We start from the raw sequence: 72,089 nt of genomic DNA, 5'->3' as shown, positions 1-72,089 counted from the left end.
CATGTGACTTCTGAGCCCTCTCAGCATTTCTCACATGCAAATAGTTGGTGTTAAAATCAAGCATCAATAGTTTGGCGCTAGAAGGAAGGCCTGATTTAGTATATGTTCTTCATCAGGATAATCTCTGACTAATCGGTCCCACTACAGCAAATGGCTCACAGTTTCGAATCTGGGTGAACCAATTATGGCAATGAAGAGATCCCCCAAGTACAAGAGGACACTTCTCCTGAAGTGCCCCCAGCCTAGCAAAATATCATGGGGGATATCCCTTCAAGCTCACGGCTCGATCCAGTCGTCATGAGCTACTTGGAGAGGTTCAACAATAGTCTCCAAACAGTCAGCCAAAGCTAGACCGATTGGATCGGGTCATACCACCCTAATCAAATGGAGCGGTGCCATCATCGAAAACGCCTGCAGGTCACACGAAAGCACGGAAAAGGGTAAAAGCCCATACCGCGTGTACTGCAGCGCATCAAAGAAGGGGAAAGCAAGTGGTGCACAACAAACCCAAAGGCTCCGAGGGACCAACGAACACCGATCGTGCCCCTGGTAGAATACCTGTGGCATTGAGACTTGGTGACATGTCGCGGCCCGAGCCATCCCGTGCCACATCGCACGAGCACTCCCACAAAAGTACAAGGCGGGGAGATTCTCATTATCGCCAAAATGATGACATTGATCATCATCGTGCGAGGGATTCCTACCGTCCGCGTGTCGGTTCATACCACTGCGGAGGTCGAGAAGGCTCCCCAAGCCATTCAACGCCATCACATGGCTCTGACCAGCGTGTCTTGAGATTGGCCAGAACTGCCAGTTGAGGGGAGGAAGAATTCGATCTACGGTCTTTTCTTAATCGCAACAGTGAGAGTCGAACCCGTGTTGGAGAAAGTGATCCTCGGATAGCTCCGTTGCCTCAGATTAAGGAACTATAGCGAGCTCTGGATCAGTTAAAGGCTCAACGAAATAAGCAAGGGCAGGTTGTAGAGGCGTCTCCCTTTTCTCTGGCAGTATTTGCCGCTCTCCTCCCATCAAGATTCAAGATGCCTGACATGCGAGTATTCGATGGGAATTTTGATCTGCAGGATCATCTGTACGAGTTCAACAACCTCATGGAACTCCACCAAGTCTCTGGCTTGGCAAAATGTCGTTGCTTGGCTATAACTTTTACCTCTCATGCCAACCAATGGTTCAGGTGGCTCCCAGCAAGATCAGTCAGCTCGTGGCCTCAAATGAGCTCCACATTTCTGAGGCACTTCTAGGCGAACAGGAAGTTCTCGATGCCCTTAAGCTACCTAAGTAACATAAGGCAAGAGAGGGATGAGCCCCTCCAATCTTATATTGACGAGTTCCACTAGGAGCTTCACAAAGTAGCTCACACCCCCAAAGAGTCCGTTCGGACTCTTATTATTGCGGGAATTCGCCCACAGACAAATTTGTGGAAGGAGCTACAATCTGAGGACAATGTTTCCCTCACCCTCTTCTATAGCCTTATAGAAAAGTACCTCTGCATTGAAAACTCCGTGGCAGCGCTCAACCGCCATGACCCCAGTCCTTCGGGCAGTGCTCCCGATCAAGGGGGGGGGGGGGGGGCTGATTGGGGGGGGGGGGGGGGGGGGGGGGGAACAGGAGAGTTGATTGTAGATGGGCTAATGACGATATGCGAAAATGAAAGAAGTAGCGATATAAGCCCGAGAAATCTTATACCCTGGTTCCTCATCGCGATCATGACAAGCGTCAGTACACCCCTCTAAATGCCTCAGTCTCAACTATTCTTGATAAGTCGGAGAAGGCCGGTCTGCTTGAAGAGCCCGAGCCCATGAAAAATCCCTCTTCAGCCAGAAGCAGTAAAAAATACTACCACTATCATCGGGATAATGGGCACCACACCAATGAGTGTCGAGCCCTCAAGCAAGCAATTGAAGACCTCATTAAGTAGGGATACTTCAAAGAGTATGTCGATGACTTTGCTCCCGTTCGAGAGAAAAATCAAGAGGAATCAGGCAAGAAGCATCGTGGTCGCAAAGGTCTCTATAGTGTGGGGATCATTTTAGAGGGACCACATCTCGCGGGAAATTCGTGAGGTGCTCATGAAAGGTATGCTCGCGTAACCCGTCATGACCCAATAAGCATGATGAGTACGACGCTGCGACCAACAAAAGTCCGTAAAGAGGAGGAAATCACTTTCTCTAAGAAAGACACAATACGAGTGCATCATCCCCACGATGATGCTCTCATCATCACGCCTGAGATGGGGCGATGTGAGGTTCATAAAATGCTGGTGAACAATGGAAGCGCTGTGAACATCTTGTTCCAGCGAGCTTTCGAAAGGATGAAACTGGACGAAGTCGATCTGAAGCCTGCCTCCATCCCTCTATATGGTTTCGCCGGGGATCACCTGATCCCCAAGGGGACGATCTCGCTCCCGATCACATTGGGTGACACCAACGAGGTAACCAAAATTACTGAGTTCCTAGTAGTGGACTACCCGTCCGCTTTCAATGGCATCCTAGGATAACCTCTACTAAGAAGCTTCAAAGCAGTCACCTTGATCTACCATCTCAAGATGAAGTTCTCCACCCCGATGGGGATAGGGGAAGTAAGCGGATCTCAACATACATCTCGCGACTGTTATGTAAGGGCAGTATAGATGGCGTACAAGGGAAAAGGCACTCCCCTTGGCATCCCTGAACAGGCAATGGCGATCAGTGGGATCGAACCACACCTAGCCTAGTCGAGGATAACATAGATCCTCGTATCCAGGAATGCCCTTACAGTGGGCTGATTGAGGACCTTTCTGAAGTATCGGTCGATCAAAACGAGCCAAGCCGAGCCGGGTGTTGAGAATTGGGAGTAATCTCAACCCCTAGCTCACCAGCGACCTGACCAGTTTCCTTAAGGAAAATATCGACGTGTTCGCATGGACTTATGCCAACATAGTCGGGATCAGCCCGAATATCATATGTATGCCTTGAATATCGATAATGAGGTCAGGCCGGTCCGCCAGAAGTGAAGAGCAATGGATCCAGAGCAATAGGCTACCTTGAAAGTTGAAGTAGATAATCTCCTCGTAAACAGATCCATCTGAGAGGCACTCTACCCGAGCTGGGTTGCCAACCCGTTTTTGGTAAAGAAGTCTAATGGCAAATGGTAGACCTGCATTGACTTCACCGACCTCAACAAAGCTTGTCCAAAAGATAGCTTTCCCTTGCCGAGAATCGACCAGCTCGTTGATACCACCTCCGGACACAAGCTGTTGAGTTTTATGGATGCTTACTCGGGATACAATCAGATTCTAATATACGTGCCGGATGAAAAGCGTACCTCATTTGTTGCAGATCGGGGGTTGTATTACTATAAGGTTATGCCCTTCGGCCTAAAGAACGTTGGGGCGACTTACCAGTGACTGGTTAACCAGATGTTTTTCGAGCAGATCGAAAAATCAGTGGAAGTCTATGTTGATAACAGGCTGGTCAAATCACATGTCGCCTCATATCACATAACGCATCTCGCTGAGATGTTCGGTATACTTCGGACATACAAAATGAAGCTCAATCCTCTCAAGTGTTTGTTCGGAGTATCCTCGAGAAAATTCCTGCGGTACATGGTTAACCAGAGGGGAATAGAGATCAACCCCGAAAAGATCCAAGCTCTCCTCGATATGAAAAGCCCGACCAACTGAAAACGGGTTCAGAGTCTCAATGGGCGAATAGCGGTGCTCATTCGCTTCATATCAAAGGCAACAGATCGCTGCTTGCCATTCTTTAATATACTCAGGGCCAACAAGAAATTTGAATGGACTCACAAGTGCGAACAGACATTCCAGAGCATTAAAGAGCACCTCGAAAAGCTGCCTCTTCTGTCCAAAGCTCTCCCTCAAGAAATCCTTCTCTTATATATGTCTGTTTCTCAATATGCGGTCAGTGCAGCTCTAATCCAAAAGGAAGACAGGGTCTAATGGCTAGTATATTATGCGAGCAAGCGTTTGCTGGACGGCAAAATACGTTATCCAGAAACGGAGCGATTAGCTTATGCCCTGCTGATCGCCTCCAGGAAATTGTGACCTTACTTCCACGCCAACACAATCTATGTATTGATAAACTATCTGCTCAAGCAAGTCCTCTAGAGGCAAGAGGCTTTGGGTAAGTTGCTTAAGTGGACTATGGAACTAAGTTAGTTAGATCTGCAGTACAGGCCGAAAGCAACCATCAAAGGGCAAGTCGTTGCCGATTTCATCTCGAAATTCTCATATCAACAGGTTAAGGAATCTGAGCAACAGGCCAACGAAGTCATCCAGGAAACCTTTCAGAATCTGTCAACCTGGAGCCTTTATGTCAACAGATCCTCAAACAGGAAAAGGGCTGGGGCAGGCCTTCTCCTCCTTAGTCCCGAAGGGACTCACATTCATGGCATTCTTCGGTTTGGGTTTAAAGCGGCCAACAATGAGACTGAGTATGGAGCTCTGCTCGCTGGTCTGCGGTTGGTAAGAGAAATGGGACCAACCGCGATCAGCATCCACAACGACTCCATGCTGGTTGTTAACCAGATCCTAGGGGAATATTAGGCCAAGGAAGAAAACATGATCAGTTATCTGAAGAAAGCTAAGGTCGCACTCCAGCCATTCAAGCACTTCACGATCACGCAGATCCCCAGAGACAGTAATTCTATCATGGATGCCTTGGCAAAGATAGCCTCGTCACTGGACTCAGACGTGCCAAGAAGTATTCTTGTTTGGTTCATAGAGATCCCTAATATCAGTTCGCCTGAGCAGGCCATGAATGTGACCGAGTCGATTTCCTAGATGACCTCGATCATTCAGTATCTCCGAGATGGGACCTTGCCCAATGACAACGTAGAGGCAAGAACCATGTGAACTAGAGCTGCTCGTTACACGCTTATAGGAGATCAATTATACAAGTGAGGGTTTAGCGCCCCTCTCTTCCGATGTGTAACCGATGAGGAAGCAGATTATATCATGAGGGAGATACATGAAGGGATCTATGGTAATCACACGACCGCACAATCTCTCGCCAACAAAGTTGTTCGTCAAGGGTATTATTGGCCCCTTCTCTAAGAGGATACCTTCAACCTTGTGAAAAAGTGTTACAAGTGCCAGTGGTTCGCGAGCATACAGCGAGCTCCTTCCCACCAGCTGATAACCATGACTAGCCCTTGGCCATTCTCCATATGGGGAATCAATCTTATTGGACCCACGCCAGTTGGTAGGGGTGGGGTCAAGTATGCGGTAGTCGCGGTGGATTACTTCACCAAATGGGCCGAAGTCGAACCTTTGGCCGCAATCACCACCAAGAAACTCAAGGACTTTGTCTTCAAAAACATAATATGCCTCTATGGAATTCCTTATACCCTCATCTCTGATAATGGGAAACAGTTCGATAATGAGGAATTCAAGAAGTTTTGCGACGAGCTGGGGATTTACAAAAAGTTTGCCCCAATCGCAAGACCGCAAGCAAATGGCCAGGTTGAAGCTGTCAACAAGACCACCAAGCATACTCTGAAAGCCAAACTTGGCACTGCCAAGGGTAATTGAGCCGACGACCTCCCTGAAGTCCTATGGGCATACAAGACAACTTCGAGAACCTCTACTTCAGAAACACCCTTCTCGCTAGCATATGGCTGCGAGGCGATGATCCCTGTGGAGGTAGGAACTAGTTCACTTCGGAGAGACCTGTTCAATGAAACAGACAATGAAGCGCTTATGCACGTAAGTCTGGATTTAGTTGAAAAACATCGTAGCAAGGCTCAGCTAAGGATAACAGCCTACCAGCAGTACGCGAAAAGGTTCTTTGACTCTAAGGTTAGAAGAAGAGACTTTTAGTTGGCGACCTTGTTCTCAAATAAGTCTTTCTCGGTATAAGAGAACCTAGTGTGGGAGTATTGGGGCCGAATTGGGAAGGCCCTTACTGCGTTGCTAAAGTGATAAGACCGAGGACTTATCACCTTAAAAGGCTGAACGGTTCCAAAAGTACCTTGAGCTTGAAACGCTGAACATCTTCGCCCATATTATCAGTAATCCCAAGCTCAATTTTTCCAATTTTCTTGTAAAGACTTACTTTTTCAAGCCCTGTAAATAAGATAAGCTCTTTTGTAATATTGTTTCCCGCATATGTACCCTTCTATTCGCATAAATATCATTTGTACAAGTACCACTGTAAATAGTTAGAAAGCGACCTTGTGTCCACAATGTGTAACGTTTGTGAGGTACAAGAAATTATAAGTATTCACGAATGGTTAAGGGAACGATCTCTTTATTTATTGTAAAATAAAATAAGTACATATTTACGAGCATAAAAACAGTAGTAAAAAGCAGAAGTCATCACTAGCTTTCGTCCCTAGGCCCCGGAGGTGCGACCTCGATATCCCCAGGTTGGCTGTCAATCACCTAGTCGGCCATTGGTTCCTCTGGGACGTACTCCTCCGGATCAGCCCCTAACCTTCCTCCTCTTCCTCAGCCTGCGCCATGGAAGTAAGGATCCTCTAGTAGTCGTCCGGGAGGTAAGTGAGGTCTATCTTGGGATTCTTTGGCCGAAGGGTATAGACGGACTGGATCGACCAGTCGGTAGCTCTTCTCTCAATCTCCAACTCTTATCGCTTCATCTCTTCGGTTAGCGAAGCAACACAACCCTGGGAGAATTGGAGTTCAGCCTCCAATGCCCACCTCTGCTTTTCGGTGGCTTCCCATAGTTGCGCTCTGTCCTGCTCTACTCGCAAGGCCCGCTTGGAGTTTGCTTGTAGCTCCAGCTCTTTCTCGCCAGCCTCTTTGGTGAGTCTGGCCACTGTCCTTTGGAGCTCTTTAACCTCTTCTCCTCTCTTGTCCAGTTCGGCCTTCTGGAAATCCACCGTGCGAAGCACATCATTCCTCTTAGACAAAAAATGGTTCTCCTGAACGATGGATAGGTTTTTCTCTGACTGTGTGGCTTCTAAGTCGAGTTTCAACCATATGTTCTCTTCTCTCAGCTCGACAAGCCCCTTAGTGGCCCCCAACTAAGTCTTCTGTTGGGCCAGGTGCATGGCGAGTAGGGACTGCATATCGAAGAGAACAAGGGGTTAAATTCCTTTTCATTAAAAAAGTAAGGAAATGTAAGAAAGTCCTCGATGAGGACAAAACCCTTTTACCCAGCCTTGATGCTGAAACGCCATGTTCATCAGGCTACAGGGTTAGAGGCCACGAACTGCTAAAATGCCTCTATGAGTTGGCACTCTAGCAGCGAAAACATCACTGGCTGCAAATGTTTCAGGAGTTGCCCCATAGATTCTAGCACGGGTGTGCCGGTGCCCATAACAGGCAGCGTCTCGCCTGCTGGCTCCTTACCCGCTCTCCTCCCAGGATCTGCGATCTCCCCTGGCTCCCTCTGCAGACCCCCAGGGGCAATGGTAATGCCGGTCGCGCCCCCCGAAGGCCTTTCAGAGCAGAAGGCCTGGTAAGGTTGCGACCTCCTAGGCTGAATGCCCAAACCTTCCGGCTTGGATTTTGACTCTTCAGCCCGAAGTTGCTTCCTCTTCTTAAATTTTTGGGCCATCGTCTTCTGCTTGGGATAGGCAGTTGTAGGTTGGGGAGCAGCCACTGGTCGAACCAGTGCCCCCATCGGTGCCTCTCCGACAGAGGGACCGTTGGGGGCCGCCCTGGCTGGTCCTGTGACATCAACCCGAGGAAAGGTGAACTGCCTAGCTCTCAGCAACCTGGGCACCTTCAGTGGCATGGTCGCTCTATGCAAACATCATTAGTAAAACAATTTGCTACGTAAAAATAACAAAATTGGCTAAGGTTACGGATACTTACTCGGAGAGGGTTCCAAGGTCGCTTCAGGGCCGACAAAGTAGTATTTCTACAGGTTAGCAGTTGTCATGAGCAGCCTTGCATCGTGACTCTGTTCGGGCAGAAGACCGAAGTTTGTTATTCTGTTGAAGTCAACGAGAGCTGACAACCTGGTCGTCTTGTTTACTGCAAAGAAGAGAAAAGTTAATTAGCAAAGATTAAAGGAAGGAAAATTCGCCAAGTAAAGAAAGAAAGACCTACTCAACTCCTTAAATTGGCAAATGCCATCGTTCATGCATGAAGAGTAGCGGAAATGAAGATTGAAAGCATGAAAGTTTGGATGCATAGGATACATAAATTTCAAACGAAGTGTAAGAAACTTATACCTTCTCCTTTGCTTAAGGTTGATGAAGCCAAGACTCAAAGAAATTTGGCCTCTACACTTTAACACCACCTTGAGAGAGTTAGAGAGTGGTTGTGCCTTAGAGAGAGAGATTTTAGTTTGCTTTTGAGTGAACAAAATGAATAATGAGCTAAAATGCAATCATTTGCATTTATATATACTTGGGCAATTTTTGCAATTAGTTGTTTTTTATTTCTATGCCCCAATAAAATCTTATTTCAAAAGAAGCCCACGAATTTATTATTTTACCCTTTGAATAATCAATATTATTCAAGGGCCCATGTAAACTAAACTAGTTTACATTAACAACCCATAAATTTACCCTTTTACCCTTTAACTATTAAAAGGTTATTTTTGTTCATCTCATTAATCTTAACGCTTTAAGATTTAATAATTAAATATAATTAATTATTGCTTGACCATTTTAACCCTTAAAATCTCACAAACAATTTTCTATGTAACTATTACCATAGAAATCTCGTCATTACCCTCGGAAGGTGCTAGCCCTCTTTGGATAATCAGTTCTCTCTCTTGTCCTTCTACAACTTCTCAAGGCTATTGGTGTGACCATGTAGGTCCACTATGGATAGCCGCGAGCCAGTTCTGAATGAATTCGGAAACCTGTCCTGAGGCCCAACGACTATGGTAAACATCTAGCAATGTGTCATAGTCCCTAAACCACGATGAAGAAATACTTCATCGAACCCATTTCAGATCATATGTACCATGCAGGTAAAGTCCCTCCATTGATATATCTTGATCGAGCACGGATTCATGGAACGTCAAAATCCTAAACTCGATCTTCTACCGAATCGTCAATCAATATGTTCAGAACTCATCATCACAAACTTGCTTTTGTATGACTAATAATAGACTCTAGCCAAAGATTTTGATTTCTGATATTTATTGATGTTCGACCAGGAACTCGAATCCAAATGGAGTCAGCGGTACTCCTAATCCTATATTTTCGAGTCAATGGATCCCTTCTTGACCATCGTTCGTTTCTGTATATAAACAACGCATGACCAAATAGGTTTTATCATACGAAACATGACTAGTCTCGTGCTTATACACCGTATAAACCATACGCATCCGTATCGGATCCGACCATAATGTCTCAGGTCAAAGAACTACATTGTGCACTGATATAACCAAACGATAAATCATTGACTACATGCTTTTCCAAGTGATTTGTCATTATTCGGGTCACGTTCGAAAAACAGTTCACCAACTGCTAATCCATACCAATGCCCAGTGACATGACTATCAACGTCATTCGTATTTATATCAACTCATGATATCTTTTGGAAGCATCCAATATGCCTAGTATGCAATATAGTTACCCAAATTATATTGCTTCACACTTCTGATAATTCATTTATCGATTAAATGAACCATCTGGACAATTCATATACGTACTTTATTTTAAATGCATGACTAAATAAAGGAAGCAGTTTATATATATGAATTGAAGAACTTTTTCTTGTATTATTTATGATATATAGATACAAGACAAAATGCTCTGAAACCGACAACACGAATGGTTTCTAGGGCATACACTAATGTACACTAACAATCGTAACGAAAAAAGAAAAATTTCGTCTCGTACGCCCCGACGTTGCTGGGGTAACTGTGTATTCCTCCCTCGATCGTAGATCGCTTCGAGAGGTAAAAAGAGTCTTTGTCTTTCTCTTCTTCAAATAGTACGAGCAGCCGAGCTCTAGCGCAGTCAGCTCACCTAGACTGTTCTTGCTGCATGCGATATACATAGCCACTACTATCATATACGCATTTGGCATCAGCTGTAACAGTACGACCCCGAAGTGATCGAGGACCGACCTTATGAACGGGTGGAAGGGAATCAGCGCTCCACATTAAAAAATATTTTTGCAGATCGCAGCCATTCCTTATGGCGGATTCCAAGCTGTATACGTCCTATGTTGATGGACATCTATGCTAATCGCGTATTGGTCTACCGCTTTTTGGATTTCTTCTCCCGTCACTATCGACAGGATTTCCTGCGAGGGGCCTGTTGGGGGGTCTTGCACTAGCGAGCTCGTTCCTTCATTTGTTCAGGTCGCTGAAGGATACATTTCTTCTGCGATCTGAAAAAGAGCGACACATAGGAATCACTCAGTCATCGTACAAAGTTTTGTACGATGACATGGAAGAACAGACAAACAATATCTTCCTTAAACCCTAAGAGTCCTTGGGGACCACTCCCAAAGACTCAAACCCTAAAGAAAAGCTTATTCTCCGATCAACCACCAGCAAACACCCACCGTTACCACATGATTATCGTCAAAACAGAAAAAACAAAGTAATGAAAGAATCATCATTACCTCTTGAGTATGAAGATGGAATTTCCTGCTATGAACGTCAAGTGTGCACTAATATGGGAAGTGGAAAATTTGGTCTCACGAAAGCCTCTTGCTCTTTCTGAAAAGGGGAGTATTATGGCATTGCTTGAGGAGAGCCTGGGATTTTATAGTGAAGGAAGTGGCAGTTGATTTTCCCAAAGTCAAGCGACGTTTGAGCAAAAATCATCTCCAACAGTTGATCATGACCATGTCGTCGATCAATGAGAATGAGTAACTGCTACGCTTCGAGAAACCAAATCGTCGCTTCCCTCCATTGAAATTATTGAGTGACGGCTCGTTTCCCTCCTCCACATTAAATACGCCCTCATCCACATTTAATGTTCTGATAAGGAATATCGTTTCAGCATGACTTACATTTAATGCGCATGGCTGACACTTATTGCGCATAGGACACGCCTATCAAAGCAAAAGGTATTTCATTAATGTATTAGCTGCCAAATTGCAACGGTAACATCTGAAGAGGTCGTTAGATAAAACACTCTTCATCGCATATCAATTGTGAAGCAATGTGACTCCTTGGCTTCAGCAAAAAATACGCTAATTATAATCAGGTCGCAGACCTCGGTCAAGATAAGAGGCTCATCCATACGGCACTGAATAAGGTCTGGCCTAGGTCTTAAACCTTGCAGAAGGTGGCCATTTTAGGTCGCCTATATGGAAGTATCTTGCAACCTCCTCGCTGTTAGGTCGAGTCAATCAGGCGTCATTTGGAACTTATCGAATCAAGGCATACTTGCTTAGTTCTCAAGGTTCGATTCTCAAACCTTAAAAACTAAGGGACTTCTATTATGCTTGGAAAAGTAAGGCTGACATGGAGTCTTGTCAGCATGGGTGATCAGGACCTAAGAAAGTTCTACAACCGCTCAGATGCAGCCACGTCGCGTGATGACGTGAGTGGCATGCTCCTACCAGTGTAGTAGGTGTGCGCCAGGTTGGCGAATGGTTGGAAATAATCCACGTGTCCAATCCCTGCACAAGTTAAGCAAATCACTCGGGCAGGTGAGCAATGGGACACAAAGAAGGATTTGCATGGCATCTACCCCACTCGCAGATTTAGTAATCATTACCTTAATCCATCCCACTATAAATAGGAGACTTCTCTCCTATTTGTGGGATTGGCTAATTTCACTCTGGAATAGCATACTCTCTCTCTCTCTCTCTCTCTCTCTCTCTCTCTCTCTCTCTTGTAATCTCTAAGCTGTAATTCAGCTCGCTGAACGCGACCTGACTCTACTCATTAATACAATATCAGTAGACGTATGATTCACCTTATGGGCATCCGAACTACTTTAAACATTGTTCTTCTCCCTTCATTCAACGAAATATTCCCAAAATCACGTGTGATTTCTAAGCCCTCTTAGCATTTCTTATGTGTGAATAGTTGGTGTCAAAATCAAGCATCAACAAAACCCATGTACTATTTTCAAGCATTACATTATCTAGAATAACTTGTCTTGATGTTAATTATATATTTACTGTAATTGTAATTAGTCTTAACGTCCATTCAAAAATCAAAATGCATGTTTCACTAAATCACCTACTCCCCACGTTGTTGAACAACCAATAATTGTTGATCTCCCTGATCCTTCTCTTGAGTCAACAAAAGATTGAGGGCAAGTCAACGTGAGACATTACTGATATACTGTATTTGAAAATAAATTGAAAACTATGGTAGAGCCATCGCCATCATAATATTGTCATCAATGACAATCATGATGGCGAAATATCATTATGGGTTATTATTATTGATTTTTTTCTATTGATCTAGAGTGTTTGGATCAGTTTTTGCATACTTTAACTAATATCTTAAAACCCTAAAATTATCGACTAAATAAATGCTCTAATAATTATTCTTATTAACACCCAAAAAGTGACTCAAACTCAAGACCTCTTGAGTAATACACCATAGAATCTCTATTAAATCACTTGATCACCTAAAAGTAATTCCATAATCTTTGTACATCTATGCCGTTAATTAAAAAAAAAAAAAATGAAGTTATATCTTCAACACCATTACACTCATTAACAACAAATAAATCAAATATAACAGATTTTACGATCTATCAACATTCTTATCGTTTTCATCAACTTTGATCATCATTTGTTGGATTCTTCAATCATCCTTTCTTTAAGGTAAAAATATTAAAAACACCTTAATATCGTTCATTTGAAGGGTTATTACAAAAAATTTGAAATACGGTTTTCCGTTACTTAAGGATCACGGGGAGGAGGTATCCAAGTCTTTTTTGAATTCTGAGGGAAGTTTATTATTTTCTAAATCTAGAGGTTTAATCTAAGTTGGTGTTTGCTGTTTGCTTATCTTATCATATGCAACTAAATTGGAATATATAATCTATCATGAATTTTTTTTTCCTCTTCATAAAAAAATTAGGGAAATGAAGATTTTCAAAGGAAATAAGTTAGTTGTAGAACTTTAAATTGATTGTTTTAACATTTACGATTAAAGCTAATTATGTGAGTTAAATTATATATGACTAAACTCGATTGTATAAGCTTAAAGATATTGAAAGCATATATTAATATTCACAGGAGATAACAAGAATAGGGCAAAATAGGCGGAATCGATGAAATATTTCAAAGTTTTAATACAATACAAGTGTGCAAGACAGCAATGCTTTAAGACCCAACCCAGGCCTTGACTTGGTCAAAGGCTCAAGTCCCGGGTAGATCAATCTAACAGGTCTAACTGGTAGGTTGGACCGGTGATATCATTATGCTGGCATCAGCATGATGACATCAACAAGCCTTAAAAATTAATAAACCCAAATTTTTTATTATCAATTTAACCCCACTCTCTTTCCGTCTTCATCTTTTATACTTTTACGGTTTTACCACTCTCTGTCTCTCGCTTCGTTTGATTGGTGATAACTCATTACAAACCCTAGGGTTTTCGTTAAGGATTACTCGCTATGACGGCGATGATGATGAGCTCGGTCAAGGGCTTACTCGCCATGTTGAACGAGAGTCGCCCCTCCTTGAAAGGACTCAATCGAGCTATTTTACTTGTTATAGTTGTTCGATGGTTCTTTTGAGAAGTAATTGTGTTTTGGGTGGTTAAAGTTTGTGTTTGTTGGGTTTTGGAATTGTGTTTATTTTAATTTAAAATTATATTGTTCTTCCAACTTTGACCCCCGTACATTTCATTTCTGGTTATGTCCCTGTTTATACTAACAGTGGCAATGGGTAGAATCAATGTTAAATTCATCAACAAATAAATTAATCGAAACACTATATCCTTCTTAGTTTCAACCATCATTTTTGCAAGATCTTCAATCTTTTTCAATCCCATAAATTTGATATTAGTGCATATCCAAAATGTAAACATCAAGTTGAGAATCAAGTGTCATGAGTTCTAAGTCAAATCTTCTGGATAAAGTTTGACAATGTGCATCAATTTTTGTTTATCAAAAGCAACAAATGATTCATTTGGACATAAACATGCCAAACAAAACAAATAAGCAATTAAGTGTTTACCTCATTGAAACGATTATTCAAATCTTGAAGCTGCATATTTAGAACGTATAAAAAGATGGGTATAATTTGTGGTCCCAATGGCAGTTTCATCTTCCTAAATCTTAATCTATAATTTAATCTTAAACTTTCAAAATAAAAGAATACAAATATAAAATGTATTAGTATTACCTGACAAACTGAAGAAAAAAATGGGCTTGTTGGCTTGATAGGTAGGAGTTAATTGCATTTGTGTGGATAAAAAAATTAGAAATTTAGGAAAAATTTTGAAACCTAAGTTGTTGAATCAGTTATGGGCAATATAGAAGACCAGTCTGGGAAGTATAGGAAGAGGGGTTTAGTTTTGATATCCCAAAAAGAAAAATGAGAGTTTAACTTATTTGATGGATTACATTTTTTTTGTAATTTATTTTTCATTTAGAGGCAAATTGTAAAACTAGTAAAAAAAAAATTCAAAAGTTAAGAGGGTCAGATGACCCTCCTTGACCCCCTCTCTCTTCGTCCCTGCCCGGTTGGTGTCCGGTAGTTTCAGGGCCCCAAATGATTAATTAAGGTATGCGTAAGCTGGTTCAGACAGCTCCAGTCATTAAAAATGCAATTTATTTTCAGAAAACTTATAATTCAACCACTACATAATAAAATTATATTTGTGTTGGGTTGTTGAAACAAAGACATGGACAAAGGAAAACCAAATGTTAGTTGAGAAAGATGGACCTATACAATACTGGCAACTTCCATTTCCCAACACTTACCCAAACACCGAATTCAGTGTATGGGTATGGGTTCTTTCTTTTCTTTTGCTTTCATAATTAATTTCTACATTACATCACATGACTCTCTTTATGTACATCAAGTTTGAAATTTGGAAACTTCCTTGTATGTTATGATAATCAGCAACAAAATCTTATGATAGTTAGACACAAATTGAAATTGGAAGATTGTTCGATGATTTTCTTAGCATATTTCTTTGGAGATTGTCCCTGTTTGAGTTGAGTTTTCTCTCATTTTGTCGATCTAAAATCAAAACTTATGAAATTATTTTAATATATAGTTTGGATTAAAAAAAAAAAAAAATTAAAGGACAAGCTTCTAACTACTAAAGTGTTGATAGCCCTAATATAATATAAAAATGAATGCACATGGATCTCACCATTAATAATTTAAATAAAACAAGACAAGCTAAAATATGGACTTTTTATCTGCAAGTCACCTCTTCTCACCAGCTAGTCCTTCCATTTCTCTATAAAATCCCATCTACTAAACAAGTCATGCTTAATTTTAACTGATTCAGAAATATTTTAGTTTAGTTTTTTTCTATTTTGTTTATATATATGTTTTAAAATTGATTAAAAGAAAAAAAAAAGCATACACTACTTAGATTTACTTTCATCTATACAAGTGACTTTATTTCTTTATTATTTTATTTTTTTACTAAATTTCAAGTAATTCATAAAGAAATGTTAGTAAATAGTTTTAAATAATATTGCTTCTGAAATGAGTATTTTTTTTTCTAAATAACTTGTTAGGTCTACCGTCTACATGAACCCAAATCAGACAAAATCTTATATATATAAGAATTTTTAAGTATAAATTATCTCTTTAGAGTATTCATAATATATTTTATTTGTTTATGCCATTTGAAGTGGTCCAAGTTTAATTTACACACTTCATCATCACATCATTACTTCAATTATGGGTTAATGTCTTTCACTTTCTTAATTTTTAGGCTGAAAAAACAAGTAAATTTCACCGATTTCGAATATTTTTTTTGTCAAATTAAAAAAGCGGGGGTTTATTTCATTTATCCCGTAAGATTACTTAACATAAAACACATCTATTGTCATTGATATTATATACTCTTAGAGGTATTAAAAAAATAAAAAATTAAAAATACCAAAAACTTCTCTATATAGTATCAAAAACCCATAATAGGGTTATTTATAATTTTCAATAATAGCGGATATGTTTTATATTAAAAATAATAACATGAACGTATATAAAAAAAAAAGTTAGAATTTATCTTTTATCTATTTTTTATATGAAACATGTTCTATAACTCATCGGTATTTTGAAAGGGAAAGACTTTATCACTTTGTCTATCTCATGTGTTGAGTGACATTTGTGTTTATGGACCCAAGTTGCTTCTAAATACACTTAACAAATCCTTTGGTAACTACTTTTCTCCAGTTCAAAAGAAACTTTGGACACATATATAGTAAGTATAGCCTGGTTACTTGATAAATAAAATCACATCATTTTCAGAATCCAATTTAATAAATTCCTCTAAAATGATGCCATTTCAACAAGTTTCTTCTTCTCTACAATCGCCAAAATCTGTGGACCTTCTATACACAAAATTACAACCACTCATCTTCCTAGACCACCAATCATGCTTCTTCAATTGTCTCTTTTATTACAAATTGGTATTTCTCTTCTAATTGGGTCTTGCATGTTTCAATTTATTTTACAGTTTTTTCTCACTTTACATAATAAAATTTTACTTGATCCTTTAGAAATAATATAAATCTTTATGTTTTTAGTATACAGTTAAAATATATAATAGAATGGGTTATGATATTTACCTATTGGCTTTCTGTTATTTATTTTAACATTAAAAAAAAATGGGGTTTCTATAATTACTATCACTATAGGAGATTTTTGTAATCTAATTATACTAAGGAGATTATTGTCATTTAACCATTTGTTATGTTGTATTGTATTTTCCCATATATGAAGTAGAGTGAGATAATAAGATAAGACTGTTGCAATAGATAATTGTAAAAAGTTTGTGATTGCTACCCCATAATAGAGATTACATCCAATCAAAATTAAAGTTTTGAAGAATTTTAAAAGATATACTGTTGTCCACCAAAAAAATAAAATTCATTTATTTTAAATAAAACATGACTTCAAATTCTTGGTTGTTGAGTTGGTTATAAAATAATCTTAACAATCCCATTTGTATTGTATGGGCCTCGAGCTGCAGGGGCAAAAGCCCAGGTCTCCAGGAAAACGTATTGGAGGGGAATTTGAGATTGGTGTAGGTTTATCCTAATTAATCAATTTGATAAATCATATTTATTATAATTATTATTAATAATTAATTATATAAGAATTAAAAATCAACTTTAATTAGGGCGTAGGTGCGAAGAGGTATTGAGTCAGCTCCTTCAGTAAAATGTCACTTCAGAATTTTGATTCCACTAGATCTAAGAAGATAAGCCCATGTTTGTTAGCCACCACCACCATTGATTGTTAAAAGAAATTATTTATTTAGACTTAAGGTGGTGAATGGAGATTGGTGCTTCCTTTATCAAGTCCAAGAAAGCCCAAATGTCACCAGTCCAAGAAGATTGGTGTTATTTCCGTTACGTCTATTAATACAAATACTTTGATATTTATTCCTACATTGCCCATTTCTTGAAGCTCCTTATTGCATTTCGTCTTCTCAAAGAAGACAAGTTCATTGCTTTATTTTGTTTTCTGAATATATGATATGCTTTTTTAAGAAAGAATTATTGTTACAAAGAAAGCTTTGTATTAGTCCCGGATTTGCAAATTTGATTTCGTTGCTGATTTGGTAAGAAAGTTCGATTATCCATTTACAGTAAACGCAATACTTATTCAGCCGTAGGACTTTCTGATTGTAATTCTTCCATTTTTGTATTGGATCGGTAGGGCAAGAGCCATGGTTCACTCTAATTCATAAGATGAATTGGCTAGTTACTGAAAATAATTTCTGGGCAAATTTCCAGAGATTGATGACGAAAAACAGTTTCTAACATTATCAAATGGAAAGCTCCCTAGAAACTCAAAACATAAATGGATGAAACACTTTGGAATGGGTATTTAGGAATAATATAACGTATGATTTTGAATTCATTTTTTTAATAAATTAAATTAATTATAGCGTTTACAAAGAATTTTGTGGGGCTTATAACACCTGCTCATATAAGAATTAGCTTAGCAAAGCTTCGAAGTTAGAACCATTCAACATGTCCTCGAGGCCTATTTTTTCAACGAAATGATCATTCGTCCCCATCATTTCTTCCTTAGCCTTCACTTCTACTTTAGATGGAATGCAATTGTAGTAAAAAAAAAAAAAAATTTAAACAATTCTTCTTCCTCCATGCTTTAATTCCAAAGCTTTATATTTGCAGTCATTGAAAAATTAAATGAAATTATCGCCCTAATCTAGACATGATTGAAGGTTATCAGTCAACATACCACCTCCTAGCCTGCTTAGCTCATCACCAACTCACCATGCCCACCACTCGTAGAAGTGACTCCCACTCTGGTGCTCACAGGTTCACTATCAGCTTTAGACTCATCACTTGAGTCTTCACTACTCGAGTCTATTGGAAGTTAAATATTGTTAGTTTGTTAAGTAGTCAGTTAAATATTGTTAGTTTGTTAATAATCAGTTATTAGTGTTAACTGTAGTTAGTAGATTAGTTAGTTAACTCAAGATAGTTAACTTTATTGTATTTGTATATAAGAAAGTACAGTACAATCAATAAACATTGATTTAGTTTCTCCCAAATATCACTCTCTGTTTCATACAAAAGTTAACATGGTATCAGAGCATCAAGAATCTGGTTTTTTATCAAAGAATCAGATCAATCAAGTTCTTTTCTTCTTCCGATCAAACTCAAAAGAGTCAAGAACCTTCAATTAGAGCTAACCTTCAATTAGAGCTTTTTTGCCCCAAATTTTCCTGTTTTCAATCGAAGCTTGATTTTGCTTAGAGATCTTCAATTAGTCTTCATTTTTCGTTCTAAATCAGTTCGAATAACTCTCATTCATCTTCGTTTTTCAGCTCATTTTAGTTCCAATCTTGTTATCTTAAGCTCAATACAATGGCGAGTTCAATTGAAGATTTAATAGCACCTTCAATTGACGGTAATTCACCTCTCTATGTTCATCCATCTGACACTCCGGGCTCTGTTTTGGTATCTGAACAACTTATAGGAACTGAAAACTACAAGATTTGGAATCGTGCCATGGCAGTTTCTCTTTGTGCAAAAAAAAAAAAAAAAAAAAAAGTTAGGGTTTGTGGATGGAACGTGCACCAAATTAACAGTTCATTCGCACCTTGTTCCACAATGGGAGAGGTGCAACTCATTGGTTCTTGCCTGGATTTTCAACTCTGTATCAAAAGAGATTTTTAATGGCATAGTTTACTCTACAAGTGCGGCACAGGTTTGGCAAGATTTAAAGGAGAAATACAACAAAGTAAATGGAACCAGAGTGTTCGCTCTTCATCGAGAAATCATTAATCTAACACAAGGTACAAGCTCAGTAGACATTTATTACAATAAGCTTAAATCGCTTTGGGATGAACTTGATTCCTTGGTTAGTCTTTCTGCCCCTGATAGTACTTCATCAAAAGCCTATTTGGAACACTTGAATCAACAGAAACTATTACAACTTTTAATTGGGTTGAATGATTCTTATTCTATGGTCCGTAATCAAATTCTCCTTATGAATCCCTTGCCAAATGTTAAGCAAGCTTACTCTGTGGTTCACCAAGATGAAAGTCAAAAAGTCTTAACTGGAATGAATCATAATTTTGATGTAACTACTGCTCTATATGCTCACAATAATGGAAAAGTTCATAATCAAGGCCAAAAGTATAAAGGGAAGAAACCATATATTGAGTGTGATTTTTGCCATATACCTGGACACAAGAAGGAATCTTGTTATAAACTCATTGGCTACCGAGCAGATTATCAGTTCACAAAGAACAAATCCTCCTTCAAAACAAAAGCTTCTACCAATCAAGTCCACGCTCAAAACTCAACTCCTGATTCTGTTGAAGCTGGAAATTCTACTGCTATGGTAGGTACAGTCTTGACAAGCGAGCAGTATAATCAACTTCTTCAATTGTTGGGAAAGGAAAATGTCTCTCCACCAGCTGCTAATCTTGCAGGTATACCTGTTGCCTTATTTTCTTGTTTTGATAATAGCAAGTGGATAATAGATACTGGAGCAACTGATCACATGACCTTTAACTATTCCCTTTTAAAATCACCTGTTACTGTAGAACAATCCTCTAGATTTCTTGTAGGTTTACCAAATAGAGCCAAAACTTATGTGAAACATATTGGAACTGTTGATCTAGACAGTAATCTTTGTTTATCTAATGTCCTACACATTCCTAAATTTCATCACAATTTACTTTCTGTTTCAAAACTTACCAAATCTAACAACTGTTTCATTACCTTCTATCCTGATTTTTGCTTAATTCAGGATCTTTGCAATGGCAAATTGAAAGGGATTGGTAAGCATAGTCAAGGACTCTATTACTTTGATCCAAATTTGCATATTTCTCCTTTTGTATCAGTTTTTGAAAAGTCTAATAAAACTGAATGTAAGCCTTTACTTTCTTCACAAGCTGTACATTGCAATTTACAATTCAATAAAATGCCAGTTTTTTTCTAATTCGTGTGTGTCATCTTCTATGTCCAAAACTATCACATTATGGCACCAAAGATTAGGCCATGTTTCCTATTCTACTTTATCTACTATGGATTTCAATTTGCCCAAAATAAACACATCACATCTTCCTCCTACACATTGTTCTGTGTGTCCCTTAGCCAAACAAACCAGGCTTCCTTTTCCCAATAGTGCATCACAATCACAACATAATTTTGATCTTTTACACCTAGATGTTTGGGGACCATATAGAATTCCTACCAATGGTTATGCTAGATATTTTTTTACCATAGTAGATGATCATTCTAGGGTGACTTGGTTGTTTCTTATGCAATTCAAGTCAGACAACTTTTCTACACTCAAACAATTCCTCCAAATGGTTCACACACAATATCATATGCATCCTAAATGTATTCGCACTGATAATGGATCAGAGTTTTTTAATACTTCTTGCCATGATTTGTTAAGTAGTAAAGGCATAATTCATCAAAGTTCCTGTGCCTATACTCCTCAACAAAATGGCATAGTTGAAAGGAAGCATAGGCACATTTTAGAAGTAGCTAGAGCCTTACATATTCAGTCTCATGTTCCTACTAAATTTTGGGGATATTGTGTCCAAGCAGCAGTTTATATAATCAATAGGCTGCCTACTTTGGTTCTTAAAGGATTATCACCTTTTGAATTTTTTTTTACTAAACCTCTTGCATTGGATCATTTAAGGGTTTTTGGGTCTTTGGCATATGCTACAATTTTACCTTCTAAAGACAAACTGTCTGTCTCCTAGAGCCATACCATCAGTATTCTTGGGTTATTCCTTAACTCAAAAAGGGTATATCCTTTATAATTTGTCTACTCATTCCATAACAGTTACTAGATATGCTGTGTTCTATGAACACATTTTCCCTTTTGTTTTTTCTCACCCCTCACAGGTTACCTTTCCACTTAATTTTGCTTTTACTGAAACAGAACCAGATCAGTCTCATTCTCCTCCTAATCATGATTCTCCTTCTGTCCAGATCACAGAACCGATTGTTTCCCCTACCAACACATTATCAAATGACTTTTCTTCCCTAAATACACCAAGTCCTACTGACAATCTCATTCCTTCTCCTGCCCTTCGGAGATCCAGTAGGAGTGTCCATCCTCCTATCTGGACTCAAGACTTTGTTTGTCATATTATCCCTCATTCTTCCTTAGCCAATCACATACACTAGATCAGTCTCATTCTCCTCCTAATCATGATTCTCCTTCTGTCTAGATCACAGAACCGATTGTTTCCCCTGCCAACACATTATCAAATGACTTTTCTTCCCTAAATACACCAAGTCCTGCTGACAATCTCATTCCTTCTCCTGCCCTCCGGAGATCCAGTAGGAGTGTCAATCCTCCTATCTGGACTCAAGACTTTGTTTGTCCTATTATCCCTCATTCTTCCTCAGCCAATCACATACACTATCCTATCTTTAATTTTGTTTCTTATAACACTATTTCACCCACATATAAAGCTTTTTTATCCAATTTGTCCTTGGTTGAACCCTTTAGTTTTCATCAAGCATCAAAAGACCATAATTGGGTAGATGCTATGAATAAAGAAATCCATGCCTTAGAACTAAACCATACTTGGTCTTTAGTACCCTTACCTCTTGGAAAAGTTTCCATTGGATGTAAATGGGTTTACAAGCTCAAGAACAAAGCTGATGGAACCTTGGACAGATATAAAGTCATTTGGTTGCTAAGGGGTACACACAACAAGCTGGTATTGACTATTCTAAAACTTTTTCCCCTGTTGTCAAAATGGTTACTGTTCTGACTGTTTTAGCCTTGGCTTCTATGCTTCATTGGCCTTTATTCCAACTTGATGTTGATAATGCCTTCTTGCAAGGGGATTTGCAAGAAGAAATATACATGACACTTCCTCAGGGTTTTCCACAGAAAAAGGGGCAAAATAATCTTGTTTACAAGCTACATAAATCTTTATATGGTTTGAAACAGGCCTCCAGGGCCTGGAATTATAAACTGACTTCAACTTTGTTGCATGGTGGTTTTCGGTAGTCCAAGTCAGACTATTCTTTGTTCATTAAAACACTGAATTCTCAAATTTTCATTATTTTGGTTTATGTGGATGACATTGTGATAACTGGGAATGATCAGAATTTGATTCATCAAACTAAGGAGCTATTGCATTCCAATTTTAAGTTGAAAGATTTGGGCATGTTGAGGTATTTTTTGGGGTTTGAGGTAGCTAGATCAAGTAAGGGCATTAGCTTATGTCAGAGAAAGTATGCCTTAGAGCTTATTTATGAGTCTAGATTATCAGCTTCTAAGCCATCTAGTGTTCCTATGGAATCCCATTTGAAACTTACATCAACAGCCTGTGATGATCAGTTTCCAAATGATAGTGATTTTTTACTTCTTGATCCATCAGTCTATCAGAGATTGATTGGCAAGCTCCTATATTTGTGTATGACCAAACCTGATTTGAGTTACTCTGTGAATTTATTAAGTCAGTTCATGCATCAGGCTAAACACTCACACATGGCAGCAACCCTTAAAGTTGTCAAATATGTGAAATCTGCTCCAGGTTTGGGTCTCTTCTTTCCTGCAGCAAATTCTTTGAGTTTATCTGCATATAGTGACTCTGATTGGGCCTCCTGTTTGATGACTAGAAAACCAGTTACCGGATATTGTATTTTTCTTGGTTCCTCACTTATTTCCTGGAAATCTAAGAGGCAGGCTACTATCTCAAAATCTTCTTCAGAAGTTGAGTACAGGGCCATGGCCTCAACTGTTTGTGAAGTAATGTGGATAGTCCAGCTTTTTCAAGAACTTTGTTTCTCCAATTTGTCTCCTGTTCCTCTGCATTGTGATAATCAGGCTCACTATATTGCTTCGAATCCCATGTTTCATGAGCGGGCCAAACATATAGATATAGACTGTCATATTTTACGGGAACAGCTTCAAAAGGGTCTTATTAGCACTGCCTACATCTCTTCCTCTGAGCAACCAGCTGACATTTTGACTAAGGCTCTTGGGAACCAACTTCATCATCATCTTTTAAACAAGTTGGGTGTGCTTGATCTCTACCACCCTCCAACTTAAGGGGGGGTATTGGAAGTTAAATATTGTTAGTTTGTTAAGTAGTCAGTTAAATATTGTTAGTTTGTTAATAATCAGTTATTAGTATTAACTGTAGTTAGTAGATTAGTTAGTTAACTCAAGATAGTTAACTTTATTGTATTTGTATATAAGAAAGTACAATACAATCAATAAACATTGATTCAGTTTCTCCCAAATATCACTCTCTGTTTCATATGAAAGTTAACAGAGTCCCCATCGCTCGGCTCATCACTTGGCTCCCTAACCACTTGGCCTACGTGGAATGCCACATTCACTCCCCTAGTTGGAGCCGTGGTTTCACCCTCAAGTAATTTCACAGAAGTTGCGGATTCCTTATATTTGTTGCCCCCAAACATGCTCACTCAGCTCAGACAAACCTATTATCAATGAATCCACTTGGCTCTACCCGAGCCAAGTAGCTCAACAAGGTGTTCGACTAACTACAAAGTATCAGGGTACAACTAGTACTCACTCAGCTTGGCAAGTGCTTTAATTCGCTAAAACCAACAAGATACAAAGAGTCACGGCTCTACCCACTCACTGCGGTTGTGACCAAGCTTTCACTTGACTCTGCACACTATAATTTGAGGATCCAGATACTTGGACATCCACTCGGCTTAGACAAGAAACACTAGGCCAAGATTCTGGAAACGCGATTCATGGCTCAATAGGCATGGCGATGTTCCCCGGAATACCGGGGACCCATCCCACCCCGTATATAATATATAAAATTAAAAATAATATATATATATATATATATGTACACTTTTCACTAATACCCCTATATTTCATCTAATTAAACAATTATCCTACCTATATAAACCCATATTTTCCCAATTTCCCTTATCCTAAACAATTGAACCAGAATAAACCCTAACCCATATTTATGTAAAATTAACTATGTTTAAACGATTAATTTAAGTGTTTGTCATGTGGATGAGAATTAACTATTGTGTTTGGTAATGCTCAAATTAATTTATGTTTGTGTAAAATTAACAGGGCGAGGACGAGCCTCCTACATTCCCCTATGGGGCGGGGAAGGGGAATTCCCGTCATCCCCATAATGGGGATGGGGTAAGGGTGGGGAGTTATTTTGAGGGATGGGTATGGTGAATGAGATTCCCACCTTGGCCCATTGCCATGCCTAATGGCTCGACATGGCCTACCCTACCCAAGTAAGCATAAGTGTAATTCCTACTTTGCTCGACCAAAAGGATATCAGTGAACACCCCGCAACAAGACTTTCCACTTGGCTCGACCAGTTGGCAGTCAACCAGGTTCCAACTTAGTTCTCCACTTGGCTTGACTAGTAGAACAATCCAAGAAAAAAACCTTTAGAATTTTATATACCTCCTTCCCCAAAAAACCACTCTCCTTTCCAAAACCACTCTTTTCCAAAAGCCACTTTTCTCCAGAAAACCACCCCAAACAAAACCTTTCCAAAATTTGATTTTTACCATCCATAACAGCTCCATATCTCACGAGACGTCACCCAAAACACTGATAATCCCACGGAATACACAAAAGAAACAAAACACGGGCAAAAATTTGAAAGAAAAAAGATTATCTTTACCGAAATCCTCAAATTGTTGTAAGTAGGCTTTTCCCATTCTCAAGCTTCTCTCTCTCAAATGAAAACACCAAAATGAAAAATGAAGTTGCAAAAAGGCAACTTCCCTCTTAAATACGAGTCTTGCCATGGTGGACACATGGCATTCGTTCAGAGGTTCTCGAAAAACGTGACTTTTCATTTTCTCGCTGATTGAAAAAATTGAAAGTAATGATACACATGTCGCGCGTTCATGCCGCCTTGGGAAAATGAAACTTCTCATTTTTCCTGCCCATGGCATATTTGATCTTCACCCTACATGTGTCACACTCGTGGTGCCTTCAGTGAATGCAATTCAAGCTCGATTCAGCATCCATACAAAGAGATGAGCCAACCAGATCATATCATGGCTAACTTATAAGGTTTATAGTCACAGACGACATGTGCTTCACTCGGCTTGTCTAGCTGAGTGGTAATGCGATTATCCCACAATGCGACGCCTATCACTCGTTTGAGTCAAGGCCACATGGCCATCCATTCGGCATGGCTCATATTTATTTGGCCTAGACACGTATTGGGTCATCCACCATGTGGTATCGCTCAGTCACATTTGACCTGCTGCTTTGCTTTGGGAAACCAATTAATGCATTTCCTCATTCGGCTAACACTTTTCTCCAAAAAATAAAGCCGAACCAAGGGGGCCCATAGTAGTTCTACCTTGCATAAGGTGTTTGAAGCAATTTCATTCCGCTCAGCCCTTCCTTTCCACTCGGCCACATGAACCGAGCCGAACAGCCTATGGCCCTATGGCAATAACAAGTGTTTCAAGTCAACCCTCTCTGAGAGGACATTGACTCGTTTGTATTACACCTACGATTAATTGAATCTACTCTCTGAGCTAAATATTCTTTAACTTAAAGAGTGGGGGACAAACTGTATGGGTCAAAAATCGTATTGGGCCTGACGTGGTCCAACAATGAAATAAATATATTATGTCCCAGTGCCTTAACCCAATTCTGGTTGAGCCTACGCTTAAATTAACCTTGTTGATTGGCCACTCCATGATTTGGGTCTTCCTACAAGTTAAGCTAAATCGGACTCCAACCCATTAGCCCACATGCATCGCAAAATAGGAATTAGAATTCTATTTACTTTCTACTTCAGTCAAGATCCAAGATCTTATTTGAATTGGTAATGCTAATCCGATAAAGGCAAGCAATATGACTTCCTTTTTAATTTGAACTCCTCTACCAAGTAGAACTCAGAGTTCTACTGGGGCACCAACCTCCTGGGTTTACTATATAAACAGAGGCCAACCCTCTCATAATGAATTGAATCTCAATACCACCTACTTGCTCCTAAAAGTTCTTGCTTTCAAGAACCACCATCACATTTGTCGTAGTTCTAGTCTCCAATGAGATTCCGGTAAACTTTCCTCCCTTAGCCCTTACTAAATAGCCTCTCAAGCCCCATTGACTTGAGCGTCGGAGTACCTACAGCAGACACCACACCGGTGTCTCCCGTGAACTTCACGTTTGCTTCTACAGATCGTTAGTGGCCTTAACCTCACATAATCTATCTGTTCCGTAATCGTAGATTTTTCCTGTCTACAACACTAAATAGTAATAGATGCCTTTTAGGAGCAACACAATCCAAATCTTGTATAATTTCCCTTCAATACATTTTTTTTTTTTTTTTTTCATTTCAATATGATTACAACAAACAATATTAAGACTATAATGAGCATTTTCTAGATTGCATTGCATCTTCCACTCTTTCAAGTCTGATTTGCATTTGATTAGTAATTTCTTGTATTTGAACTTCTATTGCTGGCAACTTTCAGTATCACTATAGTAGCATGCTGTCAAGTTTCCAATAATTTTGAACTCCTCTCTAATGGGTGACTAGAACCCATAATACCCATATACCTTTTCTCCTAAAAAAAATACTTCTTTGGGAACACGTGTCAACCATTTATTAATCTTCTTTTAAAGCTATTTTACTTACAATTATTTATTTTTCCATTATTGAAATATCCTTGTATAGTAAAATATAACAACCTAACACAATTAAATGTTCATTCAATGACGGGTTTGTAACCGTAGGCGGAACTATGTAGACAAATGGGGCTGACGACCCCACTAAAAAATTTCTTTTATTAATTTTTTTTTCTATTTTGATATAATTTAATTTGCAATTTCACCACAACTATATAAAATGAAACCAATTTTTTTTTTCTATTATTAAATAATAGATTTTTATTTGTTTAAGAAGATCATGTTTATTAATCGAATACTTTTTAAATATTCTTTTTCAATTAGAAGTTAATTAAAGAGTAAAATCTAGAAAAGATAAATAGAGTATTCTTTCCACCTGATGTCCTTTTTATCATGACTTATTGACTTTTAGAGGGCATTTAGATTATATAATATTTTATTATAAGAGTATATTATATTAATGAAAAAAATAATTTTGAAGATTATTGAGAATGTTTAAAAAATGTATTTAGTTGGTTCGAATAAATTGGTGAATAATATGTTTGATTGGGAGGATAAATGAGTAGGTATATTATATAGATTACTAAATTGCTTTCCTTTTTAAATATTAATATAATAGTATTTATTATTATTATTTTTTGAATTATTTCTTTTAACTCCCTATATTTGAAATTTTGCTAAAATACCCTAGCCACATAAAACCTTAAATTATAGCAAAATCACCCCCACCCACCTTAAGCCACTGTCAGCAGCCAGCCACCACCTCTGGCCACCGTTGGCAGTCGACGGACACGCATGGTCGTCTATGGCCGACCATGCACCGGCAAAGTCGAAAATGGCCATGGATCACAAATCCATGGCCGGAAAACGACTAGATCTATGGCCATTTCACGGCATGTCATTCACAGCCAGATCTTTGGCCGTGCCATTTCACGGCCATAGAAACGCTAGATCTGGCCGATCCATGGCCGAAAAAGGCCTTACCGACGCACGACCAGCCAAATCCTGCTGGTCATGCACCACTATGACGATTGACGCTAACGGTGGTCTTAGGTGGTTGGAAGTATTTTTTTAACTTTTAAACTTTTTTGTAGCTGGGGTATTCTAGCTAATTTCTCAAATATAGGGGGGCTGAAAAACTGTTATTTAGTAGACATTTGAGGGCATTTATATCCGAAAAGGTTTTTAATTAAGGGCAAAATGGGTAAAAAAATCATATTACCCGGATAATGTTTTAATAATACCCCCTAACAAGGTAATAAGATTACCCCCCCACATTACCAACAGTAAACACTAATTGCAATAAAAGATTACCGTAATATTTTATTACTTGCAAACCAAACACAAGAATCTTGCAAAATAAACGAAGATTATCCCCGTTATCTTATATAGCCCCGATCCAAACGGCCTCTTATAGGTTTTAAAACATAAATACCCATTAGGTTTAGTTTAAGTAACATTAGACTCAAAGGTTAAACAAGGGATATGACAAGCCCAAATGTTATAATATTGTGATATTTTCATCCAAAAGGAAATTGTTGTTACTCAAATCGAATATCAAACATACAAAATCATGCAAAAATATACAAAAACCCTTTTGTCCATCTGATTATAAATAAAATAAGCAAAACAATAATTAGATATAATAAATACAAAAAACTCTAAAAACGTTTTTTTATGAAAACATAGGGCTTGTTTGGTACATTATTTGGAATATGATATTTTGAATAACTATTCTGAATAGGATATGATCTTGAGAATTTGTTTGGTACATTTTTTTATAACATTTTCTGAAAATATTTAACCCCTACATTAATACATTTGTTAATTTACACACACACCCAACCAATAAAAATTTATAAATCAACAAAAACACACCCACTCACCCAATTGACTGTCGGCCAGCAGTTACTGGAATGGTGTACAATCGACTAGATTTGGCCAGTCATGCACCGATTCGATATTTTATAGCCAAATCCACCGTAGCTCTGGTCGGAAACGGCCAAATCTACCATGGATCTAGTCGGAAATGGCCAGATTTACGGAACAATCAAATTTTGGTCGTTGTCAACGACCAGACCTCTAGTCATAGATTTGGCCATTTTTTGCCAGAGCCATAGTGGATTTGGCCAGAAACGGCCAAATAGGCGTACGATTGGCCGATCGTGCATTGTTTGTGTCGGCAGTCAGCGATGGCAACGATGGCGGCCAATAGTGGCTTGGGTGGGTGGGGGTGTTTTTGTTAATTTATAAAATTTTCTTGTAAAAGATAATTGTTAAATGTTTTGAGTTGAATAGAATATGATTGAATTTTTAATTGAATAGTCAATATTAAAACAAACATGTTTTTTACTGTTTAGGATATGATAGGTTAATAGAAAAATGTTTCCAAAAATTAAACAAACAGGGGGATATATTTTTGTCCAACAAAACTAAAATAATAAGTGTTCAAATAAGAGAAAAATAATTCTAAAAAAATAATAATGTAAAAGATGCAAATTATAAAATCATATTTTGATTAATTTTCAACATATTCCCAACTTTGGCTCTCCATCTAACTGATTAAACTAACGATGGTTACCCTTTAGATAAAAATGTCACTATATTTTAACGTATGAGCTTATAATGTTACTTGTTTAAATCTTTGGGTCTAAATGTACTTACATTAAACTTGAAAGGTATTTACGTTTTAAAGCCAAATTTTATATTATTTATTTTAAACTTGCTCCTCTCATATTAAATATTGGGTTCGTCCTTATTTATAAATCTTGTCAAGTAATAATACCCCTTTTTAACCAATGTTTCAAAACGTAGCCTAGCCCGATCGGTTTGACTGATGGGACTGGGAACCGAGGTCTTCTCTAGGTCGGGAATCCCTCAAACTCGGTTTTGGCATCAACTCGATTTGACCTACGATCAGACCGGTGGAACAGTAGCGAACCAAACCAGCCAAATGCCAAAACTAGGTCACAAAATTAAAATCCCTAAAACTTTCCAAATCTTCATTCTTCATCTTTAATCTTCAATTCTTCATTTCTTCTTTGAGTTGAAGCAACTGATCATCTCTCTTTTAAGCTCTTTTGGAACCACCATCTTCGTTTGTTCCAGCTCCAAAGTCGTGCACAACTTTGCTTTTTCTTTCACCCGCGACAACTACTCAACTCTGGACAGCTAGTCTAGGCAATGTGAGGCTGAAGCCTTTGATGAAAACCCAAAATGAAATACCTAAAAGTGAATGCCTTAGATCTTCCGTACTTTATATTCTACAACACCAAAACAACAAAGTTAGAACCAAAATTGGAAATTTCTCATAACTAATTAAGCAGAAAAGAAAAGAAAGAACAATGTGAAGTTAGTTACTAACCTTTCCTTGGTAGTAGTAAGCAAAAGTAAGAAGAGGATTGCATTGATTGTCCATGGTAGTGAAGAAAGAGAAGTGTTGAGAGAGAGAGAGAGAGAGAGAGAGAGAGAGAGAGAGAGAGAGAGAGAGAGTTGTGGTGAACGGGGAGGTTTACGAGTGGTTCATGTTTAGGTCTTATTATAAGTAGAATTGAAATATGGACGGTGGAAATTTGTGGATCAAAGGTAAAAAAATCCATATGATTTGCATTTGGCCAGATTGTAGGGCTATGTTTGCTGGATTTCAAACTTGAAGTGACTAATAATAATTTCTCAGTGATGCGTTTGTTGGATTTCAAATCTGTTGGATATGTTGACATCACCAATCCGACCCGTTAGTCTGATTGGTTGGACTAGTCAAACTAGAACCTGAGCCCTGGACGGGGTCAATGCCCGAATTGGGTTTAAAAACATTGTTTTTAACACAAGTAACTCACTCATCTTATTTTCTTATAATCAACATGGTGTTGCCACATAAACAATAATATTATTTTATAATACAAAGATGGGGTCTCAACTTTGTATATGTATCATTTATTGTTTTCAGAATTATCAAATAAAATCAAGAGACAATTGACTAAACATATGGATCCAAAATAATTCTCCATAGATTAAAGGACTTATTAATAAAAATTGTATTAAAGGTTTGTGTTAATTTTATTCACCACTGAGAAATATCTAAGTCTGCATCAGCCCACTGATTTTCGTAAAGTCTTAAATAAGCCCCTACCATTAAGACGAAGTTAAAAGAAGTCAACTGAAGAAAGGTAAATGCGTTATTAAACTTAAAAAAAAAAAGTTATCTTCACTTTTCTTCGCTTTCTCCACGCCCTTTGCCCCATTCACTCTGATGGGCGACGGCAACACAAAAGTGGAGAGATTTTTTTTTTTTTTTTTTAAATTTTATGCATTTGCCCTTCTTCGATTTGACTTTTTTTTTTTAATTTCAACTTAATAGGAGGGGCATACTTAAGACTTTTAGACTTAGGGATCCCACTAGGGCAAATAAATCAACCCTAAATCTTTTAAGAATTTTCATAAGAAAAAACCCATTTCTAATATAAATAATTACGATTAAAAAAAAAGAAATAACTTAAAACAATACCAAATTTATAATAAATTAAACAAAGCAAATGACTTTACAATCAATTAAATCCATGCCAAACCATAAAGGAGTGATCCCAATACCATGACTTTTCCACTTGAAGTCTTTTTTCATTAATAAGAAAAGACAATAATAAGAGTTTTCAAGAATCGGATAAAAGCGTTGTTGACTCATAAAATTTGATAAAAGAGTTGGCCTCATGTCGACAACCCTTTTTAGATTTTTTTTTTTTTTTTTTTTTTTAAATGAGCATAATCATGAATCACTAACATTTTGATGAAGATGAGTTGGCATGAATCTCCATTCCATCCAAAAGAGTCGGCCTCATGTCGATAACCCTTTTTCCCTTCCCATTTTCGCCTTATGAATAGCTATACCAACTCAGTTTGTCTCCTTTTGTCCGTCTCTTTAATTGTAACGATTCAACTCTTCCCTTACATTGGAAAAGTAAAACCAATCTCACTGTGCTATCTTTTCCTTTACATTTAACCATCTCTCAAATGGGCTTCGTTTTCGGCATACTGATCGGGTTCGTGGTCGGTTTGGCAATCATTGTTGGGTTTGTTCGCTCGGAGAATGCTCGATCCAAGCTTCGTAATGAACTCGTCAGTAGTGGTCATTTGGTTTATGTAAATTTGTTTGAAGTTTAATTGTTTTGGTGGTTTTTGATGTTTTGGGTTTTTGGTGTTTTGACTTTCAGGCAACAACTATTGCTGCGTTTGCTCGGATGACAGTGGCAGATTCTAGAAAGATCTTGCCGCCGGATGTTTACCCTTCTTGGGTCGTCTTCTCAAATCGTCAGAAGTTGAGTTCTCTTTGTCTCTCATTACTCGCGCACACAGTACACTCTCAGTATAATGGATACTGATTTTTTTTTTTTTGGTTTTTAATTTCTTGCAGTTAACATGGCTTAATCAGCATCTAAACAAGATCTGGCCCTATGTTAACGAGGTATCATGTTGTTTATTTAGTTAAGTAAGAATAATTGAATCTCCTTTTTAAATAAATTTTATATGATTATGGTGTTGCAGGCAGCTTCTGAGCTTATAAAGACTTCCGTTGAGCCACTACTTGAACAATATAGGCCGTTTGTGTTATCATCTCTCAAGTTTTCTAAGTTTACTCTTGGTACTGTTGCACCGCAATTCACAGGTTGGTTAAATGTTGTGTAGTTGCTCTTTTGTTATTATCTACTTTCTATTATGTTTTGCAACTGGGAATGACTAAATTGATGAGTTTGGAATGTCTATTGTAGTTGTTGGCTGAAAAATTCATTTTGTTTAATGGGATAGTGTTACTGTTCTATTCTAATGAGGTAGTAAGACGTTCATGTTAAAGTTTGTGGAAAGCTATTTCTGTAGGATTTTGTTTATTTGTACTCATTTAGAAATTGTTGCGGTGAATGGTCATAAATTTTTCATTTTGGGAGGACTCTTGGGTGGAGTAAACTCAGCTTTGCACTTTATTATTTCCTTGTCTTTATAGGTTACCATGCTCACAATATGTTTCTTTTGAAAGTAAAGTGTTTTAATTCTCTATCTGCTTCACCAGCTTTGAAATTTGGATGCTTTTAAGGAATTTGAATGATTGGGGAGTTATCTCTAATTATTTTTTCCTTTTGCTTGGTAATGTTTCTTAAATAAATTGAAAAAGGATGTTAGAGTTTGGAAGCTTGAGTCTTCTAGTGTTTTTCTTGTAATTATTTCTCTGAATGGCTTATTGATAATCCTTCATTTCCTCCATTCCGTCCAGCTTTGATGATATAGAAGGATAGAGTTCCTAGTAAGATACGATTTTTTGCATAGTCAATGGCTATTGGAAGGATTACACATGAGATGTTATGCAAAGAGATGGAAGGCTTGTTTGTCTCCTCATTATTGCATCATGTATAAAAGAGATCGGAAAGTATCGACTACATATTTCTTCATATTCCTACATCATTGATAATATAAATCAATCACTCTTAAAGAAACTAGAATACTTGTGTTGTGCCTAGTTCCTTTATTTCATTATTTGTTGAGGCTTATTCTGCTTTCAGTGGGGGTGAAAATGCTTTAGTTGTGCGGGGATGCTGCACTTTTGACTGCTTTGTGGTTAGAGAGAAATATTAGAACTTTTGAGGGTGTTCAGAAGGATGAAGATGATTTTTCTATGGCATAGAGTTTGATTGTATACTTCCTTGTGGGCTTCAGTTTCTAAAAAATTTAGGATCCTTTTTCTTTATTTATAGATATTGGAAGCTGTCTTGGTTTAAGTTTGGGTTCTCTCTGCTATATATATATATATATATATATTTTTTTTTCAATTTTTTGTCGGTTTATTGTGTGCTGCCAGTTGTATATATATACTTTTTTTTTAATGCCAAAATACTTTAGGCTTTTATATTTTTGTTCTTGTCCAAGTTATAAACATATTTAAATTTTGGTAACTGTTCTATTTTTATTGTCTTTTGTATCGTAAAATGTCTTACGGGATCTTTTATGCAACTTGGTGGTTTGGTCTAATATCTTAATAGTTCATGCGAATTGTTGTTCCTTTTAGGAGTTTCCATCATTGAAGATGGAAACAGTGGTGTTACTATGGAGTTGGAAATGCAATGGGATGCTAATTCAAGTATAATACTTGCAGTCAAGACCAAAGTTGGTGTAGCATTGCCTGTGCAGGTAATTCATAGTTCTTTTGCTTGTTTTCATCTGTTCAGTTTTGTCTTTAATCTTTGAATTTTCTTTATGTTATTTTAATGTTAGTGTGGAACAACTCTTCATCCTTCTCTTTGAGAATATTTTCCCTTTCTGGTGCTGTTGCTGAGCTCACTGAAAGACTGTCAGAGCTGGATTTCAAGTTCATCTCCTTGGCCAAGAAGTTCTCTTGCTTCCTTTATGTTAAAGCTATTCTGAAATTGAACAGTGACCTTTAACTCTATAGTTCTTTAAGAAATAACTTGGTGGCTTATAAGTGATGATGTGTTTGAATGGGTAGAAGCTTGTGAAAAGGCATGACAATTGTGGCTCCTTTTCTTCGTCTGAGACTGTATTATCACTTGAAGAAAGGTTCACTGGAACCTCAAGTCTTCAAGAATGTTGCTAAAATGAATTCCCTACTTGTAAATCATCTTGCAAAGTAATCTTATTTTAGTGTTTGAGTGCAATGAATCTCTGGGTACAGAAATTGGTTTTCTTGTTATATAAACAATGCTATGCCAACATTTAGAAATGTTGGTTTGCCAGGGTTCTCTGTTCATTAGGAACTTGGCTTACTTTTATTTTTATTTTTTGGTAACATTATGTTTACTAATTAGGTTTGCTAACTGTAATATTATGATTTGACACTTTCTTTTTTGTCTTTTTCTTCTGTTAGGTGAAAGATATTGCATTCACTGGGGTTTTCAGATTGATCTTTAAGCCGCTAGTTGATGAGTTTCCTGGATTTGGAGCTGTTAGCTATTCCCTCAGAGAAAAGGTGTGGTATCTTTTCGAAGTTTTTGAAGCCTTGTAGAAATTATTAGTTATCCAGACAGGGCGATCACATATATTAAAAGAGGGATTTTATTGAGATTTATAGAAACATGAAAATGAGCACTTAAAGTAGGTTTGTATGCATATTCATATGATGTGTTGGATGGTAGATAGGGTGTGCACAACCAAGAAAGAGGGTGGATTACCTTTTCTATGTACCTTGTGCAATATTTGCCAATTCTAATTGCAAATATGAATGGAAACACAAATTGCATAATTGCAATGTATATTTATATATAAAAGAATTCTTAGTTTTGGGCATTCGCATCTTTTTAAATTTTGACTATCGTTAGATGGCGCCAATCAATCATTTACTAGCACCATGTAATGAGGGTCCAAATTTTAAAAAGAAAAAAGCGAACATCCGTACCTAAGAACTTTTATATATATAATTCTTATATATTATGTATATAAGAATTCTTAGGTGTAGATGTCCGCATTTGTTTCTTAAATTCGGACCTTAGTTAGATGATGTTAATAAATTGTTTACTGACACCATCTAATAAGATTTGTATTTTAAAACAATCAAGATGTTCGTAGAAGAGATGAAATATATACTTGTAGTCTGTCTCTCTCATGAACGTCTGGATTATTTTAAAATGCGGACCTCGTTAGATGGTGTTGGTAAATAATTTATTGGCACCATCTAACGATGGTCCAAATTTGAATTCTTATGTATATTTATATTGTCCGTCTCCTTTATGTACGTCGGCATTGTTTTAAAATACAGACCGTGTTAGATAGTGTTGGTAAACAATTTATCGACGCTGTCTAATGAGGGTCCAAATTTGATTAAAAAAAAATGCGGATATCCACATGTAAGAATTCTTATATCTATAACATATAAGATATTCTGTTTGTCTTTCTGATGGACTTTTTTATCTTTTTAAAACGCGGACCTTGTTGATGTTGGTAAAAGAATTATTGGCACCATCAACAAGGGTCCAAATTTTATTAAAAATAAAACAGACATTCACACCCAAGAACTCTTCTCTATATATATGTGTGTGTATATGGTTTCATACATCTTGCACTGTTAGGAGACTTATATCGTAATGAAATTAGGAACCCTAATTTAGAGTAGATTTGCAAATTTTGTGTCTTGGGTTAATTTAATTGAATGATTACATATACATATATGTCTATATACAAGGACATTCTTTAGGTAGTGTTGTGAATGTGTTTAAAGTTTTTATTTTACTGTCAGCCTCTCTCTCACATGCATAAGGCATACATGCCTGCATGTATATACAGTGCATAGTGCATACATTGTATCAGCGCATATGTTTTACCAAACATTCAATTTTTGGCTTGCAGAAGAAGTTGGATTTCAAACTCAAAGTTATTGGCGGTGACATATCAACAATTCCTGGACTTTCTGATGCTATTGAGGTGTGTGCAAATTCTATCTTCAGGCTAAATTGTTCCTTATAGAAATTATTTATGATTGTTTTTCTGTATCAATCGATACACATAATGTTTTGAAAGTTGCAAATGCATATTTTTGCATGTAGTGATAAATAGATCAGTGTTAAGTAGCTTTGCATGATTGAGCATTGCACCAAGTTTCAGATTTTCAATAAATAGATCAGTGTTACTTGACATGTTTTGTAGTTTTATAACAAGTTGCATATTTCTTGTATACAGGAAACCATACTTGATGCCATTGAAGACTCTATTACATGGCCTGTTAGAAAAATTATTCCGATTTTGCCTGGGGATTACAGGTATGTTGGCATGAATCAAAGATGTGAATATCTGTTGTTAACCAGCAGTTTAAATATGGATAAATTATAGGAAGGTTTGTGATGTCTCTCACAGTGATTTGTGGGGTTGTTAAAATAGGGGGACTATTTGAACAGCTAGGTAATTTGTGGGTGAGAAGGGTGATAGTGATTGATCTTTGGTTTATGCTATGATTTATTTTTGACAATCAATTTAAGGAGCAATGTTTTCTTTTAGTGACCTGGAGCTAAAACCTGTTGGAATATTGGAGGTAAAGCTTGTGCAAGCGAAGGATTTAACTAATAAAGACGTTATTGGGAAATCAGATCCCTATGCGGTGGTATATGTACGCCCTCTACCTGATAAAATGAAGCGAAGTAAAACAATTGTAAGTTTTCCCACCTTTTTTTTTTTGTTTCTAACAATTTTCTAGTTTCTAGGTTTTAAGGAATTTATACTTTTTTTTTTTTTTTGCTTCAGAATAATGAGTTAAATCCTATTTGGAATGAGCACTTTGAATTCATTGTTGAAGATGCTTCCACTCAACACTTGGTGGTAAGACTTTTTGATGACGAGGGGCTTCAAGCATCAGAATTAATTGGATGCGCTCAAGTACGGCTAAATGAACTTCAGCCTGGTAAAGTCAAAGATGTGTGGTTGAAGTTGGTTAAAGATTTGGAGGTTCAGAGAGATACTAAATACAGGGGACAGGTAAGAAGGCTGATAATCTTGTTGAAGGATTACATTACTGGACATTGTGATAAGTGCTTACTATAAAAATTCATATGTGCATGCATGCATACATATATACAATTTTGACACAAATTGTGACAGAACATGTGAGTTGTTAGATGAACTCACTTGCAACTGGTGAGATGAAATTTAATGTGCATGATTAATGTGGCTTGGAGATGGCACATGCAATATCGAATTTCAATCATTCAAAATTTTTTATTTGAAATCCAGTTTGGTTATAATTTGTGTAAAAATTAAAAAGTCTTTATCGTAAGCCATTTATATACTTGAATAAAATGAAGTAACCAAGTACCATTGCAAGGACCTTTTTTTTTTTTTTTATATATATCTTCTTTTTGCAACTTCCAATCAAAGTGAGCAATATTACAAATATAATTAATTCCTTCACCACAATTTGCATATCAGAAGAGAAAGGGATCATATCATATCAATTAATTATGGAAACTTAACAATCTTTTTTTGTTTTTTTGTTTTCTTTTTATTGTTAAAAATATGGAATATTCAAATTTAGTAAGTTGAAACCTTAGAAACAATAGGTTTTAGTTCATATCGGTTTGAATATATTTTTAATTTTACTAAGTTTAGCTTTCTTTATTTTTGGTTTCTTCTCAAGTTTTCATATTTGAAGTTTTCTTTATTCAATTTTACATTAAGGTTAATTTTATTTGTCCTCCGGAGAGATTGCTAAGTCTTAAACGCCCTAGTGATTTTTTAAGGGGATTTTTGGTAATTTTAGGGTGTATTTGGTAGTTTTTGAAAATCACTAGAACGCTTAAGATTTAGTGATCTCTCAAGGATGGAATTAACCCTTTTACATCATCTAAGAAGTCAATATAAGTCTTAGAAATTTATAAAACTTAAAAATAATTCAAAAAATAGGCCAAACTGTGTCAACTATTGAGTGAACCTGATTTACGGCATGGGCCATGCAATCCGGCCATGTTGTGGGATGGCATGGTCCCTTAAATTTTTATTCAAATTATGACGATCGGTGCTCTGTTGTATTAAATCAAATTACTGCGAATAGCTGAGATGACATCTAACATTTATCATTTCAAGGTATATTAATTACGTGTATCATAAATAATCTCAGTTGTTGAAAGTGCATATTTTATGTTTATATATGAGCATCAATTCTTTGCTTAAACAGTTGAGCAATTTTTTTTTTTAATTTTTACAATTTTTTTTTTGAGCGTTTAGGTTCATATTTTGAGAAAATGCAGAATTTCACTAGAGTGTAAAACCATACATATGGATGGCTAATAATGCTTGGGAGTTATGAGATTGCTTTTATGAAAAAATAAATTGGAGAAAGAGTTTTGGAGATTGCACCACTGTAACCAAATTAAATCTGAAAATAGGAAATGGTTAAGTAAAGCAATTTTTTTCCTCTGATAAGAATTGGAATTTTTGTAATATAGTACTTCTAATGCAACATTTTGAGCTGAGTTAAACCCTTGCACGCTGATGATTGTTACTTCATAAAGACAATAGGAGACATTGTTGTGTATGATCTAATTTCAGCTTTTTTTCAAAGGATTTGAGTTTTCAATCTAGTGAAGATTAGGGCATGTTTAAGTTGCTTCTGTAATTTATTTGTTTATGTTATATTAATTTGGTTTTAGGTGCACTTGGAGCTGTTGTACTGTCCCTTTGGCATGGAGAATGGCTTTACCAACCCCTTTGCCCCCAACTTTTCAATGACCTCCTTGGAGAAGGTTTTTGAAAGTGGGGCAAATGGAACAGAAGCAATCGACAATGAAAAGGCAGTCACACAGAAGAGAAGGGAGGTTATTGTTAGAGGAGTTCTTTCTGTAACTGTGATATCTGCTGAAGACTTGCCTCCAGCAGATTTGATGGGGAAGGCTGATCCTTATGTGGTGCTCACGATGAAGAAATCAGAGAATAGAAACAAAACTCGAGTAAGATTTAGATTGCTTAAATGTGGAAGTTTTACATCTATTTGTTTTATATTCTTAAGAAGAAACGTAATTTAAATATTTCTGTAAAGTGCTTTTCCTTTTTTTATTCTGGTATTAGTTTCCTTCCTCTGACATAGGCACCATATCATAAATGAAGCTCACAGATATCTTCCTGTTTTCTTCTTGTTTGACCTTTATCCTTTAATTTGTGTTTAGGTTGTAAATGACTGCTTGAATCCAGTTTGGAATCAAACTTTTGACTTCGTTGTTGAGGATGGATTGCATGACATGCTAATTCTTGAAGTGTGGGATCATGACACATTCGGGAAGGTAAAACAATTTGCGATTTTTCAAGTTGTTCCTTACTAGTACAAGTTGGCAATTTGTCAGCCAGCAATTCTATGGGGCTTGTGCACTATGCATATTTTATCTTTACTGGAGCCACCGTTTGAAAGCATTTGTTACACCTATTTCAAATTCTTAACTGTTTGCTGGTTGCTGCTGAGATATATAGTTTTTGAATCTTCAGTTTCCATTAGGTTAATTTTGATTACATTATTATTTTCATTACCTTAAAACATGGTTTCATGAGAGGANTATCATAAATGAAGCTCACAGATATCTTCCTGTTTTCTTCTTGTTTGACCTTTATCCTTTAATTTGTGTTTAGGTTGTAAATGACTGCTTGAATCCAGTTTGGAATCAAACTTTTGACTTCGTTGTTGAGGATGGATTGCATGACATGCTAATTCTTGAAGTGTGGGATCATGACACATTCGGGAAGGTAAAACAATTTGCGATTTTTCAAGTTGTTCCTTACTAGTACAAGTTGGCAATTTGTCAGCCAGCAATTCTATGGGGCTTGTGCACTATGCATATTTTATCTTTACTGGAGCCACCGTTTGAAAGCATTTGTTACACCTATTTCAAATTCTTAACTGTTTGCTGGTTGCTGCTGAGATATATAGTTTTTGAATCTTCAGTTTCCATTAGGTTAATTTTGATTACATTATTATTTTCATTACCTTAAAACATGGTTTCATGAGAGGATAAAGAATGTATTTCTCATCTAGTGCGACTTTTTTTATTTACGATCTTGTGTCTATAAACATTACAAAAATATTTCTCATCTAGTGCGACTTTTTTTATTTACGATCTTGTGTCTATAAACATTACAAAAAGCAATATGTTTGATTATGCATTTGAATCATTCTGCTCACTTGCATAGCTTTTGATGAACTCTAACACCGCCAGATTTGATAATGCAGGACTATATGGGGCGATGCATCTTGACATTGACAAGGGTTATACTGGAAGGGGAATTCAAAGACAGCTTCGAGCTAGACAGAGCTAAATCAGGGAAAATAAATTTGCACCTCAAGTGGATGCCACAGCCAATTTATCGAGATTCCTGAGTAATGTGTCATTGGAAATCTTAGCATACAGTGTATTTAGCCACATGCAGGTATACACCACATAACTCACCTAAACCATATGCAATCACTCATTGTAGATAATTTTTTTTGAGCTGACATTAGGCATGATGTAAAATGACATTTTATTGAAAGTAAAACATACTGTTGCGGGAGAAAATGTTCAGCCTAATGTTTTATAAACAGGGTTTTGATGCTTCAAATTAATAATTTCTCTCCGTTCTAGAGGGTGAAGTTTGTTTTGCATTTGCAGAAAGTATTTTAGAAGTTGCTGTTTAAATTTTTCGTTGAGGTGTCAGCCTCATTCAATAAATTTTACCAGTGGAAGAGTATGAAAGCTGATTATGGTAATTTGCACAGGGCAAATTGGATGATCAGTGCCTCCCATCTGTACAAAATATAATTTGATCATTATCTCAGGCTACTTCAGATACTAGTTAAGTTCATACAAGGAAACACTCTGAATTTAGGATGTTAATTCTTTTTCTCTCCATATCAAAGACCTCAATCCTGACTCCACGGCAATCTTTTCCAGCAACAAATATGAATTTGGCTCTTGCCCCTCCCATGCAAAAAGGGTAAAGGAGTGAAAATGTGAAATACAGATGGCTCTTCCAGTAGAATAGCTGGATTATACAAAATTATTTTCTTTGAAACTTGCTGAAAAAGAAGCAGCAACAATACATGTTTCTTATAATAATAAATTGAATGTACTCATTTCTCCATATAGGTCAAATACAGTTCGTACATTTGACTGATTTTATGAACAAAAAACGCATACTATTTACACAGAAAAGGCAGAAACAGTTTGTGGGATTTCAGACGCGTGATGGCTGCTCAATCTTTCTTTTTAGCTTCATTCCCCTTGATGAGTGATATCAACTTGCCACACCTGAGGTGCTCGAAGTCTAATCAGTAAGTAGCCATTCGGCTGCCAACACTCCTTCTATAATGCTTCCTCAATTTTCTCCTTCTAAGATTACTTGCCCTGAATGATGCAATCCAAGAATGGTGTAAAAGTGGTCTCATCATAAAAAAATAAATAAAAAAAAACTACGTTTGCATCACAACATTACTTGTTGCTTTTGCATATTAATACTAATAAGAGGCAACTGGTTTTTTTCCCTTTTGAATTTCAGAGCATGTTAACCCTGTTAATAAAAAAGTGCACTGCTACTGTTGATTGACTCAAGACCAGTTAGTTCAGTATGGAGCTAAAAGCTCTGACAAATATGTAACATTCAGTAGATGATTGCAGATTTACAAAGGCTTCTAAAGCATAGTATAACAATTATAAAAAAGACATAGAAGTATATGCTTTCCATAATGTATTCCTAATTTCTCTTGGATTAACAGACCTTCCTCACACAAGGAAACAGGTTTCACGTAAACGTATATTATCTATCACTATAAGGCTTTTACATGCAACGTTATCACAAGGACAAACCATCTTTAAACAGATTTTTTAAATGACCACATATCCTCAAAAAGAACAGGTATTGAAGAGAGGCAATTCGCATATTTTACTACTACTTTATATTATTTTAATTTTATGTTCTCTCCACAAGAAAATTCTTTATTAGCAGGAAAAAAATGAAAGTCCGTGGCTCCAGTTAATCAAATATAATGAACAGACAGATTTGGATCAATGTGTTCAATGAGGTAGACATGTCAGGTACACAAAACTTTTAAGTTCCCATCAATTAGCCAAGAAAAGCAACAATGATTTAGTTTTACTCACCAGTACTGATTGTGCAATACGAACGCGTCAGTTGCCACTTTTTTCCCATCATCATTGCGGTTCCAGTTATAGAATGCATGTGTCCTGTTTTTAATCTCCAGTGTAGAATGCCCATAGCTGGCTTCACGGAATGCGGAATAATCCGGTTGTGGGTCTCTAAACCTACAGAACAAAAGGAATATTTTTACAGATTGACCAACAATGATGACTTACTGGCAGAAAATAAAGAATAAATTTGATTCTCTAACTGAGAACCATTGGCAATGACACTTCTTCAAAAGCACGGCACATTTATCAGTCATGCAATCCAACTCACCTTCCAGCTAGACCTTCTTGATTTCCTCCATCCCCAACAGTGATGTAAACAGGGGCAGATTTGTCTGCTACAGGATAACGCTCACCACTGGTTATGTTGTAGCGTACATTTGAAATTCGGTACTGAAATCAAAAACTGTCTTAGAACATCCAATCTAGAAGCAGATAATAGCTGCAGAATGGACCAATATGTAATGTAGTATGTCGACATCTAAAATATAAGCCAAAAAGGTAAACTAAATAATCATCAGCAGAATGGTGTCATTTACTATTTTGTTTAGTTGATGACAATAAAAATTTATAGCTATTTCTAATCAATACTTGGTGAGAACTAAATTCCATCCAAGCATAATAACATCATAAGTAACAAACACAGACAAATAATACACACATAAGTTGGGGGATCCCAAAAAACTTCCCCACCCTTGACACCACTAAACAATTTATTTGTGTATGCAACAAATGGGAAATTTATAAGTTAAGAACCATACCGATCTTTCATAAGCATGAACATGGCCAGCAAAGATTACATCAACTCTATATTTTATAAACCAACTCTCAAAGACTGCTCGCATACTTTCACCTTCCATGAAGTGTGCTTCATTACTGTTGTAGATTGGGACATGCATGAGAACAATTAGCCAAGGTGTCTTCTCCCTGTCAACCTTTTTAAGTTCATCTTTGAGCCACATCCATTGTGGAGTGTACTTTACTGTATAATTTCATGATAAATCAAACGTCATTACAAGATATAGAGACACAATAAAAAATTAATTTTTCCCTCCTATAGGAAAAAGCAAAAATACCAGTAATAAAATAATAAAAAGCATGCATGAATTAATATTGAGGAAAGAATACAAGTTAAAAGGGTCACTAACCCCAAGTTGCCTTTTGAATTATTAGGGTTTGTATATTAGTTTCCTACAAAAAACACACACAGACTGAATGCCACATATTGCAGTTAGGTTGACATAATATGGAATCATTTTTCAGCTTTAGAAAGTGAATTTTTCCCATTTCACTTTTCTAGCTCAAGTAACTTAAGTGTCTACACTAGCAAAATGCATCCATGTTTGCTCCGGGCTCCTGAACCACAGATAATATCAAACCCAACTGCTAATGGACTAATTGACTTTGGAAACCCTCTTCCATTTCCTTTTGTAAAAGCCTTTTTCTATCATGTGGCATGCTAACTTCAAGGGAAAATTCCTCAGCAAAAAATCAACCACAACCACTTCACATCATATTATCAGTACCACGTCCAAAAGAAAATATGAATTGTAACCACAACAGTTTTCATCATGCTCCCAGTTTTCACTCTAGTGACAATACACATCCTGCGTGAAACCTTAGTAATCCTAAATTGTTTCAGACAAATTCATTTTGTGCTTGATAACAAGCATGCAGATGATTTATGACATGAAAAAGCTCAATGGCTTGGCTACATCAAACTGAGGCCAGGCCTTAAATTTAAGATATCATAACAATTTCCCATTTCAATGACTCCCCAGTAAATTATGAAGAAAACCTGGGGCACTAGGCTGCAATATACCATAGCATAGCATTTAAACCTAATTGCACCAAATTTTCCATGAACACATACAATCATCATTCACCAGATTACCAGTCTATATTTGCTAGAGACCAAATTTCTGTTCATTTTCCTTCTCTATTTCTTTCACATTTTTTATAAAAAAGTTATAAACTTTGTGGCAAGTAATAAAAGAAGAGAAGACTAAGCCTAACAAATCATATTGCAAGGTCTAAATTACCAATGGGGTGGTCGTCTATTGATTAATTAGGATAATCTTACAATAATAACTGCCTGAGGCCTCAAGCTTCTGCAACACTCCATCTTTCTTCGCTTCATCAATTTTCATATTTTCTGTCACATCTATAAGCTTTCTGCAATGCTGAATTTTCCTCTTTCAAATTCCTTTTGAAAACTGAGCCTTTTTTTAAAGAGAACTAGATGGGCCTTTTAGTAAGAGGAGAGGCTGCTATAGTAGAAAATATAGTAGCATTTCTAATATGAGAAAGTCTAAACAATAAAGAATTTAGGATCTAATACTTTTCAAAAGTACTTTATGAAGGGAATTTAAATATCTCATTCAAATTAATCTTAATTTAATAATTTAATATTTGTTTAGTTTTCTTCTTTAAGATTTAAGTTACTTATTATTAGAAAATTTTCATAATTTATTATTTTATTTAGTATTGGTCATTATAAGGTTGTTATTCTCACACTAGACATCATGATAATATGAAAGTTGAGCGTTCTCTCTGTTATTACACTTATATTTTTCTCCCATCTCTTTCTATCTGATTTTATTCCATTTATTCCTCTACCATCACTCTATCCTATTTGTCCTACATCTGCAAAGATGAGGGAATGATTTACCCATGGGAAAGTCTCCTATCCATTTGTCTTCCCAAAGAAAAATCCTTTCCATCCCTACACCTAAGGAAGTGTAAGTAAAAGTAGGAAACTCCTTAGAGTTAGCTTTCCAATGACATTAGGATTTGTTACTTATACATGAAATCAATAGTGTTACACCAACAACATTAAGGATATAAGAACTAGTCAAGTAAAACCATTAAAAGAACTCAATTTTAATCTTCTGTGAGTTTACCGTAACCGTGTCCCTTAACTGACATTTACAACTCATTAGTAGATACATTAAATGATAAAAATTCATATTAACCAAAGAAATGAACAAGTGAGAAGAAAAAGGAAATTACCAAATGAAGAGTAGCTGGATAGCACAATTATATGGGCAGATGCACGTCTGATTGCATACCAAAGAGGATTACTACTTTTGGAGGCCAAGTAAGGAGTAGGGTACCGATGAAGAAAGGATTTGAATGGAATTGTTTCCCCCTACATACATGTATATTTCAACAAGTTGAGAACTAAAGAAGAATACTTTAGTAGGATGCACTATAAAAATGTCAGAACTATGCTGGAACTTTATAAGTAATTTGAGCTGTATGACTAAAAGAAAATGATGCACGATAAATAACGTCAGAGCTGTGCCATAACTTTATATGTAAACTTAGCTGTATGATATAGCATGAAAATAACTACATGGCTCATCATAATATAAGGAAATGTAACTAATGCAATCAAGGATATTAGAAACCAATTTCAAAAAAATAGCACATCGAAGAAGCTGAGAATATTCAATCAATCATTTCAACTCAAATTCAATCATGTCCTGCCCAAATTCAGTATATTCTAGCAAGGACCTGCTATGTTTCCTAAAATTGCCACAAATAGCAATGGAAGCAAACTTGAAAATTCAATAAATGTTATTATGGCTTATAACCTACGACATGGAGATAACAGTTTGATTTGTGATCTAAAAATAAAATTCTTGCCAAGATAGGCCATTAGTTGACGCTTCGATATCCCTTTATTTATAGGAACAGGCAAACAAAATATGTACCACAACAAAAACGTTAAGGGTAAAATAAAACAACAATATAAACTGGCGGAAATAAAAGATAAAGGATAAGGAGTAACAAAATGATTTAATTCAGTATGGAGAGCAAAGGGCCTAACAGCAACAATGGGACACTGTTGCCTCTAAATGATCCACAGGGTACATGCAAATAATATATTTCAGCATCAATATAAATCAACATGCATCATTGCCCCAATATTCAAAATTTACTTACAGTTTAACAATAACGACTTCCAGAACTACAATAACATTTATCTAACTCTTTACCATTTCAGGCATGTACTCTATTTCATGGTTTCCAGCAGACCAAATCCAAGGCTGATATGCTGCACTTTGCTCAACAAACCGACCCCAAGAATCCCAACGTATGCCAACATCATTATACTGATATCTATCAGCATAAGAAAGATCGCCAACAAATAACACAGTTTGTCCTCCACTCTGCATGTAATGCTTAAGAGTCGATAGAGAATTACAAGTCTGCCCCAAGTCACCTGAAATTTATCATAAACGGAATTGTGAAAAAGCGATATAGAAGAGAGATATCAATAAGAGTCTTGAAATACTTGCACACGTGCATGGACATGTATGCTCGCATACACACACACTGAGGAAAGAGAGAAAAGAGATCTGCGTGTGTACTTTTAATTCCATTCAGATAAAAACAGGAACATAAATCATTTTTGGAGCAGCTTATTGTTATACATATTTAAGGAAAAGCATTCTAATTTTGTTAGAGGAAAAGGGATGCAACTCACCAATGATTCCAAATTTGTAAGAAGCATCTGGATCAATCTTTGGAGGTGTTTGAAACCAAAATTCTCGAGAAGCGTCACCACTCCCAATTTTGTAATAGTACTTGGTATCATACTGAAACCCAAAACAATTCAAGGAACAAAAATTCAAAGCAGAAGGCTATTAAAGTTTAAAGATATTACTTTGTCATTCCATGCAAACCATAAATTTTATGCAGAAAGGTTTACCCACACTGATTACCCGACTTTCATTGTTATTAAGTTTGGCATGATAGCAGATAACCAATAACTTTTCTCATCTACTTACCATTTCTAAGAAGCTCTGGAAATGATATAAACCTATATATATGTTTGCTTGATATATATGTGTAAGTTTATAATCTCCAATTACAACTTTTGAGTAAGCATTCCATTTCCATATTAGAGGAAATTTAAGCCATGATATCAACGCAACTTTCCATAATCAAATTACCTCAAGACCATCTATCAAGCATTGATGGATATAGCCAGACTTGTATTTATAAAAGGTGTAGTTTGTCATTGTCCCCTCTACAGAAAAATCATATTTGTTCTCTGATGTGCCATACTGCGCTTTGCTGGACCCTGGTTCATCAACAGTTACCCATGAAATAATCACAGCCTTCCCATTATAATCACCTTGGGTTATATGCACCTGCAAATGAAGTATAGAAGGATACTACATGTAAGTGGACAAAGTTAGGGGGAGATTGAAAATAAAGAAACACAATAACACAACACATAGGTGGTGAAACAATGCATCATCCTCTGGTCACTTGAATTTTGTTTTGTACAAACACAGTTCTTTTTCAGAACACTAATAACTTAAAATTGACCCCGAACAAACGGACTTAAAACTACTTCACAGCCATTCACTATCAAGTAGTAATAGAACAAGAATTATTTAGATCCCATTCACTTATATTCCTCTTGACTATCATAATTGTAGAAAAATCTCTTCAGTGATCGCTAGAAAATGCTGAAATGAAATTAAAGATTGCACAAGTCCATGCCATTCAAATAGCATAAAAACCAATTGAAAATGAAAATTTCTCACTTGTTGCGGTGCATTATGACCCTCAGGAACAGCAAATGCTTCATTATCAAGAGGGATATCAATGGACGGCCACTCTGATCGAATAAAAGTACTTGTAATCCCTGCACTCCCATATTTCACATTCTTCAACAACACAAACGATATTAATATTACATTGAACAACCAGGAATAGAACTGCCTCATTTTAACCTCCACCAGTCCACCCTGATTGCTCTGTTTAATCAATCAGTTAACTGCATCGAAGAACAAATCAAATTGTCAAAAAAGAACACAACTTTAACCCACACTAATGATAGACACATCAATTCATCCATAAGACACAAACCCTTTTCATATTAATCCCAAAAGCAAAAATAAATAAATGAAATCAAAATGTATGCGTGAACCCAGAATGTATAAGATATATGAGGTGATATTACCAATTAAGTTTGTAGGATCAAAATTCAAAGAAAAATACATAAGTTCAGGAACTGATTTCTTATGTCAAAGTTTAGATATGAAGAAGTACCTTAAAAGCTTTGAAGATGGAGGAGAGAGAATGATTGATTATCAGCTGGTCTTTGCTTAAATACGATTGAAGAAAAGACGAGGCTGGGCGCATCTTAGCACTAACCACGCTTCGTGACGTGGCTTTGCGTAGGTTAAAAGAGATAATGATTTGTTTTCTTGTTTATTGTTAGTTTGGTCGCACGGGAATATTCCTCTTATCGGGAGTTGGGTACGTGGTAAACAGAGATTGGATAATAGGTGATGAATCCTCCTCAGACACGTGCTTTGCACTTGTAGCCAACTGTTTAATTTTATCTTACTAATAATTCTTGTATTATAATTCTCTGTATCAAAATTTTATATATAATAAGGTTAAAATATATATATGACTAATATTAGCCTTACAAAGAGGTATATAAAGACATATATAAAGAGTTAAATCCAGCTCTTGAAAGAAGGGAGAAAGAGAAAGAGAAAGAGAAAGAGACAATCATGAATTTCAAAGGCTGGATTTGACTCTTTGTATAGTTCTTTGTATGTCTCTTTGTAAGACTAGTATTACTTAATATATATATATATATAGATTGGATAATAGGTGATGAATCCTCCTCAGGCACGTGCTTTACACATGTAGCTAACTGTTTTATTTTATCTTGCCAGTCTTATCTTAGTAGAATAATAATTATTGTATCATAATTCTCTGTATCAAAATTTTATATATAATAAGGTTAATATATACAGTAAAACCTCCATATAGTCATAATAGTGGGATCAACTAATTTTATTACTATAAGGAGGTTATAACTTAATAGAGGTGTAATTACAAATATTATTGTTTTGATTTCTTATTTTATAATTCATGTTTCAGTCGTACAGTATTAGGAGTTCAAACAACGCTTTAATTGCGTACTTTTGAAACGAAAAGACCTTGCCTTGGAACCAACAAAAATAAGTGTCATTCATGGAACTATAAATGCAGTTGATGCATGGTCAATTGATGTGAAACTACAAACAATTGTCAATGGTTTTAAGCATTGCAAAATTAGGACCTCTGATGTTGATGAATTGCAAGTTACAAATGAAGTGGATGAGGAGAATAAAAAGTCATTGCAAATTGAGTGATCAGATTCTACAATTTCACTACACTAATCGAATGGATATTAATGTCTTCCTCAATCATTCAAATGAGCAACAAATCGTGTATACTTTAACTGAAGAAGAAATCATTGCTACAATTAGAGAAGAAGATAAAAGAAATAATCTTGAGGATGATAGTACGGAAATACAAAAAGTTTCGTGTCATGAAGCTCTAAACATGCTTAAGAAGCTAAAATATTTCGGCTACAACAAGAAGGTGTCTATGCGAGCGAGTTATTACATACTCATAAGGTAAAATATGTGGTAACAACTCTAAAGTATAAATCATTGTCCCAAACAACTTTAGTTAAATATTTTTATTTCATCTTAAACTTTTAATGTAACATAACATATATTTTTTTGGTAATATACAGATAATTATTACTATGTGAAGGCAACTTTCCTTAAGACGGGAATTAGAAAAATTATAACTTATTGCAATATGGAGTTTATTCTTATTTATAACTATCCCAAATTAGGATTAGAATTTTTTATGACTATGGAGAGTTTATTCCTATATAGAGTATCACCAAAAACTGTCTTAGAACATCCATCTAGAAGCAGATAATAGCTGCAGAATCGACCAATATGTAATGTAGTATGTCGACATCTAAAATATAAGCCAAAAGGTAAACTAAATACATCAGCAGAATGGTGTCATTACTATTTTGTTTAGTTGATGACAATAAAATTTTTAGCTATTTCTAATCAATACTTGGTGAGAACTAAACCATCCAAGCATAATGACATCATAAGTAACAAACACAGACAAATAATACGCACATAAGTTGGGGGATCCCAGAAAACTTCCCCACCTGACACCACTAAACAATTTATTGTGTATGCAACAAATGGGAATTTATAAGTTAAGAACCATACCGATTTCATAAGCATGAACATGGCCAGCAAGATTACATCAACTCTATATTTTATAAACAACTCTCAAAGACTGCTCGCATACTTTCACCTTCCATGAAGTGTGCTTCATTACTGTTGTAGATTGGGACATGATGAGAACAATTAGCCAAGGTGTCTTCTCCCTGTCAACCTTTTAAGTCATCTTTGAGCCACATCCATTGTGGAGTGTACTTTACTGTATAATTTCATGTAAATCAAAAGTCATTACAAGATATAGACACAATAAAAAATTAATTTCTCTCCTATACAAAAAAGCAAAAATACCAGTAATAAAATAATAAAAAGCATGCATGAATTAATATTGAGGAAAGAATACAAGTTAAAGGGTACTAACCCAAGTTGCCTTTTGAATTATTGGGTTTGTATATTAGTTTCCTACAAAAAACACACACAGACTGAATGCCACATATTGCAGTTAGGTTGACATAATATGGAATCATTTTTCAGCTTTAGAAAGTGAATTTTTCCATTTCACTTTTCTAGCTCAAGTAACTTAAGTGTTACACTAGCAAAATGCATCCATGTTTGCTCCTGGCTCTGAACCACAGCTAATATCAACACAACTGTAATGGACTAATGACTTTGGAAAACTCTTACATTTCCTTTGTAAAAGCCTTTTTCTATCATGTGGCATGCTAACTTCAAGGGAAAATCCTCAGCAAAAAATCAACCACACCACTTCACATCATATTATCAGTACCAGTCCAAAAGAAAATATGAATTGTAACCACAACAGTTTTCATCATGCTCCCAGTTTTCACTCTAGTGACAATACACATCCGCGTGAAACCTTAGTAATCCTAAATTGTTTCAGACAAATTCATTTTGTGCTTGATAACAAGCATGCAGATGATTTATGACATGAAAAGCTCAAGGCTTGGTACATCAAACTGAGGCCAGGCCTTAAATTTAAGATATCATAACAATTTCCCATTTCAATGACTCCCCAGTAAATTATGAAGAAAACCTGGGGCACTAGGCTGCAATATACCATAGCATAGCATTTAAACCTAATTGCACCATTTTCATGAACACATACAATCATCATCACCGGATTACCAGTCTACATTTGTTAGAGATCAAATTTCTCTTATTTTCCTTTTCTATTTCTTTCACATTTTTTATAAAAAAGTTACAAACTTTGTGGCAAGTAATAAAAGAGAGAAGACTAAGCCTAACAAAATATTGCAAGGTCTAAATACCAATGGGGTGGTCGTCTATGATTAATTAGGATAATCTACAATAATAACTGCCTGAGGCCTCAAGCTTCGCAACACTCCATCTTTCTTCGCTCATCAATTTCCTATTCTGTCACATCTATAAGCTTTCTGCAATGCTGAATTTTCCTCTTTCAAATTCCTTTTGAAAACGAGCCTTTTTTTTCAGAGAACTAGATGGGCCTTTTAGGAAGAGGAGAGGCTGCTATAGTAGAAAATATAGTAGCATTTCTAATATGAGAAAGTCTAAACAATAAAGAATTTAGGATCTAATACTTTTCAAAACTTTTATGAAGGGAATTTAAATATCTCATCAATTAATCTTAATTATAATTAATATTGTTTAGTTTTCTCTTTAAGATTTAAGTTACTTATATTAGAAAATTTCATAATTTATTATTATTTAGTATTGGTCACTATAAGGTTGTTGTTCTCACACTAGACATCATGATAATATGAAAGTAGCGTTCTCTCTGTTATTACACTTATATTTTTCTCCCATCTCTTTCTATCTGATTTATTCCATTTATTCTCTACCATCACTCATCTATTTGTCCTACATCTGCAAAGATGAGGGAATGATTACCCATGGGAAAGTCTCCTATCCATTTGTCTTCCCAAAGAAAACCTTTCCATCCCTACACCTAAGGAGTGTAAGTAAAAGTAGGAAACTCCTTAGAGTTAGCTTTCCAATGACATTAGGATTTGTTACTTATACATGAAATCAATAGTGTTACACCAACAACATTAAGGATATAAGAACTAGTCAAGTAAAACATTAAAAGAACTCAATTTTAATCTCTGTGAGTTTACCGTAACCGTATCCCTTAACTGACATTTAGAACTCATTAGTAGATACATTAAATGATAAAAATTCAATTAACCAAAGAAATGAACAAGTGAGAAGAAAAGGAAATTACCAAATGAAGAGTAGCTGGATAGCACAATTATATGGGCAGTGCACGTTTGATTGCATCCAAAGAGGATTACTACTTTGGAGGCCAAGTAGGAGTAGGGTACGATGAAGAAAGGATTTGAAGGAATTGCTTCCCCTACATACATGTATATTTCAACAAGTTGAGAACTAAAGAAGAATACTTCAATAGGATGCATTATAAAAATGTCAGAACTGCCGGAACTTTATAAGTATTTGAGCTGTATGACTAAAAGAAAATGATGCAGATAAATAACGTCAGAGCTGTGCCATAACTTAATATGTAAACTTAGCTGTATGATATAGCATGAAAATAACTACATGGCTCATAATAATAAAGGAAATGTAACTAATGCAATCAAGGATATTAGAAACCAATTTCAAAAAAATAGCAATCGAAGAAGCTGAGAATATCAATCAATCATTTCAACTCAAATCATGTCCTGCCCAAATCAGTTATTCTAGCAAGGACCTGCTATGTTTCCTAAAATTGCCACAATAGCAGGAAGCAAACTTGAAAATTCAATAAATGTTATTATGGCTATAAACTACGACATGGAGATAACAGTTTGATTTGTGATCTAAAAATAAAATTCTTGCCAAGAGGCCATTAGTTGACGCTTCGATATCCCTTATTTATAGGAACAGGCAAACAAAATATGTACCACAACAAAAACGTTAAGGGTAAAATAAAACAACAATATAAATAGGCGGAAATAAAAGATAAAGGATAAGGAGTAACAAATGATTTAATTCAGTATGGAGAGCAAAGGGCAAAGCAACAATGGGACACTGTTGCCTCTAAATGATCCACAGGGTACATGCAATATATATTTCAGCATCAATATAAATCAAAATGCATCATTGCCCAGTGTTCAAAATTTACTTACAGTTTAACAATAACGACTTCCAGAACTACAATAACATTTATCAACTCTTTACCATTTCAGGCATGTACTCTATTTCATGGTTTCCAGCAGACCAAATCCAAGGCTGATATGCTGCACTTTGCTCAACAAACCGACCCAAGAATCCCAACCATGCCAACATCATATACTGATATCTATCAGCATAAGAAAGATCGCCAACAAATAACACAGTTTGTCCTCCACTCTGCATGTAATGCTTAAGAGTGGATAGAGAATTATAGTCTGCCCCAAGTCACCTGAAATTTATCATAAAAGGAATTGTGAAAAAGCGATATAGAAGAGAGATATCAATAGAGTCTGAAATACTTGCACACGTGCATGGCATGTATGCTCGCATACACACACACTGAGAAAAAAGAGAAAAGAGATCTGTGTGTGTACTTTTAATTCCATTCAGATAAAAACAGGACAAATATTTTTGGAGCAGCTTATTGTTAACATATTAAGGAAAAGCATTAATTGTTAGAGGAAAAGGGATGCAACTCACCAATGATTCCAAATTTGTAAGAAGCATCTGGATCAATCTTTGGAGGTGTTTGAAACCAATTCTCGAGAAGATCACCACTCCCAATTTTGTAATAGTACTTGGTATCATACTGAAACCCGAAACAATTCAAGGAACAAAAATTCAAAGCAGAAGGCTATTAAAGTTTAAAGATATTACTTTGTCATTCCATGCAAACCATAAATTTTATGCAGAAGGTTTTACCCACACTGATTACCCGACTTTCATTGTTATTAAGTTTGGCATGATAGCAGATAACCAATAACTTTTCTCATCTACTTACCATTTCTAAGAAGCTCTGGAAATGATATAAACCTATATATGTGTTGCTATTATATGTGTAAGTATAATCTCCAATTACAACTTTGAGTAAGCATTCCATTTCCATATTAGAGGAAATTTAAGCCATGATATCAACGAAACTTCCATAATCAATTACCTCAAGACCCTCTATCAAGCATTGATGGATATAGCCAGACTTGTATTTATAAAAGGTGTAGTTTGTCATTGTCCCCTCTACAGAAAAATCATATTGTTTCTTGATGTGCCATACTGCGCTTTGCTGGACCCTGGTTCATCAAAGTTACCCATGAAATAATCACAGCCTTCCCATTATAATCACCTTGGGTTATATGCACCTGCAAATGAAGTATAGAAGGAACTACATGTAAGGGACAAAGTTAGGGGGAGATTGAAAAAAATATTTCTCATCTAGTGCGACTTTTTTTATTTACGATCTTGTGTCTATAAACATTACAAAAAGCAATATGTTTGATTATGCATTTGAATCATTCTGCTCACTTGCATAGCTTTTGATGAACTCTAACACCGCCAGATTTGATAATGCAGGACTATATGGGGCGATGCATCTTGACATTGACAAGGGTTATACTGGAAGGGGAATTCAAAGACAGCTTCGAGCTAGACAGAGCTAAATCAGGGAAAATAAATTTGCACCTCAAGTGGATGCCACAGCCAATTTATCGAGATTCCTGAGTAATGTGTCATTGGAAATCTTAGCATACAGTGTATTTAGCCACATGCAGGTATACACCACATAACTCACCTAAACCATATGCAATCACTCATTGTAGATAATTTTTTTTGAGCTGACATTAGGCATGATGTAAAATGACATTTTATTGAAAGTAAAACATACTGTTGCGGGAGAAAATGTTCAGCCTAATGTTTTATAAACAGGGTTTTGATGCTTCAAATTAATAATTTCTCTCCGTTCTAGAGGGTGAAGTTTGTTTTGCATTTGCAGAAAGTATTTTAGAAGTTGCTGTTTAAATTTTTCGTTGAGGTGTCAGCCTCATTCAATAAATTTTACCAGTGGAAGAGTATGAAAGCTGATTATGGTAATTTGCACAGGGCAAATTGGATGATCAGTGCCTCCCATCTGTACAAAATATAATTTGATCATTATCTCAGGCTACTTCAGATACTAGTTAAGTTCATACAAGGAAACACTCTGAATTTAGGATGTTAATTCTTTTTCTCTCCATATCAAAGACCTCAATCCTGACTCCACGGCAATCTTTTCCAGCAACAAATATGAATTTGGCTCTTGCCCCTCCCATGCAAAAAGGGTAAAGGAGTGAAAATGTGAAATACAGATGGCTCTTCCAGTAGAATAGCTGGATTATACAAAATTATTTTCTTTGAAACTTGCTGAAAAAGAAGCAGCAACAATACATGTTTCTTATAATAATAAATTGAATGTACTCATTTCTCCATATAGGTCAAATACAGTTCGTACATTTGACTGATTTTATGGACAAAAAACGCATACTATTTACACAGAAAAGGCAGAAACAGTTTGTGGGATTTCAGACGCGTGATGGCTGCTCAATCTTTCTTTTTAGCTTCATTCCCCTTGATGAGTGATATCAACTTGCCATACCTGAGGTGCTCGAAGTCTAATCAGTAAGTAGCCATTCGGCTGCCAACACTCCTTCTATAATGCTTCCTCAGTTTTCTCCTTCTAAGATTACTTGCCCTGAATGATGTAATCCAAGAATGGTGTAAAAGTGGTCTCATCATAAAAAAAAAAAAAAAAAAAAACTAAGTTTGCATCACAACATTACTTGTTGCTTTTGCATATTAATACTAATAAGAGGCAACTGGTTTTTTTCCCTTTTGAATTTCAGAGCATGTTAACCCTGTTAATAAAAAAGTGCACTGCTACTGTTGATTGACCCAAGACCAGTTAGTTCAGTATGGAGCTAAAAGCTCTGACAAATATGTAACATTCAGTAGATGATTGCAGATTTACAGAGGCTTCTAAAGCATAGTATAACAATTATAAAAAAGACATAGAAGTATATGCTTTCCATAATGTATTCCTAATTTCTCTTGGATTAACAGACCTTCCTCACACAAGGAAACAGGTTTCACGTAAACGTATATTATCTATCACTATAAGGCTTTTACATGCAACGTTATCACAAGGACAAACCATCTTTAAACAGATTTTTTAGATGACCACATATCCTCAAAAAGAACAGGTATTGAAGAGAGGCAATTCGCATATTTTACTACTACTTTATATTATTTTAATTTTATGTTCTCTCCACAAGAAAATTCTTTATTAGCAGGAAAAAAATGAAAGTCCGTGGCTCCAGTTAATCAAATATAATGAACAGACAGATTTGGATCAATGTGTTCAATGAGGTAGACATGTCAGGTACACAAAACTTTTAAGTTCCCATCAATTAGCCAAGAAAAGCAACAATGATTTAGTTTTACTCACCAGTACTGATTGTGCAATACGAACGCGTCAGTTGCCACTTTTTTCCCATCATCATTGCGGTTCCAGTTATAGAATGCATGTGTCCTGTTTTTAATCTCCAGTGTAGAATGCCCATAGCTGGCTTCACGGAATGCGGAATAATCCGGTTGTGGGTCTCTAAACCTACAGAACAAAAGGAATATTTTTACAGATTGACCAACAATGATGACTTACTGGCAGAAAATAAAGAATAAATTTGATTCTCTAACTGAGAACCATTGGCAATGACACTTCTTCAAAAGCACGGCACATTTATCAGTCATGCAATCCAACTCACCTTCCAGCTAGACCTTCTTGATTTCCTCCATCCCCAACAGTGATGTAAACAGGGGCAGATTTGTCTGCTACAGGATAACGCTCACCACTGGTTATGTTGTAGCGTACATTTGAAATTCGGTACTGAAATCAAAAACTGTCTTAGAACATCCAATCTAGAAGCAGATAATAGCTGCAGAATGGACCAATATGTAATGTAGTATGTCGACATCTAAAATATAAGCCAAAAAGGTAAACTAAATAATCATCAGCAGAATGGTGTCATTTACTATTTTGTTTAGTTGATGACAATAAAAATTTATAGCTATTTCTAATCAATACTTGGTGAGAACTAAATTCCATCCAAGCATAATAACATCATAAGTAACAAACACAGACAAATAATACACACATAAGTTGGGGGATCCCAAAAAACTTCCCCACCCTTGACACCACTAAACAATTTATTTGTGTATGCAACAAATGGGAAATTTATAAGTTAAGAACCATACCGATCTTTCATAAGCATGAACATGGCCAGCAAAGATTACATCAACTCTATATTTTATAAACCAACTCTCAAAGACTGCTCGCATACTTTCACCTTCCATGAAGTGTGCTTCATTACTGTTGTAGATTGGGACATGCATGAGAACAATTAGCCAAGGTGTCTTCTCCCTGTCAACCTTTTTAAGTTCATCTTTGAGCCACATCCATTGTGGAGTGTACTTTACTGTATAATTTCATGATAAATCAAACGTCATTACAAGATATAGAGACACAATAAAAAATTAATTTTTCCCTCCTATAGGAAAAAGCAAAAATACCAGTAATAAAATAATAAAAAGCATGCATGAATTAATATTGAGGAAAGAATACAAGTTAAAAGGGTCACTAACCCCAAGTTGCCTTTTGAATTATTAGGGTTTGTATATTAGTTTCCTACAAAAAACACACACAGACTGAATGCCACATATTGCAGTTAGGTTGACATAATATGGAATCATTTTTCAGCTTTAGAAAGTGAATTTTTCCCATTTCACTTTTCTAGCTCAAGTAACTTAAGTGTCTACACTAGCAAAATGCATCCATGTTTGCTCCGGGCTCCTGAACCACAGATAATATCAAACCCAACTGCTAATGGACTAATTGACTTTGGAAACCCTCTTCCATTTCCTTTTGTAAAAGCCTTTTTCTATCATGTGGCATGCTAACTTCAAGGGAAAATTCCTCAGCAAAAAATCAACCACAACCACTTCACATCATATTATCAGTACCACGTCCAAAAGAAAATATGAATTGTAACCACAACAGTTTTCATCATGCTCCCAGTTTTCACTCTAGTGACAATACACATCCTGCGTGAAACCTTAGTAATCCTAAATTGTTTCAGACAAATTCATTTTGTGCTTGATAACAAGCATGCAGATGATTTATGACATGAAAAAGCTCAATGGCTTGGCTACATCAAACTGAGGCCAGGCCTTAAATTTAAGATATCATAACAATTTCCCATTTCAATGACTCCCCAGTAAATTATGAAGAAAACCTGGGGCACTAGGCTGCAATATACCATAGCATAGCATTTAAACCTAATTGCACCAAATTTTCCATGAACACATACAATCATCATTCACCAGATTACCAGTCTATATTTGCTAGAGACCAAATTTCTGTTCATTTTCCTTCTCTATTTCTTTCACATTTTTTATAAAAAAGTTATAAACTTTGTGGCAAGTAATAAAAGAAGAGAAGACTAAGCCTAACAAATCATATTGCAAGGTCTAAATTACCAATGGGGTGGTCGTCTATTGATTAATTAGGATAATCTTACAATAATAACTGCCTGAGGCCTCAAGCTTCTGCAACACTCCATCTTTCTTCGCTTCATCAATTTTCATATTTTCTGTCACATCTATAAGCTTTCTGCAATGCTGAATTTTCCTCTTTCAAATTCCTTTTGAAAACTGAGCCTTTTTTTAAAGAGAACTAGATGGGCCTTTTAGTAAGAGGAGAGGCTGCTATAGTAGAAAATATAGTAGCATTTCTAATATGAGAAAGTCTAAACAATAAAGAATTTAGGATCTAATACTTTTCAAAAGTACTTTATGAAGGGAATTTAAATATCTCATTCAAATTAATCTTAATTTAATAATTTAATATTTGTTTAGTTTTCTTCTTTAAGATTTAAGTTACTTATTATTAGAAAATTTTCATAATTTATTATTTTATTTAGTATTGGTCATTATAAGGTTGTTATTCTCACACTAGACATCATGATAATATGAAAGTTGAGCGTTCTCTCTGTTATTACACTTATATTTTTCTCCCATCTCTTTCTATCTGATTTTATTCCATTTATTCCTCTACCATCACTCTATCCTATTTGTCCTACATCTGCAAAGATGAGGGAATGATTTACCCATGGGAAAGTCTCCTATCCATTTGTCTTCCCAAAGAAAAATCCTTTCCATCCCTACACCTAAGGAAGTGTAAGTAAAAGTAGGAAACTCCTTAGAGTTAGCTTTCCAATGACATTAGGATTTGTTACTTATACATGAAATCAATAGTGTTACACCAACAACATTAAGGATATAAGAACTAGTCAAGTAAAACCATTAAAAGAACTCAATTTTAATCTTCTGTGAGTTTACCGTAACCGTGTCCCTTAACTGACATTTACAACTCATTAGTAGATACATTAAATGATAAAAATTCATATTAACCAAAGAAATGAACAAGTGAGAAGAAAAAGGAAATTACCAAATGAAGAGTAGCTGGATAGCACAATTATATGGGCAGATGCACGTCTGATTGCATACCAAAGAGGATTACTACTTTTGGAGGCCAAGTAAGGAGTAGGGTACCGATGAAGAAAGGATTTGAATGGAATTGTTTCCCCCTACATACATGTATATTTCAACAAGTTGAGAACTAAAGAAGAATACTTTAGTAGGATGCACTATAAAAATGTCAGAACTATGCTGGAACTTTATAAGTAATTTGAGCTGTATGACTAAAAGAAAATGATGCACGATAAATAACGTCAGAGCTGTGCCATAACTTTATATGTAAACTTAGCTGTATGATATAGCATGAAAATAACTACATGGCTCATCATAATATAAGGAAATGTAACTAATGCAATCAAGGATATTAGAAACCAATTTCAAAAAAATAGCACATCGAAGAAGCTGAGAATATTCAATCAATCATTTCAACTCAAATTCAATCATGTCCTGCCCAAATTCAGTATATTCTAGCAAGGACCTGCTATGTTTCCTAAAATTGCCACAAATAGCAATGGAAGCAAACTTGAAAATTCAATAAATGTTATTATGGCTTATAACCTACGACATGGAGATAACAGTTTGATTTGTGATCTAAAAATAAAATTCTTGCCAAGATAGGCCATTAGTTGACGCTTCGATATCCCTTTATTTATAGGAACAGGCAAACAAAATATGTACCACAACAAAAACGTTAAGGGTAAAATAAAACAACAATATAAACTGGCGGAAATAAAAGATAAAGGATAAGGAGTAACAAAATGATTTAATTCAGTATGGAGAGCAAAGGGCCTAACAGCAACAATGGGACACTGTTGCCTCTAAATGATCCACAGGGTACATGCAAATAATATATTTCAGCATCAATATAAATCAACATGCATCATTGCCCCAATATTCAAAATTTACTTACAGTTTAACAATAACGACTTCCAGAACTACAATAACATTTATCTAACTCTTTACCATTTCAGGCATGTACTCTATTTCATGGTTTCCAGCAGACCAAATCCAAGGCTGATATGCTGCACTTTGCTCAACAAACCGACCCCAAGAATCCCAACGTATGCCAACATCATTATACTGATATCTATCAGCATAAGAAAGATCGCCAACAAATAACACAGTTTGTCCTCCACTCTGCATGTAATGCTTAAGAGTCGATAGAGAATTACAAGTCTGCCCCAAGTCACCTGAAATTTATCATAAACGGAATTGTGAAAAAGCGATATAGAAGAGAGATATCAATAAGAGTCTTGAAATACTTGCACACGTGCATGGACATGTATGCTCGCATACACACACACTGAGGAAAGAGAGAAAAGAGATCTGCGTGTGTACTTTTAATTCCATTCAGATAAAAACAGGAACATAAATCATTTTTGGAGCAGCTTATTGTTATACATATTTAAGGAAAAGCATTCTAATTTTGTTAGAGGAAAAGGGATGCAACTCACCAATGATTCCAAATTTGTAAGAAGCATCTGGATCAATCTTTGGAGGTGTTTGAAACCAAAATTCTCGAGAAGCGTCACCACTCCCAATTTTGTAATAGTACTTGGTATCATACTGAAACCCAAAACAATTCAAGGAACAAAAATTCAAAGCAGAAGGCTATTAAAGTTTAAAGATATTACTTTGTCATTCCATGCAAACCATAAATTTTATGCAGAAGGGTTTAACCACACTGATTACCCGACTTTCATTGTTATTAAGTTTGGCATGATAGCAGATAACCAATAACTTTTCTCATCTACTTACCATTTCTAAGAAGCTCTGGAAATGATATAAACCTATATATATGTTTGCTTGATATATATGTGTAAGTTTATAATCTCCAATTACAACTTTGAGTAAGCATTCCATTTCCATATTAGAGGAAATTTAAGCCATGATAACAACGCAACTTTCCATAATCAAATTACCTCAAGACCATCTATCAAACATTGATGGATATAGCCAGACTTGTATTTATAAAAGGTGTAGTTTGTCATTGTCCCCTCTACAGAAAAATCATATTCGTTCTCTGATGTGCCATACTGCACTTTGCTGGACCCTGGTTCATCAACAGTTACCCATGAAATAATCACAGCCTTCCCACTATAATCACCTTGGATTATATGCACCTGCAAATGAAGTAAAGAAGGATATTACACGTAATTGGACAAAGTTAGGAGGAGATTGAAAATAAAGAAACACAATAACACAACACATAGGTGGTGAAACAATGCATCATCCTCTGCTCACTTGAATTTTGTTTTGTACAAACACAGTTCTTTTTCAGAACACTAATAACTTAAAATTGACCCCGAACAAACGGACTTAAAACTACTTCACAGCCATTCACTATCAAGTAGTAATAGAACAAGAATTATTTAGATCCCATTCACTTATATTCCTCTTGACTATCATAATTGTAGAAAAATCTCTTCAATGATCGCTAGAAAATGCTGAAATGAAATTAAAGATTGCACAAGTCCATGCCATTCAAATAGCACAAAAACCAATTGAAAATGAAAATTTCTCACTTGTTGCGGTGCATTATGACCCTCAGGAACAGCAAATGCTTCATTATCAAGAGGGATATCAATGGACGGCCACTCTGATCGAATAAAAGTACTTGTAATCCCTGCACTCCCATATTTCACATTCTTCAACAACACAAACGATATTAATATTACATTGAACAACCAGGAATAGAACTGCCTCATTTTAACCTCCACCAGTCCACCCTGATTGCTCTGTTTAATCAATCAGTTAACTGCATCGAAGAACAAATCAAATTGTCAAAAAAGAACACAACTTTAACCCACACTAATGATAGACACATCAATTCATCCATAAGACACAAACCCTTTTCATATTAATCCCAAAAGCAAAAATAAATAAATGAAATCAAAATGTATGCGTGAACCCAGAATGTGTAAGATATATGAGGTGATATTACCAATTAAGTTTGTAGGATTAAAATTCAAAGAAAAATACATAAGTTCAGGAACTGATTTCTTATGTTAAAGTTTAGATATGAAGAAGTACCTTAAAAGCATTGAAGATGGAGGAGAGAAAATGATCGATTATCAGCTGGTCTTTGCTTAAATGCGACTGAAGAAAAGACGAGGACGGGCGCATCTTAGCACTAACCACGCTTCGTGACGTGGCTTTGCGTAGGTTAAAAGAGATAATGATTTGTTTTCTTGTTTATTGTTGGTTTGGTCGCACGGGAATATTCCTCTTATAGGGAGTTGGGTACGTGGTAAACAGAGATTGGATAATAGGTAATTAATCCTCCTCAGGCACGTGCTTTGCACATGTAGCTAACTGTTTTATTTTATCTTGCCAGTCTTATCTTGCTAGATAATAATTCTTGTATTATAATTCTCTGTATCAAAATTTTATATGTAATAAGGTTAATATATGTATAGAGATTGGATAATAGGTGATGAATCCTCCTCAGGCACGTGCTTTGCACATGTAGCTAACTGTTTTATTTTATCTTTCCAGTCTTATCTTAGTAGAATAATAATTATTGTATCATAATTCTCTGTATCAAAATTTTATATATAATAAGGTTAATATATATATATATATAGAGAGAGAGAGAGAGAGAGAGAGAGAGAGAGGCACGTAGGCACATGATAGCTTATGGTTGAACTCACTGAATTTTTTAAAAATTTTAAAAAAGTATTAATAGTTTATAGATTTTATAATTTTAATCTCACTTAATTTCATGTCGACCCTACAAAATAAATTATTAATTAATACTTTTTAAACTTTTTTTTCTTGATTTTCTTTTTTTGCTCTCCTATTATATTTTTCCTTTGGTTGGATACTCAAGAAAAGCTACTCCCTTAAATTACAAGGTAAGATAATACTAATTTTATTTTTATTTTTTTACTTAAAAAATTAATTCTTTTCTTTTAACTTTCTTAATTGATGAAAGATCATGAGTTACGGGTTTTTGTTGAGTTTCATAAATGAGTTTGAAATAATTCTTAGATTTTAATGTGGGTTTTGATTTAATCTTGTTTATGTTGAGGTATGGGTTAATTAATTGTTGTTTTAAGCTGGGTTTGATAAATTGTGATTAGTTATTGAATTAATTTTGAATATAGTTTAAAGAATTGATGAAACCCTAAGTTGTAGAGATATGGGGATTTGGTTTAATTTTGACATATTGGTTAACTGCTTGATATTTATAGTTAGATTTAATGAGTTTTTATGGGTTTATGAGTTGAATTTTATTGGGTTAATAGAAATTGTTTGAAAAACCTAAGTTATGAGTTGAATTTTGATAAATTTGTGTTTTTTTTTAATTGTAATTGCAAATAAATTATACTTCTGATAATAATTTTTTATTTTATTTTTTTAGTTATGTACAAGTTTTTTTATCAAAAGAAAGTTTTCTAATGGAACCATCAATTGAACAAAATATAAGGCGCATGATAGTGTTCACAATAAACCTATAGAATCTAGTTCAAGACAAACATATATAAAGCTTAACTTAAGTAGTCTTCCTACAAATCCTGGATTGAGGATTAAAATTTTAGAATATCATCTTAATGATAGAGACAAAGTGAGAAATGAATACTTGCAAAAAGGACCTTACCAACCACACAATCATAATTTTAAAAAGCGAGCAATTGGGAATTTAATGTATCGTTTTAATCCCATTTGATTTAGAGAATATGCAAATTGGTTGGAGTATAGTGTAGAAAGGAGAGTGTTTTTGTTTTTGTTGTTATCTTTTTAGACATGAAATTAGAATTGATATTACCTGTTACAATTGCAAGTGTTGAAAGAGCATTTTCTGCGATGAAGATTGTGAAAAATTGACTACGAAATCAAATGAGAGATCAATTGTTAAATGATTGTCTTATTGCGTATATTAAGAGAGAGATACTTGATGGAATTGTCAATGAAGCAATTATGTAACGTTTTCAGAATATGAAAAATCATCGAGAACCATTGTAGAATTGATAATTTGGTATATATAAATTTTAAAAGTGCATTTTTTATGTTTATTACTTCAGTATATATTTTATTGTAAATTTACCAACTTTGATGTTTTGAACCCACTAACTCATAATCCTGACTACGTCCCTGTATATATATATTAAGAGAAGTTTGAAAGTGTTTCTCTAGTAATTTGAGGAACCAAGCATTTGTCTTTAGACTTCATGGAAGTATTTTAAATTCAAAACTCAGTAACTTAATTGAAAGAACTTAAAGACTTATAAAACTAGTTTAAGATTTATACACTAGTTTAAAATCTCATTCGCTAATTTACGCAGTATGTGACAAATACACCATGTTCTCATGAGATTGTATCACATGATTTTCTTTGTAGCTTTTTAGTGCTCAAAACCTAGATTACTTTGATATTTGCCTAACATTCCAATTATATATGTAATGTCAAGTCCTGTGCAGACATGAGCATACATTAATCTTTTAACTACAAAAGCACAATGAATGATTTTCATTCGTTTCCACTCCAAATCATTTCTTGGGCATTGTTCCAGACTGAACTTCTCACCTTTGATAATAGGTGAAATGCCAACTGAACAATCTTTCATACAAAATCTATACAAAAATTTATTGAAATAGGTTTCCTAAGACAATCCTAATGTCCTTTGAGATTGGTCTCTTTCAATCTTTATAAAGAAGTTTCGCCCATATCTCATTTAACCTCATGAAGCAAGTTCAAATCACTTAATGCAAAGAAAAATATCACCTACTTATAAGACTAAAGAAAATTATGTTGTTCCATGATATTTTATGTAGAACCAAAAGAAGAAATAACATTACGAAACTTAAATACCATTGATGAAAAACTTGTTTTAGGCCGTATATATTTCTTAAGTCTATAAACCAAGTGGTAATTTCCCTCTATAATGGAACCTTCTAGTTGTTTTATATGAAACTCTTCCTTCAGATCTCCCTTGAGGAAGGTTGTTTTCACATCCACTTAATACAATATCATATAANAGAACTTAAAGACTTATAAAACTAGTTTAAGATTTATACACTAGTTTAAAATCTCATTCGCCAATTTACGCAGGATGTGACATATATAGAGCTGGGCAAGGGACCGATCCCTTGCGGGCCCAAGCCTGGGCCCGTTTGGGACTGGTCCCAAATAGGACCAGTCACTCATGGGCCTGGGACCGGTCCCAGGCCCATGAGAAAAACTAGGACCCGGACCAGGCCTTAGGCTTGGTCGGGACTGGTCCCATGGTCCTAGGACCGGTCCCATGGGTCTTGGATAATTTCATTTTCCCCCCTCAATTTTTTTATATTTTGGGGGCAAGACGAAATTTTATAGGGGGTTTTTAGTATTTTTTAGGGGTAAAATTTATAAATTTTTAAAATTTTTTAAACCTGGAAGATTTTTTTTTTAATAAATTTTGTAAAATTTAATTTTAGCCCTCGTAATTTATATCTATTTAAATTAACAGGGGGTTTTATGTAATTTGGTAGGGGACTACATTAAAAAAATACAAATTTTTTTGGGCCCAGGCCTGGGACCTGGGCCTTGGAGGAGGGCCCAGTGGAGGGCCCGGGCCCTCCTCCTTAGGCCTGGTCCCGTTTTGGGACCAGGCCTCCTAGGTCCGACCGGTCCTCTCAAGGACTGGTCCTAGGACCGGGTTTTAGAGCTGGGCTTTTGGGCCCGGTCCCAAATGCCCAGCTCTAGATAAATACACCATGTTCTCATGAGCCTAGTTAGTAAATACGCGTTTTATACGCGAATTATACGGTCAATCGTATAATTTGCGTATAAAACACGTATTTACGTATTTTATAAAGGACTGCCGAATTATTCGCAAATTATTGGAGTATCCGCAAATTATTGGAGTATCCGTATAATTTGCGAATAATTCGCAAATTATTCACGAATTTTTGAAAAAAAAAAAGAAAAAAAAAATAATTGAAACGACGTCATTTTAGTGGGGAAGAAGAAGTCAGTGGTAAGGCATAAGAGAAGAGATTGGAAAAGGGGGAATAAAAAAATACCCCTCTCAAAGACATCCACTTTCCCGCCCATTCCCCCACACCTGACACCTTTACATTTTAAACTCAAAAGTAATACGGAGATTTCACGTTTTCACCTACCTCTTTTGTATTCATTTTGTGATGAATAATTTTCTTGAATTAAATAGTAATTTGCTTAATTATGATATTGAGTCAAAACACATTTCATATTTTAAATTATTTCCATGCTATCTAATAAATTAGATTGGATTAATGAAATTAAAATAATAATTTATTATGAAAAAAAAAAACTGTCATATATTATAGGTATAAAATAATAGTTAGACTATTGTAACACTAATCTTTTATATAGATTTGTGAGACAAAATTTTAGTTTTTGATTTAAATAATTTTAAGGGATAATGGGAAGTTAAAATTGGTTGCATTAATATCAAACTTATCAAGTTTTAAATTAATAAAGAATCATGGCTAAATATTGTGTTTGAGTCTGGAAACTATAATTTAAATATCAGTTATATATTGTATATTTGTGTTATGGTTAATTGAATACTTTGCATTTGAAATACTAATTGATTTTAGTCAAGTAATCCATAAAAGTATTAAAACTAAGATTGATATTGCTGTATTTTTCAAAACGTATTATTGACAATGCACCATATTAAACCGTATATACTCGGACCGATTTTTCCGTATCTGAATTTTATGGCCGAATTTTTATAAACGTATTTTTCACTGTTGCCATATTATACCCGTAAAATTCCCGTACCATTTTTTGCCGTACCTGTATTTACTAACTAGGCTCATGAGATTGGTCACATGATTTTCTTTGTAGCTTTCTAGTGCTCAAAACCTAGATTACTTTGATATTTGCCTAACATTCAATTATATATGTAATGTCAAGTCCTGTACAGACATGAGATACATTAATCTCTTAACTATGAAAGCACATGAATGCTTTTCATTTCTTCCACTCCAAATCATTTCTTGGGCACATTCCAGACTGAACTTCTCACCTTTGATAATAGGTGAAACACCAACTGAACAATTTTCATACAAAATCTATATAAAAATTATTGAAATAGGTTCTTAAGACAATCCTAATGTCCTTTGAGATTGGTCTCTGTAAAACCTCTCCCTAGTCAAGTATTTCTAAGTACCTTGGCCATTAAGAACCTAGAAAACACACGCCTAGGAAAGAAATTTATTTTAAAATCCTATTTAAAGAACAAACTTGTGTTAAAAATATATCTATTTTATTTTAGTTTAATTTCTAAACTATAATAAGTTCATTGTACAAGTCAAAAAATATAGTTTCCTTTCCTGGAGTACATTATGAAATCCATAGTAGTACTTACGAGAACATACACACTTTTACAAAATTTACTAGCAATTTGAATTCTTTTTTATTAACACAAACATATATACTCCATAATAAAATGGACATTTATGCATTATGAGATATAAACATAATTACTATACTAAATACTAGCAAAACCATTCAATAGCATAATTAAACATCCTTTCATAACATAGCGTCCCTCGGAATCTTTTCCAGCTTCATGCCTCAATCCTTACCTGCAAAACATTTTAAAACATTTCGTGGGGTGGGCGCTAATCGCTTAGTAAGGAATAGGCCATTTAAAAACTATTAAGGTTCATTAGACAAGTATATTACTTAGAACCTTCCTTACCTACAAAACATAACCTTCATTCTTTGACATAACAAGTTCAAAAAAAATATCATACACTTTGGACTTTTCTCATAAACATAAGTTAACACTAATCATACATAATATAACATAGAACATATATGACTTATGAAATATTCATGTACATGACATGCTTATTTCTTTTGTCTTATACTTGATGATTTCATTAGTCTTTGTTATCCGATCGGATTATTTGAACCATTACCTTGTTCTTGGTCGTCACCTCAAAGGACTCATGGTTTTCATAAGAATTTCATTCCTCGATCTTGGTTTTACCTCAAGAGACTCATGGAATTCATTCTTTAACATTTCATAACTTTTTCACAAGACAACTAAATAAGCTATATGCATTACCATTATGAATGCAAACATATGGACTAAATTCTCCATGCTCAATCAGACTATATTCTCCTACTAAACTTCTTAAATAATTCATTCAATCTCATACAATACAGGAATTTAGTAGTAAGATATTCAGGGGTTTATTAGAATTAGAAACAATTGGGAATTTTCCATGAAGAAGGTGGATGCCATATAGTTGTCACTTTTCAAGCAATTTTTCCCTTATCTTCCAATTCGAATTGATTTTTGGCTAAAGCATAAAAGTTTTAGGTGTATTTATCCACTTTTAACACTTCAAGAATCAACTCAATCAGACTTCTAAACTTCAGTTATGACCGATTCAGTGAAGCAGTACAGTATAAATCCTAAAAAGCCAAATCGAATTCTATTCATTTTAACCATGTACCTTCATTTCACATTCACATCATTTGCCATGTCATTCTAAGTATAAAAGGCCATAGAAACCTCCTTTTTTAGAACCAAAAAGTTCCAAAACTCGTCCAATACAAATCTCTTGATTGTCATAATCATCCTCATATGCACACATACACCAATCAACACACCCATTTAAACAATCCATAACCAAAACATAGCATCACACTCATATTAACATAAATAATGTAAGTTCCATAAACCCTAGGTGTCATCAATTGTAGTCATAAGGGAGATTTTTTCCTTACCTTAGTATTCAAAGCACAAAGACACTCCTCCTTAGCTCTAAAGGTTACCCTTCTACCTTATACACATAACCACTTAGAATTTCTCTTTAACTAAAAGATCAGAACAACTAGGGTTTTGAAACTCACCTTAAACTCTGAAATTGAAGTTCTTTAAGTGTGGATGGTGATTCCTTTGAAAATCAACTTGAAATCCTATGAAAATTTGAGATAAAATGTGGAATAGTGGCTTTATGGTGGTTTGAGAGATGAAGAAGAAGATGATATGTTTGGGTGTACAAGGCCGACTCTCTCTCTTAAACTTTGTTAAATATTTATTCCATTGTTGCTCTAATGTGATTGGTCAATAAAAGTTAGATATAAGGGTCATTTGGCATAAATTTTTCATATAAGGGCGTTTTGGTCATTTCCACCACAACATAAAGATTAGCACTCATTTAATGCCATTTGACTTCTTTAAAACACTTAACAATTAAGAAATCCCATTAGATAAATGACTAACTTACCCTTGGTGCACTTTTATGGATACTTATTACATATGGATTTGTATGAAAAGACCATTATACCATTGGTTACCGTTTATGCCATTTAACCATATCAATCAACTTTATGACCATTCTACCCTCATTTCTCTTCAATGACATCACCCCTTACACTTTATAATGGCCACATCTCAAAATACATGTAAATTGACCATTTTGCCTTTCCATTCAAAAAAAGAAAATTACTTGAAAGGTAAATTTCATACCTTAGGGCATCGGAATAATAACACAGGGTTTACAGTCTCTTTCAATCTTTATGAAGAAGTTTTGCCCATATCTCATTTAACCTCATGAAGCAAGTTCAAATCACTTAATGCAAAGAAAAATATCACCTACATATAAGACTAAAGAAAATTATTTTGTTCCATGATATTCTATGTAGAACCAAAAGAAGAAATAACATTACGAAACTTAAATACCATTGACGGAAAACTTGTTTTAGGCCATATATATTTCTTAAGTCTATAAACCAAGTGATAATTTCCCTCTATAATGGAACCTTCTAGTTGTTTTATACGAAACTCTTCCTCTAGATCTCCCTTGAGGAAGGCTGTTTTCACATCCACTTAATACAATATCATATCAAAATGATTCGTTAATGCCATGATTACATGTCCTCTTCTAGTCGCCCCTTCTGTCCTGATCGTCTCTTCTTTTCTCCCCTGACCTATCCTCAATCCGGACATGAATACTAGTCGAGACTCTAGAGTCATTGTGCCTTAAAGTGGCCATGGAATTTTCTATTCGTAGATGCTTCTTGGCCATCTTATAGAATCGGGCGAGGGACACGTGGTCCTCAGTTTGAAGTTCTTTCCACAAGTTGGTCTGTGGGTGAACACTGACGACGATGAGCATCCGAACTGATTCTTCAGGAGCATTGGCCACCTTATTCAATGCAAAGTTGAATCTTTCCAGATAAGACTTTAATGTCTCATCATTCTCTTGTTAGATGTTGCTTAGGTAGCTTAGGGGCATTAAGAACTTCCTGTTTGCTTGGACATGTTTGAGGAACTGTGAGCTTAGCTATTTCTAAGAGTATATGAATCCGGTGGGGAGCGATCTAAACCATCTCTTCGCTCCCACAGTAAGAGTGATAGGCAAAAAAGGGCATTTGGTAAGGTCTGAGACCTGTTGTAACTCCACTAGGTTGTTAAAGGCATCTAGGTAATCCTGGGGTTCACCATTCCCATGAAAAGTTTTCATGCCAGATATTCTAAATCTTGATGGGAGAGATGCATAGAGTACTATGGTGGAAAATAGAGACTCCGTGTCCAGATTCCTGTTCATCCTATCGAGCCTGAAGTTCGTCGAGGGCTCTATACAAGGCATACTGCTAGCCTGCTGGATGGCTGCTTTCAGCGACCTTAGTATGGGCTCTCCGGTTGTTTCACACCGCATTTAAGCGGTCACAAAGATCTTTGCGTAAGGTAGGTCACCTTGCCTGTCTCACTCTCCTGAACACACTCGGCGCGAGTTGCTACTTAAGAAGATCGAGTTGTCTAC

At 35.7% G+C, this 72,089-nt stretch overlaps 3 protein-coding genes across 3 annotated transcripts; 1 reads left to right on the top strand and 2 right to left on the bottom strand.

Annotated features, from left to right (window-relative positions):
- The first annotated feature begins 31,932 nt into the window (after nucleotides 1–31,932).
- LOC116108421 (synaptotagmin-5) lies at nucleotides 31,933–41,240 on the top strand. Its single transcript, XM_031394672.1, has 13 exons — nucleotides 31,933–32,260; nucleotides 32,356–32,460; nucleotides 32,556–32,606; nucleotides 32,687–32,807; nucleotides 34,197–34,318; nucleotides 35,013–35,114; nucleotides 36,488–36,562; nucleotides 36,818–36,897; nucleotides 37,133–37,283; nucleotides 37,376–37,606; nucleotides 39,277–39,573; nucleotides 39,790–39,903; nucleotides 40,842–41,240. Exons 1-13 carry the CDS (start codon nucleotides 32,156–32,158, stop codon nucleotides 40,986–40,988), a joined length of 1,701 nt encoding a protein of 566 aa, XP_031250532.1. The 5' UTR covers nucleotides 31,933–32,155; the 3' UTR covers nucleotides 40,989–41,240.
- A 274-nt stretch (nucleotides 41,241–41,514) lies between these two features.
- LOC116108422 (bifunctional purple acid phosphatase 26-like) lies at nucleotides 41,515–48,967 on the bottom strand. Its single transcript, XM_031394675.1, has 10 exons — nucleotides 48,868–48,967; nucleotides 48,360–48,592; nucleotides 47,757–47,957; nucleotides 47,288–47,399; nucleotides 46,797–47,023; nucleotides 45,805–45,943; nucleotides 43,554–43,774; nucleotides 43,064–43,185; nucleotides 42,748–42,909; nucleotides 41,515–41,994 (listed from the first exon to the last, which is right to left on the bottom strand). The coding sequence occupies exons 2-10, from the start codon at nucleotides 48,540–48,542 to the stop codon at nucleotides 41,919–41,921; spliced, it is 1,443 nt and encodes a 480-aa protein (XP_031250535.1). The 5' UTR covers nucleotides 48,543–48,592; nucleotides 48,868–48,967; the 3' UTR covers nucleotides 41,515–41,918.
- Nucleotides 48,968–56,025: 7,058 nt separating this feature from the next.
- LOC116108367 (bifunctional purple acid phosphatase 26-like) lies at nucleotides 56,026–63,487 on the bottom strand. The gene is made up of 10 exons (XM_031394614.1): nucleotides 63,363–63,487; nucleotides 62,855–63,087; nucleotides 62,252–62,452; nucleotides 61,784–61,895; nucleotides 61,293–61,519; nucleotides 60,301–60,439; nucleotides 58,050–58,270; nucleotides 57,560–57,681; nucleotides 57,244–57,405; nucleotides 56,026–56,490 (listed from the first exon to the last, which is right to left on the bottom strand). The coding sequence occupies exons 2-10, from the start codon at nucleotides 63,035–63,037 to the stop codon at nucleotides 56,415–56,417; spliced, it is 1,443 nt and encodes a 480-aa protein (XP_031250474.1). The 5' UTR covers nucleotides 63,038–63,087; nucleotides 63,363–63,487; the 3' UTR covers nucleotides 56,026–56,414.
- Between the last annotated feature and the right edge of the window lie 8,602 nt (nucleotides 63,488–72,089).

Source organism: Pistacia vera, unplaced genomic scaffold, assembly GCF_008641045.1.
Source record: "Pistacia vera cultivar Batoury unplaced genomic scaffold, PisVer_v2 Contig563, whole genome shotgun sequence".
Taxonomy (NCBI): Eukaryota; Viridiplantae; Streptophyta; class Magnoliopsida; order Sapindales; family Anacardiaceae; genus Pistacia; species Pistacia vera.
This window is presented reverse-complemented; position numbering and strand designations above follow the sequence as displayed.

What these genes read in the sequence shown, in the direction of transcription:
- LOC116108422 (XM_031394675.1), bottom strand. Translation starts at nt 48,542, where the DNA reads ATGAGGCAGTTCTATTCCTGGTTGTTCAATGTAATATTAATATCGTTT. An exon ending in GTCATAATGCACCGCAACAA is followed by an intron (nt 47,958 to 48,359) that starts GTGAGAAATTTT and finishes CTTCATTTGCAG; the next exon opens with GTGCATATAACCCAAGGTGA. An exon ending in TTCATGCTTATGAAAGATCG is followed by an intron (nt 43,186 to 43,553) that starts GTATGGTTCTTA and finishes TTTTGATTTCAG; the next exon opens with TACCGAATTTCAAATGTACG.
- LOC116108367 (XM_031394614.1), bottom strand. Translation starts at nt 63,037, where the DNA reads ATGAGGCAGTTCTATTCCTGGTTGTTCAATGTAATATTAATATCGTTT. An exon ending in TAGAGTACATGCCTGAAATG is followed by an intron (nt 60,440 to 61,292) that starts GTAAAGAGTTAG and finishes ACATGTATGTAG; the next exon opens with GGGGAAACAATTCCATTCAA. An exon ending in GTATTGCACAATCAGTACTG is followed by an intron (nt 56,491 to 57,243) that starts GTGAGTAAAACT and finishes TACATCATTCAG; the next exon opens with GGCAAGTAATCTTAGAAGGA.
- LOC116108421 (XM_031394672.1), top strand. Translation starts at nt 32,156, where the DNA reads ATGGGCTTCGTTTTCGGCATACTGATCGGGTTCGTGGTCGGTTTGGCA. An exon ending in TGAAGCGAAGTAAAACAATT is followed by an intron (nt 37,284 to 37,375) that starts GTAAGTTTTCCC and finishes TTTTTGCTTCAG; the next exon opens with AATAATGAGTTAAATCCTAT. An exon ending in ATCATGACACATTCGGGAAG is followed by an intron (nt 39,904 to 40,841) that starts GTAAAACAATTT and finishes TTGATAATGCAG; the next exon opens with GACTATATGGGGCGATGCAT.